The 72089-nt window shown below is 38.0% G+C and overlaps 2 protein-coding genes and 1 long non-coding RNA gene across 5 annotated transcripts; 1 reads left to right on the plus strand and 2 right to left on the minus strand.

Moving 5' to 3' along the window:
• Positions 1 to 997: 997 nt before the first annotated feature.
• LOC104631301 (hypothetical protein) lies at positions 998 to 10411 on the plus strand. The gene is made up of 8 exons (XM_075751835.1): positions 998 to 1773; positions 3201 to 3287; positions 3479 to 3712; positions 5476 to 5498; positions 6393 to 6538; positions 7139 to 7239; positions 7334 to 7435; positions 8517 to 10411. Exons 1-8 carry the CDS (start codon positions 1228 to 1230, stop codon positions 10260 to 10262), a joined length of 2985 nt encoding a protein of 994 aa, XP_075607950.1. The 5' UTR covers positions 998 to 1227; the 3' UTR covers positions 10263 to 10411.
• A 3610-nt stretch (positions 10412 to 14021) lies between these two features.
• LOC104641024 (putative ATP-dependent RNA helicase DDX60) lies at positions 14022 to 57714 on the minus strand. 2 transcript variants are annotated; one of them, XM_075751836.1, is made up of 38 exons: positions 57411 to 57714; positions 56072 to 56473; positions 55867 to 55936; positions 55253 to 55430; positions 54769 to 55110; positions 54162 to 54269; positions 52491 to 52652; positions 51477 to 51635; positions 50833 to 50974; positions 49566 to 49727; positions 48077 to 48179; positions 47240 to 47355; positions 45990 to 46153; positions 44700 to 44952; positions 43821 to 43984; positions 41597 to 41749; positions 40385 to 40534; positions 39914 to 40033; positions 38413 to 38508; positions 37588 to 37703; positions 36555 to 36700; positions 36253 to 36362; positions 36041 to 36145; positions 35840 to 35968; positions 34900 to 35027; positions 33126 to 33284; positions 31724 to 31868; positions 29569 to 29721; positions 27093 to 27197; positions 25638 to 25838; positions 24469 to 24573; positions 22986 to 23124; positions 22219 to 22340; positions 20079 to 20226; positions 17554 to 17696; positions 16422 to 16573; positions 14256 to 14318; positions 14022 to 14158 (listed from the first exon to the last, which is right to left on the minus strand). In XM_075751836.1, the coding sequence occupies exons 2-38, from the start codon at positions 56454 to 56456 to the stop codon at positions 14056 to 14058; spliced, it is 5499 nt and encodes a 1832-aa protein (XP_075607951.1). In that variant the 5' UTR covers positions 56457 to 56473; positions 57411 to 57714; the 3' UTR covers positions 14022 to 14055. The 2 variants fall into 2 exon arrangements, with proteins under 2 accessions (XP_075607951.1, XP_075607953.1); XM_075751838.1 differs by having other exon boundaries at positions 56072 to 56449; positions 57411 to 57713.
• A 641-nt stretch (positions 57715 to 58355) lies between these two features.
• LOC142601737 (uncharacterized) lies at positions 58356 to 64789 on the minus strand. 2 transcript variants are annotated; one of them, XR_012835315.1, is made up of 5 exons: positions 64677 to 64789; positions 64123 to 64270; positions 63828 to 63914; positions 62320 to 62472; positions 58356 to 60709 (listed from the first exon to the last, which is right to left on the minus strand). It is a non-coding gene; the product is annotated as an uncharacterized LOC142601737 (long non-coding RNA). The 2 variants fall into 2 exon arrangements; XR_012835314.1 differs by lacking the exon at positions 64677 to 64789 and having other exon boundaries at positions 64123 to 64545.
• Between the last annotated feature and the right edge of the window lie 7300 nt (positions 64790 to 72089).

The raw sequence follows: 72089 nt of genomic DNA on the forward strand, positions 1-72089 counted from the left end.
ACCCCGAGTCTACTCGGTGCAGCCTATCGATGGGACTTTTCAGCCTGTGTATTTGCACCTCCTGTCAGTCTCTTATGTAAACAGGTGTAAGTAAGGGAAAATGTGGTAATATTCACTAAAATAACCACCCTTTGTTTTTCCCCTGCAGCTACAAGGTTTCCAACTGGACACAAACATTTTAGATTTTTTTAAGTAGGTTCTTTCTACAAGTATAGCTCAGTATGACTGAATAAAGCACTTCTATGAAAACATACAAATACATGGTTGCTTTTATGCTATTTGCACGTCCCCTCAGTTTGTGAAAATAATGTTATTTTCAGTGTATCTTGCTTTTGCAAATACTGATTTTATGTTACCTATTGATTTACAATAAAGCTAAAATTTCAATTGAGTCCCTCTTGAGTTTGATGCATTTCAAAATATTTCAGGTGAATGATGTAATTATTAAGGCAGAACTTTGGAAGGCACAGCTCTGGGAGTAGAAACAAACTAAGACAAAAAATGAGAATGAGATGAGCACTATCCCAATTTGTCAGCATTAACAAAATCCTAAGCTTAAGTTATGATTTTGCAACTGTAGTTAGAGGTAGCTAACAACAGCCGTACCTCAGCACTGTGGAATTACTTGGCTTTAACTCTATACTTGCAGACAGGAGTAAGGACACCTCCCCCAACTGCAAACGCCTCGCTTCCCGCGGCCTCCTCGCAACGCGCAGGGCGGGAATTCCTGTCACAAAATGGCGGCGGCGCTAGGGCCCGGCAGGCGTCCCGGGCCGCAGCCGTGTGGGGGGGCGGGTCCCAGTGCCCTCTGCCCCACCCCACGCCGTCGGCGCGGCGCTGCCGGGCCACCCGCCACACACGGACAGTTCCGCGCCCCGCCCCATGGCACCGCCTCATGCCCCCCTGTCTGCTCTGACTGGAAAGCAGCGGTGTCAATCTCGGGCCTTCTCCAATCGCCGCCGCGTCTCTCCTTGCCCCCCTCCCCGCTGCCGGGTCCCACTTCCTAGGAAGTTGGCGGCGGCTGGAAGCGGTAGTCGGAGTTTGTAGCTCGTGCGGTACTTCGGTTTCTCCGCCGTGGCCTGCAGCCCCTCGGCGGTGGGGCTCGCGGCCGCCGAGCTGGAGGCAGCGGGGCAGCGGGACCAGCCGGGGGCCCCCAGCCGGCCCGCCTGCGAGCCGGGTCCGGGGCAGCAGGAGCGGCGGCCTCGGCCGCCCGCCTGCTTGTCGCAGATGGAGGCCAGCCTGACGTGCGCCGTGTGCCTGTCCCTCTTCGAGGAGCCGGTGACGCTGCCCCTCTGCTCGCACAACTTCTGCCGGGACTGCGTGCTGGAGTGCCTGGCCTCGGCCGAGGCCGCCCGCCTGCAGCAGCAGCGGGGCCAGGGGCAGGCCCGCCTCTCCCGGGGGGGACCGGGGCCGGGCGCTGGCGGCGGCGCGGCCGGCGCCCGGGTGTCGTGCCCGCTGTGCAGGAAGCTGTGCCCGCTGCCCCGCGGCGGCGCCGCCGCGCTGCCCGTCAACACCACGCTGGCGGAGGTGGTCAAGCTCTACCGCTCTGGCACGGCAGGGGCTGCCAAGGCGGGGGAGGCGGAGCAGGGGCAGGGTCCTGGCCTGCTCTCCCCGCTGGCGCTCGGGGGAACCTGTCAGAAGCATCCGAGCCGGCTGGTGCAGCTCTACTGTCGGATGTGCCGCCAGGCGGGGTGCGGGCAGTGCGTGTCTGAGGAGCACCAAGGCATCTTCCACTCCGTCAACCTCATAGACACTGTGTACCAGGAGGAAAAAGTAAGCGCGGCGCTTCCTCTCCGCGCCAGGGCTCCGGCTGGGAGGTCAGGCAGTCCCACGGAGCATCCGCCCGGGCCCCGCTTTCTTTTACTCAGAAACTCGGGGGAAAACGCAGTGCGGTGGGCAGGGGAGAGGCAGCGAGGGAGTGTGCTGCTTCCAAACAGGAGTCGGGATTTGTTTGTGGACCACTAGGGTCTGCCTTCCCCTGCTGCCGTCAGACTTCACCTACCACGTATTAGAGTATCAACAGATCTGAACCCAACTTGCCAAAGCACCTGAAGAGTTGGGGGGTTTTGGTTTGATTTTGGTTGTGGGGGTCTTTTTAATATAGAGACTTGCAGTCTTTGCTGAAAAAACACACCGATGCTAAGAGTTTCTTGTATGTCTGGATCCTGTTTTTCCAAGTTCAGGAAGATGCTAGTCCTACTAACAAAAAACAAAACCCCACACCCACAGATATTTTGTTTATAGGCTCTCTGAGCTGGCATAGGTAATTTGGGTCATAGATAATTACATATTTAGAACTAGATGGTTTAGGTAAGTAATAATTTAATAAATGTGAAACCGAAATGCGTTCCTTTTTGCATTAAGAAAGCAAGTGTCTGGTTGGTTGGCTGGTTGTAGTGGTAGTAGTTGGGCCTTTTGCTAAAACAGCTACCGTTTAGGTAGAATAAGCTTTTCGCCCCCTAATGCAAATTAGGTGCAGAGTGGCATGTCATACAGCAGTTCTGCTGTGCAGTAATTTAAACAACTGCAGGGCAGTGATGAAAAGTATAGGTATGAAAGTTTTTGTATAGCACTGACTATTCTTTAAGCCAAAAGTTGCTTTTGCACTGACTTCCCTCCTGCCTCTCCCATCACCAGTTGCGTGTCACTCAGGAATTCAGAGGAAAACAGTCTTTGCAGTACAGAGACTTTCTTAGACTTTCTACATAAAACTTAGTGATACTGTTGTGAGGTAAAGGAGGGGAAAAAGTGATAATCTTAGTTTAAAACCGAATAGAAATAATATATGGACAGCTTTCTATTTTTATCAGTGTGAGGCATAAAAAAGTGAGTATCACACAGTTGCTTGTCAAACTGGAATAACAGCATTAAAACTTAGATTGTGATAGACTTATATGTGAGGGGAGAGGTTAAAAGAAGGCTGAGGGAAACAATATTTTAACTATAAAGTAATTCTGTAGCCATTCTAGAAATATCCGTTGTAGATGAGGCTGAAAACATTGCATTGAGAGAGAATAGCAAAAGAAAGTTTATGTAACAATCCAGGAAAGCATTAAATGTTATGAAGTGATGTTTTGAACCACAACCTCTGTTTAATATGTTATATAGAACATCCCATGATGCGATTCTAGATAATCACTGAAATGCATGTATTTTACAGAGTGGATAAAGTCATAATAAGTGTTTCAATTGTCTTGCAGTTAACCTTCTTCAGCAGTCTGAAAAAAATGAGAATAATAAATGAGAAGCTGATGAATGAAATCTCAAATCAACCGAATGATATGGATGTGAGTTACAGATGCTGGATATTATATGTATATACATACATACATATATGTGTGTGTGGTTTTGTTTCTGTTATCATGGAGAGCATGGAACATACTGGTGCTTCTTGTGGCATAGGCATGCTCTGAGTATAGTTAGGGAAGTAGACATTGCTCCTGTATTTTCATCTGGTTTTATGTTCTCTTGCTTCTAGATGGTGCTGAACAATGATGCAGAGATAATTGCACTGGAATTTGGAGAAATTTTCAAAACTCTGGAAATGAAGAAACGGCAATTGCTAGAAGATGTTGAAAATCAAAGAAGTAAAAAAGAGAAAGAATATCAGATTTGGAAAAAAATGAAGGAAACTCACAAGAAGACCATTGAGAATTTTTTGAAGGATTGTGAAAAGCTTGTCCATGAGTGTGATCCTCAGCGTTTCCTGGAGGTCATGGCTTTTCTGTTATTATTTGATATTAGTTGTGTAATGAACCTCAACTGTCATATAGAGCCTGCTATAGTTTAGATTATGATAATGACTGGATCAGGAAAAACAAATTCAACAAGCGAAAAATACAGACTAAAATTATTTAACACTTCATTTTAGAAAAGTGTGAAAAACTTTCTTTGCAGCTTATCAGTGATATTTAGTGGATTCAGTAGACACTTACTTTCTTCTGAAAATTGGTGAAATGAATATTGACTGTATAGCTGTTGCTGTAACAATTGCTATATTATGCTACCAGCTGTGAAAGTAAGTTGCCTTGGTGCTGGGTAGGGAGATATTTACTAGTACTGCCTTCAAAATTCTCACACTTTTTTCATATTTATTTTCAAATGCTTTGTGTATTAAGCACTACCATTGCATTTTTAATCTTGTAAGACATTAAAAATGCTTTTTGGGGAAGAGATTGGAGCCAGAACTGATAACTTGTCTGGGCTGAACAGTGGGGTACCATGTTGGGATACCTGAGCTAAGGTGATTATACTGATTCTAAAACTTGCTGTAAACTTTGCACTGAGGTGTGCAATGGAGATCCATCAGCCGATTTAAAGCTTAGGTACTTCTGACTTACATGGTACTATGTCGTGTATACGCTTCTGTATACAAGGCTCTGAAAGTCTCTCTCATAGCATTTAAGGGAACTGCAGAGAAAAACAGTTTCTGATTTAGAGATAAGCGCTAAAGGAACCCAAGACACAAGCTTAATCTTCGTTGTTACCTAAGCTAGTATAGACCTTTTTATCTCGTTTATGTCAAACACTGTGACTGCAGTTGTATGGAATTTAGGCAGATGGTAGATATGGGGCGAAGTGCTTAAATAGCAACTGAATTTTGTGTTTTCTTTAACTTCTTTAATGTAAAGCTTATGCTTTCCTAAGAAACCACAGCACATTGCTGTTTTCTGCAAGGGGTCTCTATGCTGCCTTCAGATAAATGAGAAGCTAAGAACATAAGTTTCTGGTAATGACTCATTAAGGAAAATCTCACTTTTATCCAATGTAAAAGAAACTCCCACTTTTGGAAGAAATATTCTGACTCAGGTCATTAGTATGCTTTATACTTTGCACCTTCATGCCTGCCCCCCATAACAGCACACAACTCTTCTCAGTGAGGTGAGGTTTTGTTGTTAAGGCTCAGTATAATGAGATCACCAGGTTTTTATAGGGAAGCAGCTAGTCTATAATCCAGTCACTTTTTTCTTTTCACTACCCATTCTTTGGGAAGTGTCACTTAACGACAGTGCAGTGCGCTTCATACTGCCATTATCTGGCTGATGTAAAACTAAAATACACCTTTTTTTTAATTTCACTGTAATAGTATCTTGAGAGTAGTTAGCAGAGGCCTCCTTCACCAAGAAGTATGAAATAGTCTTTCATTTGAATGTTTACAAATATCTGAACATCTGAAATGAATTAGATAACCATATGGGTCATGATTCATGATTTGAATGCCTTCAGTTGGCTCTGAAGGAGTTCTTTTTGTCTTTAGTGCAAAATATTACAATCATTGTCCCAGACATACTTTTATTTTTTACATTTGACTGCTTTTTTTTCTTTCACTTTTTGAATGTTAACAGATTTATTTCCTATAGTTCTGTGAAATTAAAACAGGGAGTTAAGTCACTGAAGTATTTTAATAAAGCAGTAATCTTTTGAGAGTTGGAGGAAAACTCATTCATATCTTACAAATTCTTGTTTTATTTATAGGTGGCCTGTGGCTTGAATACAAGGTATATTTTTTTTTATGCTTTGTTAGTTCTCTAGTATAAGTTTAAGATTAAAAACATTGGATATGGTCAGATACAGCAACTTAAAATGAAAATGGTATTTAGTAATTAAGACACTATAATGCTTTCAGATGTTTGGATGCTCCATATTCCAAATTCTAGTACATCACTAAAATTCTTGATACATTTCCTATCTGGGATATGAGACAATTAGTCTTTTCAATTGGCTCCCTGTCAAAAACTGAGTATAGGAATTCATTAATACATGGTGATTGGAAATATTTAGATATCTTATTTAAACTTCGGAACACTGAAGCGTGCCTGGAGCGCTTACATGCTCTTAGACTTAAAAATGTCTGTACGGAGATTCTGCAGTGTCTTCATTTTTGTGTTTGCAGTGCACGTACCCTGTGTATTTCTTTCTAAAGGTTCTTAATTACATTCCTTATCACTTTTTAAGCAGAGGTTAAGAAAGAATATTGGAAATGGAGTTCTTTAAAGTATGTTGTGGCTCAGACTAACATTAGCAATGCCCTCTGAAGAAAGAGTATAATTTAAATTCAGGTATTATGTTTGGTTTTATGTTCTCTTGCTTCTAGATGGTGCTGAACAGAAAAGTGGAGGGGTTAATCTTTTTGCTGAACTACAGTCACCACTTCTTGCAGTTCTCATTACATATGAAACCTAATTCAAGTGAATCATCCAGTAGGAAGTTTTAAGAAAAAAAAAAATCTAGGAAACTTCACATTTTACTGAAGACTTACCTTTTCTGATTTCTTCTCCCTCTTAGGGATTTCTTGTTACATTTTTTGTTTATTAGGCAGGTGTGATTTAGTTGTGGGCATGTGAACCTTAAGAAAACTGTTAAAGTTTGGTTTGGGTTTTTTCCTTTTCCAGAATGAAAACTCAGCTTGACCTGATGAATATAGCATCCAGCTATGAAAAACCACCAGAGTATACTCAAAAGAAGATGGATATCAAACCTGTGGTTAATGAAATCTTGGCTTTGAAGTTAATGCCTGTTAACGTAGGCATTGTTAAAGGTAGGGAAGAGGGACTTAATGTAGGACAAGATTCAGAAAGTCATTCTAGGAACCTGCAACTTGTGGAACTAATTGCTAAGTAGTTACTAAATTACTAAACTGTCTGCATGGCAAAAGTATGCAAATGTTCAGAAAGCAACTAAGCAATTTAATGGCTAAATTCATCAGGGGCCTGTAAATGCTTTTTATGAATGTGCTTTCTCTAGAAAGTCCCTGGGCTGTATTTTTGGAAGCTGAGGGGAAGTGCTGTTATAATTTTCCTATATAATTTTCCTGTACAACTAGTATCACCACTGTTGGAAGTGTGTTGCTGAACTAGATGGGCATTTGTTGTCATGTAATATGAACATTAACTATGCTCTGATTAAATGCTTATACTCCATAGGAGAAAATGTTAGGGTTTGTATCAGAGCAGGCATCTCCAGGCATTTAGAAAACTTCTTATGCAAGCCTCTTGCTTTGTGTCACAGAAGTTTCAACAAGTACTAGGGTCTCACTTAGGGCAATATACTTTTGTTCTTAATTGGAATCTATGTTTAGATGCAGTATTTTCCATACTTAATATGCACTCCATCAGTATTCTTGTATTCTTTCTAATAGATCTACCTTCAGGAGGAAACAAGAACTCAGCAAAAAATACTCTATTTAAAAATAACACAAAGCAATGGGAGGACCAGAAGAATATACCCAACACATTTCTTGTAAGTTACTGACTATGGGGCTACAACACTGTACTATTTTGTTTATTTTGTCTTACCAAAATGAACTATAATGTCTGCTGCAAAAATTTTTCAGCCTGTAGCAGGACAGGAGGAAGCACTAGCAGACGGTAGCAGGATCTGTACTCGCTTAATGTCAATATCGGAAATGTCAGCGTTTCAAAACATGAGTCATGAGGTATGATTGAACATTTGTCGTAAGTATGGCAAAGTTACTGTTTGTTATGACACAACTTTCTAAAGAAGCTTTTATAACATTTTTCAGTTTTCTTAATACAGGTACCCTTCTAATTCTAGAATGTAAATCTGACAAGGTTATTAAAGCTGTCAGGATTTTACTCTTTATTTTTTCTTCAGAAAGCTGGAACTGAATGTTACTTCTGACTTTGGATACTTATTTTTATATTTTAGTGTGGCTTTTTGAGTCACATCTGTAGCTTTCTAATCCAAATAAGCTTCTCTGTTGCCTGTTTGAAGAGGAAGTCATCTGCCTGTCTTCTGTTTTCTGAAGAATTCACTCTTTTAAGACTACCTAAATTTCTGATAATTTGACATGAAACTGAATCCAATCTCTCTTTTGTTTCATGTCCAATGATCTAGTTATACAACTAGGTTTTTTTCACTTAATAGCAGTTCAGTGTGGGTGGCTGAGTGAGTATTGTTCTGTACAGAATGATTCTAGTTACACTTAGTGAAGTGTGGCTGGCTGTGAATCACATAATATATGTTCTGAGAATACCAATGGCAGATGATTAAATGAAAAAATTGCTTCGATCTTTTAAATATAGAATTATTTTTCTTTTGCTGTGTTATTTTGGAGAACAGCTGTTTCCTATTCCCATTGAGAATACAATTTATATAGTTATTGTATCTAGTAAAAAAACCCCCACCTAAATCACCACCTAAATTGGTTTCAGATGGTTATTTTTTATGACAATTTGAGAATTTGTCACTTTATGTCTAAGCTAGTATTTGTAGCTATTTCTGGTTTTGGCAGTGACTTTAAATAGAAGTTTCTATAGTCTCCTATTTCAAAATCTACTTTGTTATCAGGGTTCTATGTGTATCTTGTTTGATTGTTTTTAAAGAACTGTTTCCATGACTTGTTCTGCTGCCTTCTAGCAGCAGCAGCAAAATACATCAGAAATGCTATAGAATATACGAAAACTTTTCTTCAGTCTTAGGATTATATGTGAGTTTTATAACCTCTGAATCCACAAATGCTGTTTTACTTAATGGGGTTTTTGCTGTAATTGTAGGAGTTACGTTACAAATACTATATGGAACATCAGAAGCTCTCCACTGAGTTCAAGACACAAGCTTTACCTGCAAATAAAAAGTATAAATTTGTAGTTGCTGAGGCATTGAAGGATAGGTCCTCAGAAACTCCTTTTGCATCTTCACTTACCAAAGCAAATGACACAGATAAAGTAAAAATGGGAACCCTGCGAAGAGCAGATGGCTTTGAGAGAAGCTTTTCTGGAACCAGTAATCACAGCATCCCATCCACAAATATGAACTTTTCTGAAACAAATGGTAACTTAAAATTATTTCATGAGAGAAGTTCCCAGGAAGTAACCACTCCAGCTTTATCAGAAAGCTCTAAAGACTCAGTAATTAAAGAAAAATTGCCAATGCAGCCATCGGCGGTTATTGTTTCCAACGACATGGACACAAATTCTAGCACTTCAACTGGCTTAAAACCAGCAGCATCAGTAGCTGTTTCTTTTTCAAATTCAGAATTTCTAGATGTTTCTGCAGAGAAACTTTCTGCTTCACCTTTTGCTTTCAGTGCATGTAACAGCTCATTACCCAGACTTATTAAAGATGCAGGTACATCTTCCTTTAAAAAGAAAGACAGGAAATACGTTTTACCTCAGTTTTATCTGGGAAAATGTGATCATGTGGATAAAACTGATAACCAGGATGAAAACAAACTTAGAAAACATGATCCTGTAACAAAACCCACAGTTTCTGATGCTTCAACCAGTCCTAATTCAGACTTGGCAGAAAGTAAGAAGCCAAATTTTTCATTTCCCTTTGGCAGTTCAGAAGGAGATTGTTTTGCAGGATCGGGAGTCAGCAATTCATTTAAGGTTTTACCATTACCTTCACCTTTTAGCCAATCTGAGAAGCCATCAGACAAAAATACATCATCTCACATGACAGAAAAAACACTTTCTGCAAAGGAAACTACAGAATATGACACACAGAAACCACCTGTCTCACAGGAACAAAAAGCTAGTGCCTCAGAATCCATCACAGCTGTAGCTTGCAGCACTTCAGAAACCAACACTGCAGCTGGGGTGAATGATGTCTCTCAGTCCCCCCTGCTCCCTAGTAATTGTGTATTTTCCTTCAAAAATAACTGTTTTCAATTGCCTTCACCAGTATTTTCATTTGGAAGTATTGTCAGAAATACCTCTGATTTGCTGAGTTCTCCCATGTTTTTGTCCGGAAATGGTACTGAAAAAATGGAAAAAGAGACAATGAAATCTCTAGATTTAGAGGTGTTTCATCAGGAGAAGTCTGCATCTTCAGAGTGTGCAGAGCCTGCTTCTAGACATAGTCATCCAAAGTGTGAAGGTTCTTTCTTTGCCATGAACTCACCTAAGAAAACAGAAAGTGCAGAAGTGCTTGCTGATAGTAATTCTTCCTGTAGTCAGCCTTTATTCAGTTCAGTTGTCCTTCCTGTTAAATATGAGAATGCCTCTTCCACTCAACCTATTATTACAGCAGCAAACCAACAAACAGAGGTAAAAGACGAAGAAAGTGAAACTGTTGCTGAAAATAACTCTTCCTGTCCTGGGAGGGAAGATGAACCCAAATCTGTATCGTTTCAGAACACAGCTTGTTCTGTTCCTGGCACGTGCAATGATCCATCATTAGGAGGTTCTGTGCTTACAGTAAATGAGGCAGGAGGAATGCCGAGTGACAGTGATTCTGACACTGAAGAGCTGAGTCAAATATCCATCTCTACTGATACCAGCAGCGTATCAGAATAGTTTTCGGTTGTCGAAGACAATATATCTACTAGAAGAAAATTAGAGACATGAAGAGAGAGAGTGAAATGGCAGATAACTATACTTAAATAAGCTGGAGTTAAATAAATGCTACTTAACACATTAAAAAGTGGGAATACCTGTGCTTTTAACAGCTGTTAAATTCTCCCTGATTCTTGCCAATTGAAGTATCCCAGTGTTAGAACCATAACTGCTTATCAGCAAGTACAATGTACCAAAGTGATTTTTATAGTACAAACCGAAACTGAAGAAAGAACTGAACATGTTGTGTCTTGTTATAAAGACATAAGTATGACCACATAGGCTGTATCTTTAAGAGCGCAGATCTTCTGAGAAGTGCCACTGGGGTGTATGTGGGTGGCAGGGGCTGCGGTGTCCCAGAAGGTGGGTTCAGTGAAGCGTGGGCAGCAGAAGCAGTGTATTGCTGTTTTGGCACAGCAGCACTTGCACCAGGGTTAGCTCAGTAAGGAGAGTTCAGCCAACAGCTTTCACCTCATAGGCAGGGAGGGAGCAGAGCTATGGGGAAGACAAAGGGTGTTGAAGGGCATTACTGAAAATTGTTTTGTGTATCTGACTTTGGCTGTTTTCTCTTTCTATGATGTATTTAATGTACATTGAAGGCATAACTTCTAGTGTAATTTCAATAATTTCTCTTAAGCATTTGAAATTGAAACACCACATCAATTTTCTTACACGTTGCAGAAGGGAGCCAGCTATGCTTCTGAAATGCTGCCTTTCTGAAAAGTAACCATCACAATTTTCAGTTCCTTTTGGCAGCAGCTTAGGAATCAGTGGACAGATATTAACTTGTTGGTTTGATTCTCCTAATGCTTTCATCTAGCTTTTAAAACGCAAAACCTCCTTTTAAAATTTGTGTAGCGACAGGAAAAAAAAAGGAAAACGGCACTTCTCACTGTAAGTATTCATGATCCAGAACTCCTTGGATTTTGAGTTTGTGAAATATGACACAAAGTGAGGATTAAAAAAGACCATCTTTTCTAATTTATTAAGCCTTTTGTTGCATCCAAGAGAGAATTGTGCTTTAGCTATTGGAATATGTAAACAGTAGTACTATTTCAGATTAAAGCTCTATTTCATTTAGTGTTCACTCTCCAGCAAGAGCTGGTGCCAGATTTCAAATAAATTAATCCTGCATTAGGTAGGTAGATCAACTATCAAGTATTAGATCAGAATGTTTAATATCCCTTCAGAATTTTTCACTGGCAACTAGATAGTTGCTTTTTTTTATTTCCTAATATCCAAATTATTTTTGTAACTTCATAGGAGAAATACCACTTAAATTTAAATCTCTCCAAGGCTTTCCAATATATTTACTGTGACAGAATACTATTCTTGGTTTAGGAAACATTGACCTAATTTTGATTTGTGTTAAATTCTTGGCCTCAGTTTTTCTGTGGCAGTGCATTTCTCTATTAAATCCGCTGGAAAATAGTTTCTAGAATTTATAAAACTTGCTAATCTTCCCTTTGCATCTGCATTATAGTAGGGAAGGTGGTGAAAAATCTCTTTATTGTTAGTTTTATAGTTCTTTATGTTAATCTAAGTATTACTGTATTTCAGTTTTCTCCTAAGAATTGTTCTGCTTTTATCTCTAGACATTCTTGTCATGTTCTATTGCGTGTGTAGGAGACAAGTGTTAAAAAGGTACTAAGTGAAATTACTGGGAGACAAAGGCTGAGTATGACAATAATGGCAGAGAGCATCATGGCTGGAGGTTGATCTCACTATAATGAAAACGAGGGAAATGGAGCAATTTTAGAGAGACTAGATAAGGCATCTATAAAATTTGTTGCCAGAAGGTTGTAGAAAAATGTTTGTTTTCTGCTACAGTGACCAAAAAAAAAAAATCCTAGTGGGTTAGGGTTATTAAGAAACTCTATTGAATTTCTTAAAATTGCTTATTTTTGACATATCTTCTGTTCTTTTACAGTGTTTCATGAGAGTTTCGGTAAAGTTAAACTTAAAAGGAGATACTTCATCTTTTAGTGAAAAGACACCGTTATAAAATCATAAAGCAAATAAACAATGATACACTGTTTTTAAAAGCAGAAATTGTTGGGCTGTGGGTTCAATAGAGTCCTAGGACTGCTTTTCAAGCATGGTGAGTTGTCAAGGGCATTATAGCTCAGCATTCAGGTTTTACAGGGGGAGATAAGCAGTCAGCAGGATATTTTATTTACAATATGTCACAGTAATATTACAGTCCACCCAGATATGAAATCAGAATTATAGAATTTTTTTTTAATATTTTCACAGGTTGATTCTGTGGTCATTTTGACTTAATCGCTTTGTCATCTTTCACTATTGACTCCTTACTAAAAGCCATACCAGGAGTAATCAACAAAGTGAAATGTTGATTACTGTTACTGATGCTTTAAGAGACATTACAGACTTCAGCATATAAAATTAGTACCCTAATCACTTCTACCCTAGTTGAGTAACAGTTGTGCAAGATTTATCTACGTATGGCATGACTTGCCAGACAGTAAAGAATAATTTGAGTAAATTTTATTGTCCAAGCAGAGTTAAAGCAGTCTTTTCTGCCACTGTGCTCCATTTCTGTCATAATTTTGATTCACACATTAAAAAACTGGAAGGAAAAAAAAGAGTTTAAGTCAGTCAGTGGGAGCACAGGAGCACTTCCTGACTCCAAACAGGTTTTCCCCCCAGTATCTCCTACCAACATGTTGTGTGTGTAGTGCTGCTTAAAGAGATTTCACGTTAAAGACTTCATCAGTGATCACTAGATGAACACCAGAGCTAATTGGAAGAAATGGGATTCTAAATTGTCCTTGATGCACCTTTTGCGTATTATCAATAGAGAATAACTTCTGTCACTATCTTGGTCATCATTATAAAACTGTATATTGCAATGAGGACACTTTCCTAGGTTATCTAAATATTACTATGTGTGTATATATATTTTTTTTCAGACTATGAGTAGACTAATATTTAGTGTTAAACTGAAGAATTTTCAGGAGTAGTGTGAAAATACTGCTGGAAGCTTTGCTCTTTCTAGAAAAAAACCAAGAAAATAGTTAGGGATAGTTATTTTACTAAACTCAGTAATTTGTATTGTAAGGGACTTTTTGACAAGTATGCTAGAGGTGTCCTGGATCTTTCTGACTCTTAAGGATACAAGAGGTGAAAATGAAGCAATTCTACATATGGTTGAAACATTTTATTAATCAAAATTCACCATACTGATATAAAATCCTGTTTATACTTAAAATTTTTTAGACTAAAATTGCAGACCAGTTTAAAAGCTTTTATAATGCTTCATGAAGGTACTACTTCGTAACTTCGTAAAATATTTGGAAAATAATTAGAACAATTTATTATTATAGTTGCCAAAGTAATTGTGGAACATCCTTCACAAATGGGCTGAAAGTTTCAGTGCTGTCCTACTGAGGCTGATCTCACCAGCTGTCAGAACTGACATTTATTCAGTGTATTTGAGAACTGTCTTAACATACATATCACTGCCTGGAAAAAAAATGTGCAATTGAAAGATAAGTGCAATTACCTAGGTTTGTCATCTATTAGAAACAATTATTTAGTTGACATTGGAGCTACTAAAATGTCAGTGTGTAAAGATTAATTTTTTTAAGTAAACTTTGTATTACTAATATTGGATATTACTAAAGCTTTATTATGAAACACATTTAATAACTTAGATCTTGTCACTTCCTAACTTAAAAGGTAGCTGATCCATGTAGTAAAGTATTATGCACTGCTGCTTTTTTTTCCCCCTTCAGATAGCACACTTCAGTTTCTCTTCATAGATTTCACCCAGTTGCTGAAATGCCAGCAGAACATTATCATTTGGATCATCACATAGTTCACTCAGTGATGTTCTGTTTAGAGAAAAAAAAAAAAAAAGCATTGTTTCATTTTAAGTTGCTTTCAAGATGAAATAGATATTGTATATTAAAAAGCACAAGTTTACCATACCCAATAGACTTAATGAGGAGTGAAAAATCCTTGAGTGCGTAGTAAGCATCTCCTTCATTTAACCTAAAGAAAGAAAAAAATTCTAATGGATATGCACTATAACATACTGTTTCACCTTTAATAAAGCCTGCCATGTAGGCTGGGTAAGCATGCAGAGAGTATATCCCATGGCCTCAAACACTGACATACTGGTTCATATAGTTATTATTAGAATAACTGTAGGCTTAAAATAATAATGCTATAGAGGCACATGTTTCTATAATTATACTAAACATATAAAAGACTCATGAGTAATATTTGGAAAGAGTAATTTATTAATTCTATCTTGGGAACGTGGTTTCAACTGAATAACCTGTCACAGCTAACTGGAAGGCTACACTTGAGACAAATCTGCTGGGTAAATTGAGCAGGAGATAGATGATGAAGACCCTATATTTTGCAAAAAGGAAATAAACTCAGTTCCTATTAATTAAGAATACCATTGTGTTGAAAAGAATAGAATTATAGCCTTGTTTGGGCTGGAAGGGACATTTAAAGATCATCTAAGTCCAACCCCTCTGCCATGGGCAGAGACATCTTTCACTAGACCAGCTTGATAGAATCAAAGAATGTGATTCTATAATCAGTGTATTTCCTCATCTCTTGGTAATGTGGCATTAGTACCAAACTCTGCTATTGTAACTATAACAATGCGTGAAATGCCTGGTCTAATTGTTCTTATTAGAATGTTCTTTGAAGAGCTTACAAAAAAGTAGGTAACACTATGCTCCCAACAGCACCTTGAGGGAGCAGAGTGAGGTACTATTTTCTTACTCATAAATAAAAGCTACTGGCTACGAGCATGAAGGCAAAATAAAGAGACTTGATAGAGTAGCTGGGAGAGGGAGCTTGCGGTTGAGCTCTTTTTTTTTTGAGCTGAGGTTGGGAATAAAACAGATATATGAGTGGCTTCATTAAGAACTGCAAGCTAGAAAATTTATAAAGAGATGGATTTAACAAGTTACAGGAGGTTACAGAAGGCCAGTGAGATTCAAAGGTGAAAGTGATAATGATGAAAATGACAAGACATCACATTTAGCAGGTGCATGTCTAGAAGACTGAAGAGCATTGAAGATGGTAAGAGCAAAAGAAAGAAAATCTCAAATTTAGCTTCTGAGAAGAAGAAATAGAAGACTGATGCAGTTTCTAAGTTGCTTAATTAGGAAGGTGAAAGTGTCTCAAAGATTATTTGTTTGGAGCTGTATCAAGTGTAAGAACTTGACAGGCTCTTCAGAAGTATTTTGGGGGTTTTTTGGGGTTTTTTCCACAGTGAAAAAGTTCAGGAAAGTCCCTGAAATGAGGAAGCCCCATGCAGTAGTCTAGAAGATGGTAACATAGTAGCAAAGAGATTTCAAAAGTTTGGTCAAATAATAAAGACAGGAACAGATTAAAGGAGGAGTTCATGATCAGTGTTAAAAGAAGCAGGCAAGAGAGTGCAAAAGGTAAGATTAAAACTGCAGTTTTGAAAAAGCTAGAGCACAAGTGATCCAGGAGGAAAGAAGAGAGGAAAATTGCATGTACCACAGACTTAATCATGAAAATATGATGAGATATGGCAGTGGTTGACCAGCTTGGGCATGGAGGTTTTGGTGAGTTGTTTTTTTGAGGGTTTTTTTTTCCTTTAAAGAGAGAGGATAGTATGACTGAATTATCAGGACAAGTTGCTAAATGCTTATAAAAGTTTAGGAAAAGGGGAAGTATTGGAGCAATACTGATACAAATACTGAATTACTGGCAAATTTTGCTTTGCTACTGTGAAAGTCAGGTTTCTATGGTGACAGTCCTCCTTCACCAGAGAAGAGGTTATGTGTTGGATGCAGCAAGCAATGAGAAGTAGTTTGAGATCATGCCACTGTTTGGTCAAAATAATCTGTGTCACTGAAGTCAAGATTTCCTATTTACAGTAGTATTTTGAATACCCAGCTAATACTTTACAGCCATTGCCATTGGACTTAATGTAGTATATGTTTTATTCTCATTAAAATATTCAATGAATCTAATCATATTTAACAGCTATTCCATCCCTAAGTTCTGGTGGGAGAAGGCTTTAAAAACAAAAAGATGTTCTTGTGTACCATACTGTAAACAATGCTGCAGTTTAACTGTATTTAAAATGGTAGTACATACCAGTTATCAGTTGTCAATGCAATCAAAGAACCATGCTTATAGAAGTCCAGTGCATATGCATTGAGTGGCTGCCTCCTTCCTTGATTATCATACTTGTTCAAATAAAGCAGGGGACAGTTTGTGACGTTAATTCCAAGGGAACGCAAGACAGCCTAAAAAAAAAAAAAAAAAAAGCTGAATAACTGTTGTGGTTTTGTTTATATGCCTATTTTGTCAAACCTGCACCTTTATACCCACAGCTGGAACGTTCCACACTTCTAATCCTGGACCACTCCAAAAATCTGTACAAGTACATGCAGGCTGGAGACATAGGAGAGATTTGTTAGTAAAGTGACTTACACTGCCAGTGCAGCTCTGGGATGCTCTGAGTAATTTAAAGTTTGACTAGGCCACTGGGATTTCTCTTGGAGTTTTAGATGAGTAATTTTCCATATGCATAGATCATGTATTCAGACTCTCTCACTGAGGCTTTGAATGTATTAATCAACCTTAAGCATAGAACATTTCAAGGGTGAAAGTGAATTTCAAATCCCTGGTTGCAGGATTTTAATTTTTTTCTATTACAGGATTGAGTTGTGTGATAATTCCCGAACGCTACAAAGCCCGTGTAGACAACTACAGGAAAATGCAAGCTGACAGTAAACATGTTGATGTATATTGCAATTAAGCTAATTCATATGCTAACACGATCACTGAAATCCTAGTTGAGAAGCAAATGATCAGTACAATCATGCATCCTTTTGCTAGGATCCTTGAGACTACTATGTGCTTGATTGTAAAAAAAAACCCAAACAGGCATACACACAAAAAAAAAAACCCCAAACAAACTCCTGATGTGGAGAAAACAAACTGGGGATATGGTTTAAATATGAAATTTTGGAGTAATTTACTTGTCTCAGAGGCAAAAGGAACAGAGGCCTTGCAAGAAAGCAAACTATTCACAGATTTTTTCTTCCTATATCCATCTATTCTAGGTTTCTTGCATAGTGATAATGTGGTGCTACTTAGTGCTGATTATAGGGTTTTTTTGAGACCTAGTGCCATCATATTACAGAGAGGCAAGATGATTGTAATAAAAAATATTTTTATGGAACTGTAATAAAATTCTGCCCCCTATGAAAAAATAACTTACTTTATTGATGATCTCCCCATGAAACAGATTGTTGTCAATCACTCCAGATAAACATGCAAAAGGCGAGATGGCAGATATGCTTTTGGTGGTGTCCATGAAATAAGATGCTAGTTCAGAGCCATGCCAATTCTTAGATGTAAAATCTAGGCAAGAAGTTTCAGATACAATGTAAGCTATGCAGACACCAGCTCCCTTTCAGCAATCAATTTTAAAAGCAAGAAATTTTCAGTTCAGTAGACAATGATAGGAAGTGGAGTTAAGTTTCTAAACTTAAATCCTCCTTGATAGATGTTTGTTTCTTTTGTTCATAAGAATCGCTAGGCAATTGATTATAGTGTAGAAGAAAGATCTTTCTAGCGGTGAGAATAATTACATCTCAATCCCACACACACAACTTAAGCCTTTCTCCTTACCTGTAGCCAGAATTGCTAACAGCATGAATTTATGCCAAAACAAAAGGCAATGTTACTATTATATGACTTATTTTACCTCAATCTTTATTCTGTCCTACATTGAAGAAAACTAGGGTTTTTTCAACTTGTATTCACAGGTCTTAATAGCTAGACGTGTATTATTTTTATTGCTAGCCTCTGGACTCCCAGCCAGCATTTTTCTTGAAGTGTGGAGTTCTAAAGAATGAATATTTTAACTGAGGCCCTAGTAGGGCTTAAGTATGTGAAGGCTGTCACATGAAAGCACTATGCTTTATGCAGCCCAGGATGAATTTTTGTTTTTACAACATCATGGCATTTCAGTTGGCTTATAGTCTGCTTGTAACTTCAATGGCTGGCTGTAGAGGACCTGTCTAGTTACTACTAAATATATTCGTACTTTTGATTTTGCTTTTCTAAATAGAATCTTATTCTTTCTTTCCAAATTATAAGCGATACTTTCAATCCTTACACTGCAACCTTTTCTACTTTGTGTTATGGTAAGTATGGTGTAGTTGCAGTTTATGGCATTCATAATAAAATCTCAGCAGTCTGACACACTATTTTTTTGCTGTCTCACCCCAAGTTATGGTAGGTAGATAAGTACAAACGTCCCTACCACCTCTTGAACTGGACATGGTTTGAGCTTGCATTTCTTTTTCTGTAAATCTAATGGAAAATGTTTCTTTCAAAGTGAAACGGCTTCAGCAAAATGGGGAGAATGCAACCATATTACACCTTTTGTTGAAACAAGAAACTTTATCATTCAAGTAGACTAGGAAATTCAATTTCCACAGCTCACATCCTGGGTAGAAGTAGCATCAGTAACACTAATATATATAAAGGAATATATATCCTGAAAATGCAAGGCAGCCCATGTATTCCTCCTCTAATTTGGAATTCCATCATTCTGGGATTTACAGCTCTTCATTTCCTATGTTTTTCAGGTAACATATCAAGGTGTGGGGTCCATCCATTGTTAAAATAAGCAATCTTGAATATGCAAAAATAAAATTTCACTACAATGTTGCTAATGTTATACCACTATGCAGCACTTCCCGGTGCTCTGTACTGGAAATGGAAAACTGCTATTTACCATCTCAAGCCATACGTAGTATTCCATCTTGTTTTGCATTCACATTATCTGTGAGGCACTCCCCCAGTGCCTCACCTGTGTATTAAGTTGACATCCACTTTATACAAAACTCTCTGATTCAAGTATCCCCATACTCCCCATACCTGAAACTCAAAGTAGATGATAAGATATGGTAGCTTATAAGGTGATTTGGGCTTGCTTTTTTTTTTTTTTTTCCCCCCCATACACAGCAGAGATGAAAGCAAATGACAATACCAGTGTAAGAAAAAAGGATCAATAAATACAGTTATCTGCTATAATTAAAGTGGTTCCTTACTGCAAAAATAGTATTTTTGAAGGTGTGTCATTTTTAGAGGAGCTGGGCAATGGGATAGTGGTATATTACACTGTTTTTATATCTCTCTTCCAGGAAGTAACGTAAGAGTATGTAGTAGTTAAATATTTTCCACCCAATGGCAATCCATATTGCTTGGTAATTTTATAGTCATGCCTTTTTATATTGCTTTGGTTATTAGACATCACTTATTGGCAAAAGTAACTTAGCTGATTTAACAAATGGTACAATGTTGTTCTTTAACTGCTACTTCAATTTTAAGGCTGTTCGGGTGTTGAAAAATCTAACCTTTGTAAGACTCTGAAAGCAATTCAAGTAGCACAGGCACATGAGGATCTGCAAATGCATTGATGATTAGATAAAAAGGCTTTTATTCAATAATTACACTTAATATATTTTTTCCTTTTATAAAAAAGTCCATTTGATTTTTATTTCCTTTACAAAACAATAGAAGAATGGCAACTACATCCTTTTCCTGTACAAAACTTTACCATATACAATATAATCGATAATGCTTGTAAAATAAAATTGAAATAGAAATTGCATCTCTTTATCAGCATGTCTGAAGTCACCATGTTTTTCTTTACAAAATAAGAATTAACCTAACTTTCCTAATAAAATTAATTTCACAAATATATGAATATATAAATTTTTCACTCCCTACCTGTCTTTGACAGTGGAAGTCTATATTCTTGTTCCATATCTGCCAGCTTGGCAGTTGACAGAAGAAAATGAGCAAAATTTTCCGTTACTTTGGTGTTGTATTCATTTACAGCATCTGCAAAGTCTGCTGGCAGATCTTCTAGAAAGACCTGAAATAACATGCAGTTTATTTCTTAATTCAGGTAATTTGTCCAAAAGCTTCAGTTCTACATTGGTGCATATATAAAGGATTAGTACACACATAGCATATTAGTAGAAAGAAGGAAAGAGTACAGCTCCAAACTTGACCAAACTTGTTAGATTGCCTAACCATCTAGAATTAACGGATCTTGAAAATGAATGTGAATTTCATACAGAAAAAGACAGGGAAGATAAACAGTAAGTATGAAATTCCTACATTTTTACTCACAGAGTACTTGGCAAACAGCGCTATTAAAGATGTTTCAGCTAGCTAAAAAGGGGCTTTTGTAGGGCTGCCTTTCCCAGATGTTGTTTTGCTTATCTTGGTGTTCAACAAGTTACCTACCAACATGACAGACTTGATGCTTTGCTGCCATTAGCCACAGCAGTCCCCTAATCCCTCCTACATGACTAGCCACTTTTCAGAAATAACTAACATTTTTCCTCTTGGAATGCTTGCTGGAAACTGGCCACATAAGCATCTTCATCTGGATGAAATTCCCTTTGTTGTTCCAGCCATAACCATGTCCTCCAAAGTGTTAAGGCTTTGCATAGAAGCGCCAACAAGAGTAAATTACAAATGTTTCACTTTTTGCCTGTACCCATGGTGGGTGAACTTTGTGTGTAACTAATGTTAATGCTCATCCTACTAATATTGTCCCATTTTTGGAAAAAACCCTAAGCCTACAGTGTCATCTACCACAAAGCATGCTGCTGTCCTTCTGGGTCCCTGGTATGTGTCACAAAAAGCTACAGCTCCTTAGATGGAGACAAAATTCTAGCAGAGTAAGAAGAAAGTAAATTGCCATTTGGGGAAGAGATTTGTATAAAGAAATGCTGTGTCATTTATACTTCTAAATTTTGCAATATCATGACAGTAACTGTATAATCATCTGTCATCACTAAAACATACTTGAATAATCTGGTACTTTTCATTTAACCTGACCGTCAGCTGCTGCTTCTGTTGTTAAATCAAGGCTTCTGTATTTTAAACCAGTAAGTACTTTATTCTAGCTACTTGTATTGCGTGTAGGTGGCAAGGTGGTGGCAGGGGTGGTTGGGAGAGGGTGGGCAGTTTAGGGCTGGTGGCTGTGAGAAGAAGCCAGGGGCTGTGCCGTGGCAGCTCCAATGGCCCCACCACAGGACAGAGCTGAGCCCATCAGACACGGGTGCAGCACCTCTGTGAAAACTTATTTAAGAAAAGGCAAAAATGTCACACAGGCAGAGTGAGAAGCAGCAGTGCTAACCCCAAGATCACAGAAGGAGGAGGAAGAGGTGCTCCAGGTGATGAAGCAGAGATTCCCCTGTAGAAGAGATCACAGTGGAGCAGAGATTTCCCTGTAGCCCTCTCAGTGGAGACTGCCATGCTGGAGCAGATATCCACGCTGGAGCCTGTGAAGGACCCTGCATCAGAGCAGCTGGATGTTTCCTGAAAGAACTACAGCCCGTGGAGAGCCCACAATAGAGCAGGTTTATCCTGAAGGACTGCAGCCCACAGAGAGGACTCGCACTGATGCAGGTGTGATGTGTGAAGAGGAAGGAGCAGCAGAGCAAGCTGTTAAGAATCAACCACAACAATTCATTTCTCATCAGCCCTGCACCGCTTGGGGCGGGCAGGTAAAGAAGTCAGGAATGAAGGAGTAAACTTGGGCCTGGGGAAGGCAAGGGCGGAAGGTGGTGCTGAAATTTTTATTTTCTCGCTACCAAAAACTATTTTAATGGGCAAATTAATTTATTTTTCCAAAGTTGAGGCTGAGGATAACTGGTAAGCAATCTCCTGTTTCTGTCTTGACCCGAAAGTATCTCCATCCTATTGAGATAGAGGAGTAAAAGATCAGCTGGGCAGCTTCCTCCTGGCCCACCAGACTGTCATAATGACACTAGCCTAACTGACAAAAGGAAACATGTTAATTGAAGTGGTACACAACATAAGTTACAGTAAAGATCAATGCTTTCTCTACCTTTGACTGGCAAAATGTGCGTTTATATTTCATTGAGCAGGCTGGAAGATATTTTCTCCCAAATAGGTTTGCTAGAATGAGCACTAGCTTTTCCAGGACATCTTCTGAAAAAACAGTTGAGCCTATGTCAAAACAGAAAGTACTTGGGTTAAATATGACAGTGTAAAAAAAAAAAAAAAAATTTGCTTAAAATAAACTGCTATTCAGGAGTTTCCTTCCGAGCTGCCATTGTCATCACAGAGGTTATGCAAAACTATGTTGGATAAAGATCAACTCATTACATACAAAAACTTCTGGTTTACGTACAGTACTAATACTGTATTCTTATATGTTCACATTCTGCAGCATATCTCAGTGCACAGAATGGATTTTACTCATGTAATGAGACAGTAGTACTTCATTTTTTTAAATTTGTTGATATTCAGAGTGGTCATCCATCTTATTTGCTACATGGCATTCAAATCTTGCTCTGGAGTCAGAATTGTTAATTGTTCTATGCATGGCATTCTTTTTTACCTCATCAGAATGTTTGATAAACAGTAAATTTAGGTTCATGATACTAGCATTGCTATATGTGTGCCTTGGCTTTCTCAGACAGAAATATAAACATGTGCAGACTGTGTAGAGGCCGGAGGCCCAGGATATAAGGGTGAAGTCTAGGCAAGCAAAAGGTGACAGCAGCAAGAAGGCACTCGGAAAATTTCAGAACCATTGGGGTTACAGAGCCTGTAATAGACTGCAATTAAGGTGCATGGAGTACTATTTACCTTTAATTGGCTGGCACAATTTGTGGAATAAACCTTTCACAAGAAAGCTCACTAAAACAAAATTTGAAGGTTCATAATAGTACAAGTGTGTCACAAGTCCAGCAAATCCTATGGGGTTACCTTCTTGATCCAAGTAGCCCTATTTAAATTAAAGGCAAAAAAAGCTTGGTTGTGAAAGATGAACTTGGATATGACAAAAAGATAATATGGTAGCATTCAGAAGAATAGTCATTCAACCTAATGCATAGGTACCTATTGAGACTGCTCAATTTCCACTGAAAGGCAAAAATTTGTTCTTACTGAAAAAGAAGTCACCAACTATGTCACTATTTCCATGGGATATCATTTCCCTGCTCAAAGCATAGATCTTGACTTCATAGTTTTAGCACTGATTTAGATCATGTTGGAAATGAAAAGCATATACAGTCAAACTAAGGTTTCATGTAACTTATTAACCCAAATGTTTGATGGGATAAAAGCAGAGCAAGCAGTGATCTGTCAAATATGTTGCTGCAAGATGTTTGGTTGCTAGAAGCTTATATAGTTGTAAAAACCAGGACAAAGTCATGGAATAAAACTCCATCAAAGGCTATAAATTCCAGGACACCTCTCCAGTCAGAGATCACTCTGCATCATGCTCTGTAAGAAAGTAAGGTGTATCCAGAAAATCATCATTATATGGTTGCCTCTTTTTTTTTTTTTTTTTTTAAATATACAGTTCCCTGGGAAAATTACTGGAAACTGGATACTAGGTATGTGGGCCAGGTTTTGTCCAGTTCTTATGCTAACTAACTTTTTGGAAACATTACTAATCTCTCTTGTACACTGACTAGATACCTCTCTTCAATGGGAGTATCAGACTCTGGTCTCACATACAAGGGACACCTACTGGGAGCAGGATGAGGAAACCTAGGCAGAGATGATTTGTCAATGTAATCATATTATTGGTGCCTCTTACTGCCTGTAGTTCTGGGCTGTCAGCTAAAATGGACTAATGCATAAAAATTTTCCAAAACAGTATCCAAAATGACACTATTACTATGGAGTGATACACCGCTAATTTTCAGTCTTCTCCAAGACCTACTTCCTAAATTTTTGTTAGAGGTATAATTTCACCCAGCATTTTTGAAATCATGTCATCCTTAGTATGCTTTAAAACCCTATAATTTCACATGCATGCATCTTCATATGCAATAGAAATGCACAGCTCTTACTTTCCTAATCAATTTGTAATCATATAGACCATACAGCATAAGATTTTCCCTTTTTAATTTATTCCATAACATAAGTAGCTCAGACTTAACCTCAAACTTAAAGCACTCTAATTTTATGTGTTTCCTTCAATTTCTTTCTAACAGAAAGAAATAGCTTGTTGCTATGGAATATAAATTATATGGTTCTTTAAATAAAAGCATACCAACGCAAACAAATGAGAATCTGTAGATTTAAGAACTACCCACTACAAGAACAAGTTAAAGCCTACCTCTTTGATAAGAAATTGCAAGGAAAACATGAAATAAATTTTTAATATTTCAGCATATCTTTCTTTTCTGAATGACATCAGTGAGTGCTTCAGCACCGACAATGCCTGGTCAAACAAACAGGAAAAAAAAAAAGAAGAAATTAGAAATCCAAGGGAATGTTGATATTGTAACAAGCAAAGAAATTCAATATCCAGCTTTTATGCTTTGTTTCTTCCATTGGTTTTAAGGGTAAAAATGCTGGGTGGGGGTTATGTTGTATTTTTGTTTAAATTGAAAACCTAACTGCAGGAAATGCTTGTAAATAACTCTATCCTCTTTCTGTCAGATGTGTGTGTATTTTCTAAATTTATGCTGAGGTTTGTAAAGTTAAGTACATGAAATTCGTATAGAGATCTAAAAGACAAGGATTTAAATATCATAAAACTAAACCCATGAAGTTTTGAAATTATTCCTTACACTTTAATACCATTTTAATATTTTAATATTTAACATAGAAGTTTACCAATTTATTTTGTTATCTTAAGATGACTTATGTCTGGATTCATTCAGTGAGTCCTTGAATATACATGTCTATATGCTGAAGTGGATGTAAAAAACAGATCATCTGAGGGTAAGAGTTCCTTAATAATTACAAGGGAAGATCTCTGACCAATTTGTAATCATGGTCATGGGTTGTTTACTTTAATCACTGCATTAAATAGCAAGAATAAGAATTCTTGGTTTCTAGAGAGTTAGTATGTGGATTTAAATATACTAACATATGTAATACATAGAATTTTCTCATTGTTTCAATTGAGATATAGCATTTCATAGCTCCCCTCTTCCTTATGGAAATATATGTTCACATATTTTCCTCAAATAAAGCTGAAATTTTAAATATTGGAGACTTTCCAATTCTCCAAGTTAATGCAAATATTGCAAAGAACAAGAGTCAGTAAAAATACCTTCCTGATAGTAGTATTCTTTCTGATGATAATATTTATCGCAAAGAATAAATGCATGAAAATGGACAATACAATACTGTGGAGAAGATGGCACAGGTACTAGAAGCAGAGTATGCAATTTCATTTGGAGGCAGATTGCTTACTTCCAAAGTGCATAACTTTCTGCTCATGTTAAGGAGACATTATAATTTAATTAAATCACTATTAAGAAAAAAATATTAAACCTTTGCTCTGGCATCTGCTTTGTCATCAGCCTTCGCAGTCAACAGCATGAGTCTCAATATTAAGGAAACAGTCAGAGGAAACTGGCCTTTCAACTGAGGTACATTGGATTTCATAAGTCTTTCAACTTTGGGCAGTGGGATATCATAGAAGAACACATTTCCAATCATATCTTGTCCCCGTCTCCCAGCACGTCCTGACATCTAAGAATAAAACATTTAATAATTATATTATTAAAATAATAAAATTATTAATTTTTAAATAAAATATATGTAACTTGTATATACTGGTACCATCTATACAGTATTAATAAAGCATTTTTGCAGAATTATTAAAATAATGTGTGCAAAGTATGTTGTACCTCAAATATAGCTGGTTTACAAAGGTGCTGGGTTTATTTACTTTTTTAAATATGAACTTCCAAATTTGATAGAAGACCTAAGCACTGGCCAGGATACTTACACTCTCTCACATGTCTTTTTAACATTTATATTTCTTCAAGGTAAGTTTTAACTTAATTTATATCTATACAACAGCTTTGTTTTCAAGGTACATTTAGCTTTTAATTATTTCTGGGTAGAGATTTGGGGCAAAGGTAGTTTTGGTATGAATAAAAAGCAGAGAATACGAATAAGGAGTAAAGAGAAGCTGCCTAAGGGTGTATTCCCTTGCTTGGATTACCTGTTCTTGGTCAGGTCCACTGTAGGGACTTGACCCTTGTACCAGATGATATGACAAAGCTGGAGTCATATCATTTATGTGCACATAGATCCAGCTACTGCTCAGATCCACCCACACTCTGACTCCAAGAGCTGCCTGCCAGGTGATGCCATCAGCTGTCTCTGGCCTATATGGCCTCCTGAACCAGAGGCAAACTGGCAGTACTTTAAGTTTGGAAAGTAGCAAACAGGCTAATAAAGAGTCTTTTGCCACCCAGTAAGTTATGCCATGACTAGAGATATTCTGCTTTATTGCATTTGCAACCTCATCTACATGCTGCTGTGTTGCAGTGTGTGGAGTGCCACTTCCAAGATGGAACTCAAATGTCCCTATTAACCCAGTCAGCAACTTGTCTTTTCCTCATTACATCCCCACTGTATGGTCTTATAGCATATTTTTCACACGTTTGTAAAACCCTGGCTAGAACAAAACAGCTTTTGTCTTTCCAGCTCCCAGAACTGAAAGTTGAATCTATGCCTTTAATTCACTGAGCAATTGTAATACTTTCATTGCTGAAATAGGGATTTTGCCTGCATACGTTATTTGTGGGCTGGTAGTTCTGAAACATTGGTAAAATCACCTTAACTAAAACTATTATTGTCACCAAAATGAACAGCTAAAACTCAGAACATACCCAGAAGTATATGTAAAACAAAAGACATTTTTCTGAATTTGCATGTAATGACAGCTATAAGTGTACTGTTCTTGTAATAAAAGTAGCTGTTCTATTTCCATACCTGTCTGTAATTTAGGGCATCTAAAAAGACAGAATCTTCAGCAAAGACAACAGATTTACATGGCATGTTGATTCCTAGAGCAAGTGTTGAAGTAGCTGTGACTACCTATAAAATATCAAACGTGAGTATATCTATTAGAAATGGCAATATCCAATTTAAAAAACCACACCTGTAATATCCAACTCAAATCAACAGGAATTTTCCTATCATTGTTCATATAGCTAAACTTCAATTTGATTAATTTAAAACAGAGCTATGACCATACATGAATTTCACTCATTAGTGTAGTTCGTATAGTTATGACATAATATGCATACTAAACTTTTGTATTCTGAAAGATTATACGATATCTTTTATAGAACACAAATTGAAATATTCCATGAATACAGTACAAAATATCGTAATCCTATAGAGGATTACACATTCAATTGGCTACTGTGGTAAAAAAAATAAAAAATGTTTCTATAAATATATTAGCAACCAAAGTAGGGCTAAGGAGAATCTCCATCCTTTACTGGATGTGGGGGGGAAACATAGCAACAAAGGATGAGGAAAAGGCAGAGGTACTTAATGCTGCCTTTGCCTCAGCCTTTATTAGTAAGACCAGTAGTTCTTGGGGTACCCAGCCCCCTGAGCTGGAAGACAGGGACAGGGAGCAGAATGAAGACCCCATAATCCAAGGGGAAATGGTTAGCGACATGCTACACCACTTACTTACACACACACAGGTCTATGGGGCCAGATGAGATCCACCCAAGGGGACTGAGGGAGCTGGCAGAAATGCTCACCAAGACACTTTCCATTGGTTATCAGCAGTCCTGGCCAATCGGTGAGGTCCCAATTGACTGGAGGTTAGCCAGTGTGACACCCATCCACAAGAAGGGGCAGAAGGAGGATCTGGGGAACTATAGGTCTGTCAATCTGACCTCGGTGCTGTGGCAGGCTATGGAGCAGATCATCTTAAGTGCCATCATGTGGCACATACAGGACAAGGCGATCAGGCCAGTCAGCATGGGTTTATGAAAGGCAGGTTCTGCTTGACTAACCTGATCTCTTTCTATGACCAGGTGATCTGCCTAGTGGACAAGGGAAAGGCTGTGGATGTTGTCTACCTGGACTTTAATAAAGATTTTGACACCATTTCCCACAGCATTTTTCTGGAGAAAACTGGTTGCTCATGGCTTGGATGGGCATACTCTTCACTGGGTAAAAAACAGGCTGGATGGCCAGGCCCAAAGAGTTGTAGTGAATGGAGTTAAATTCAGTTGATGGCCGGTCACAGGTGGTGTTCTCCAGGGCTCAGTACTGGGGCCAGTTCTATTTAACATCTTTATCAATGATCTGGACAAGGGGATTGAGTGCACCCTCTGTAAATTTGCAGACAACACGAAGTTGGGTGGGAGCGTTGATCTGCTTGAGGGTAGGAAGGCTCTACAGAGGGATCTGGACAAGCTGGATCGATCGGCCAAGGCCAACTGTATGAGGTTCAACAAGACTCAGTGCTGGGTCCTGCACTTGGGTCACAACAATCCCATGCAATGCCACAGGGTTGGTGAACAGTGGCTGGAAAGCTGCTGGGCGGAAAAGGACCTGGGGGTGCTGGTCAACAGCCGGCTGAGTATGAGCCAGCATTGTGCCCAGGTGGCCAAGAAGGCCAACAGCTTGTATCAGAAATAGCATGGCCAGCAGGACTAGGGAAGTGATTGTCCCCCTGTACTTGGCACTGGTGAGGCCACACCTTGAATACTGTATTCAGTTTTGGGCCCCTCACTACAAGAAGGACATTGAGGTGCTGGAGCATGTCCAGTGAAGAGTGACAAAGCTGATGAAGGGTCTAGAGAAGAAGTCTTATGAGGAGCAGCTGAGGGAACTAGGGCTGTTTAGTCAGGAGAAAAGGAGGCTGAATAGAGACATTATTGCTGTCTACAACTACTTGAAAGGAGGTTGTAGCGATGTGGATGTTGGTCTCTTCTCCCAAGTTACAAGGCGTAAGACGAGCAAACATGGCCTAAAGTTGTGCCAGGGGAGGTTTAGATTGGATATTAGGAAAAATTTCTTCACCAAAAGGGTCGTTAAGCACTGGAAGAGGCTGCCTAGGGAAGTGGTTGAGTCACCATCCCTGGACGTATTTTAAAAATGCATAGGTGTGGTGCTTAGGGACATGGTTTAGTGGTGGACTTGGCAGTGCTAGGTTAACAGCTGGACTCAATGATCTTAAAGGTCTTTTCCAACCTGTATGATTCTATGATATGTTAATCTGAAGGATCGAAACATTTAGTTAGAAATAAAGTTCTACAGCTATCAGTTCACTTAGTTTATTTGTTTGGAAATCTTCATGTCAACATTTTTTAAATGAGCATAAGAAAGTCAATGCAATATATTTTACTACTGGTGAAAGGTACACTATATTTTTTTAATTAAATACATAGAGAAACTAACATTTTTTAAAAAAAAGAACTGATCCTCATTTACCAACCTTGATATATCCCAGCCTGAAAAGCATCTCCACTACTTGTCTTTCCTTGGCCGTCATAGATCCATGATGATACCCAATGCCCCTCAGTGCCATCATTTGCTGCAGATCACCTCTTCTCTCAAACCTAAGCCGATGAAAAATCTTCCTCAAAGTCTACAAATAAAAAGAAAGGTTAAGTATTAACCACAACCAAGTGTTGTTAATGAAAAAAGTCTTATCTGATAAAATTGCAAGCACTACAGAGAAATATCGCTGTTTATGATCTTCAGTAAACCTGAAGCCCAAAGTGTATAATTGGATGTGTACCATCAGTATCTTCATAATGACGACAAATCCAGGCTCTTCAGTACACTTCTATTTTCCCTCCTTTGCAACAAATGCCATTACAACAGTTCCAATTGTCGTACCATGCAGCTAGATGCAACCAGAAATGGCAAGCTTGTATGTTCATGACTCCTACTCAAAGTACGGCCTCATGACCATGTGCTGCACACCACTGTTACAGAACAAATTCCTAAGTAGCTGTCCTGGATTCCACTAGGATAGAGTTAATTTTCACCAGAAGCTGGAATGGCACACAGCCAGGACAGGTGACCCAAACTAGCCAAAGGCAGTATTCCATACCATGTGACATCATGCTTAGTATAAAAGGGGGACTAGGCGGCATAGCTCCAGGGCGCGTGGCTCTGGGACAGTCCGGCTTCAACATGGGTATGAGCGTGCAGTCTGAGTTGTATGGTCGTTGGGTGAGAAACTGTATTGTGTCACCAGTTTTGTACATTCTGTTAAGTACTGTTGTTGTTATTTCCCTCTCCTTTTGCTGTCCCAGTAAACTATGCTTATCCCAACTCACGAGGCTTTTGCCTTTGTCTTCCCATTCTCCTCCCCATACCCCTGGGGAGGGGCGGAGGGGGGTGAGCGAGCGGCCGTTTGGTGCTCAGCTGCTGGCTGGGCCTAAACCACAACAGTAGCTACATGAGGCTGATACTCTTTTGTTCTTGTTTGTCATCTCTGCTCGGTACCACCATCTCATCTCACTAGACAGTTAGAAGCTTCTCTTTCCCCAAACTCAGAAATAGCCCTGAATTAAGCTTTTCCAGTATTTTCTGAACTTAACTCTACAGTTAAGTGCCATATCCAAGCTAATTCTTCACTGCCTTTACCCATAGGCAACTGTGGGAGGCAATGTTCCTTCCATGCTGGCTGACAGCAGTCCAAAAATGCCATTGGGATCCCAAGTTCCCAGGATAAGGAATCATGAAAATTTTCAAGTTCAGTCCCAATACACAGATCTCTTTCAAGACATACCACAATAAGCAGAAAGTATTATCAAGACACTTGATCAAAATTTTGAGCACTTTTTCTCTGAATTAAGAGCTATATATCACAATTACTTTTTTAAATTAAAAAAACCCACCAAAAAACACCAGCCATGAAGACAACTATATGAACCAGAGTTATGTTTCAGGAAGTTTAGACCAGAGGGGATCTCATTAATCAAGGGCTGCTACTGCTGGAAACCATGTCATATAAATCTCTCTCATAAGTTACTCCTTAATTATTTGTATAGAAATATATACATTAATATTTCTGATGGACATTGCAGGTTTTCAGTGCTTTTCTCAAATTTTCTTTCCTCAGCAGGCATAAACACATTGAAGATCATGGAAAATTTTGCTTTGTGGGAACTAGAACTTTTGGACCCTAAAATAATTTATTATTTAGTATTTTTACAAGGTATGACGGGCTTAAAAATGTTTTGATAAGCACACAAAGGTACCATATAGCCTATGCTGATGACTCAGAAAAACAGGAGTCAGATCTGAATCGATAAGTAATAGAACTGCATTGTTGATAGTTCATGGAAATTAATTAATTGTAGTATACATCCCAGGACTCCTGTTACAAGGACAAGTCAACATTTTTTTATTTGGCAGAAAGTTGTCCATACATCTTAAAAATAAAGTTATCTAAGATTGATACCTGGAATTAAATTTAAATGGAAATATTCAGAATGTTTTGTGAAGTCAATGTGTACTGTTATGAAGTACAACTGCATCACACATTATATGCATTTTACCTACTTATGCACAAATTCATGCACTGTAGACATACAAAACCAAAACCATGTTATAATTATCAGTGAATTACTTACACCTTCATCCACTGCTTTAGGATCAGCATAAGTACACAGAGGAGGGATAGCAGTTAGCCTTTTAAGTCTTTTTTGTAACTGTTGTTTTGTAGTCAAAAGTACCACCATGTTTTCCATTTTACTGGAGCTCAACTTTTTGGTATCCCTGTATATAATATACGATTAAACATATTATTTCTGTAATTAACATACATTTCTCAATTTCAAAATATTATTTGGGTACTGAAAGATATAGACTCATTCCCTTTTAAACCATAGGCTCAAACACGTAGGTAGATCTATTATTGTAAATTTACTGACAATTCTAACAGCTTCCTTTTATCATGGCTTGTATGCAAAACAGCAATTAATTCTGGGTGAAGTAGAGAGGAAGAATTATGGTGATATACAAAAATGAAGGAAGATTAAGACAGCAACTATAAGTACCTCATTTAGCAAATTAGTAAGTGAACAAGATTGCACAGTAGAAGAATTAAACATGAAAGAGAAGTGTGATTGATTTTCTGCCAATAATGACATGAACTGCAAGGATTTAGGACAGGATTTGAAGAAGAGTGGAGAGGGAAAACTATTTAGAGGCAGATTTTCAAGCTACTTCAATGCCTAAATATGTGTCTAAATTGGTACTGGATTTTCAAGTTCTCACTACTATTAAAGTCAGCTAAGTTCATTCTTTCATGATATTATGTCCAAAGAACGCACTGTAAATTGTCATGATTAGGACAGAAAAAACATGATGCTTTATGTTGCTGACAATCCTGATAACTATAGCCATATTTCATTTCCAAATGCCTTATAAAAATCCATACTCTATGATCACAAAAATCAGGAAAATTCAAGGTTAAAGGGGAATCAAATATAGTACAATCCAAGCAAAAGGCTGACAAATATTCAAAAAACATCTCACCAGTCAGGTGAACCTGTGCTTCAGAGATCCACCACTGTAACAAGTCATGGTGAGACTAAACTATGAAAATACTATCCCACAGTGGCTGACCCATCACCAGGGTCAGATGCTACACTGTTTTTAAGAGATGGATGACAAAAGTTACTGTCTGGAGAAAGAACCGTTCTGATATCTTGGTATCTCAGTAGTGAATTATTTCAAAGTAACCAGTCTCACATACTCATCTCTCTCTGATTCCTATGTTGTGCCAGCACCTTACACAGTGTCAGCAACGCTGGTATGTTCCTGCTGCCTGACTATGCACTAGGTACTTCTGATTGATACCTGCCATACAGTTGCTCCTACTGTGTGAGCACAAAAAGGAGCAGGTACTACTATACTGCAAACCGGATGAATGTGCTGCTGTAAGGTACATTCCCCAGAAACAATTTGTCACAAAAATATGCTCTGTCATAATATGGAAGCTTTTAAATAATATATAGTTATAATACTTACTGAGGGTTGAATTTTATTAGCATTTTATTCACTTTTCTTAGTTCGTCCATTAAACGTTCTTTTTCCCTCTTGGTATTAGGGTTTTGTTCACTCCTTTGCTTTTTCAGCAAATTGAGGAATACCTTCCTGGCTGCACATTCCACTGAATTCACGTTAAATCTTAAAGTAAATAATATATAATATACATCAGTTAGGTGAACTATAATAGAGTTTTTATTTATATGTAGTGCTGTTACAATAATATTCAGTGAGCCTTATCATCTGACAATAGTCAAAATCTAATCATTAGAAGCATATGCCTATTCCATCTCAAAATCATAGTCCACATTCACTTTCAAATTGCTATTATTCCAAAACTGACTGGTAAAATGTAAAATGGTTCTGTCCAGAAACTATCTATAGAAACTATGTTCAACTCTACCTTTCCCTAAGCTGGATACTTGGGCATACAGATAAAGCAAACTGTAGCTTAAGTAATTTTAATTTTTCTCAACTACCCAGTTGAGAATCACTGCTTGTCTTGGTCATCTACACAGCTGTTCTTCCTCATAGCTTTTTCAGTATTGGACTGTTTGGAGTTTAACTGTCATGAAGACTTCTCCAGCTTCACTCTCAAAAAGTGATTTTTTTATTCTTGTTGCAGCAAACAGATCCTGTTAACTAACAGCATACAAGGTGTTGGCAACACATGGGAAGGCTGCATCTTAGTCCATTAAAATATTCATAAGTCATTCAAATTTGAATGTCACCAAGAACAGGAGCAAAAATTGAAGGACTTTATCCTTTTATCTAGAAAGACCAAATCTAGATTTTAAAGCTAGGAGCCTCTTAACTTAAAGAGGCTAAAAGCCTCTTAACTTAAGCTTTTCACATCTTCAGGGATGACAGACCTCAATAACAGTCATTTGCCATATACTCTTCCCCCCCGCCGTCCCTTTGAAGCTCAGACTGAATGATCTCATTTCTCTCTGTCATTGAGTTTATTCAGCCATAAGGAGTACTAAAGTGGTGCCAGCCTGTTCTTTACCTTGGTGGCTTTAAAAGAAAAGAAAAGCAAACTCTAAGTACTGTTTTATCCCTACCACCAATGGCTACAATAGCAATTTGCCTTCTCCAGCTCTGATACCTGCTCTCTCAGGAGTCTCCATTAATTCCATGCTAACATAACACCATACAGGATGACTGCTTTGCAACCTCTTTAATCAATAATGGCTTAGGGAGAAAAAGCTTACCAGCACCAATGAAGCATAAATATCCATCTATTACTCCAAGTCACTGTCTGCTACTTGTGAGGGCTATTCATCTCCATCTCCATCACGATTTCTCAGGACTGGGACATTTAAATAGAGATTTTTTTTTTTTTTTTGTCCCAACTCTTGTCCCTTATCTAACTACAAAGACACTGGGGAGGTCTACCAACTGCTGTTACACTGCACCTGTGCCTTAAAAGATGTATTGATGTTAAGGCACAGCAACTGAGAATCTGACTCATTTTAATGTGATTCAGTTTCTTCTAATTTTCTCAGACATCATGCATGGATTTTACCCTTTCCACACAGTAATTAAATGCTCCCAGTTTTATTTTGGTTAAACTTTTAGTGCCATAAAGATGCATGGGCTGATAGAGCTTGTAGGCCTTTACTTTGTATGTTTTACATTAGAGGCAACAAATACCATATAAATGGCATTTGCCAAGCCATATCAATGATAATCTCTAAACTCCATTTTTCTGAATATAGGCAGTACACATAATACATGGAATGTAAATACTTACATAAAAAATATGGCAGGCAACTTATCCATCTCATGTAATTTATCAACAAAGCTTGCAAAACGCTTCCACTTTTCATGTTCTGAGCAATCCACTGGTTTTGGCTTAAGGTGCTCCAGTAGTTCATTCACCTGACCAAAGCAGTATTATTGTGGAGATTTTAATGGCTGGCCAGAGGCTAACAAATATGAAGACTCCATTTTCCTGTGTCTACTTCTATCAGCTCAATTTTTTTAAATCATTCAGAACTGCAATAGCAACATATAGTTTACAGACTAAAAGGTCTGCAAGTTATCAACTGACTTTCTAAGAGTTCAAAATGCAAATTGTTGTAGCATTCATTGCTACCATCACTGTGAAAATAATAAAGTATCACTCACATACCGATTATGATATATTTTCAGATTTAAGCATCATATTTCAAGAAACTTATTTTTTCACCAGATATTCTTTTTTTTTTCCTTTTTGTCAATTCACCACCTCCTCATATTCCTTTTTATGATATAGGAATAGGTGGCCTCCAGTCAAGGACTTGATTTTCTGCTCATTGCTTTAATTTCTTTTACATGGAAACAGATATACTGTCTGTGGTTACACAGAAGGTTTCAAATGAGCAGCAAAAAAGAGGTAGACTAAAAAAGCAGAGCAATGGTACAATATTCTCACCTACCTCTCACTAGGAGATACCTAAAAGAATCAGAAATTGAAATCCCACAGCAGTATCAGAAGTCTGATTCCCAGAGAAGCTGGTGAAAACAACACCTTGAAAATGTTTATGGAAATGCCACAAATATTAGTGCTTATCTTTCAAGTACAGCAGCAGTTACACCTAGTAAATAATAATTATGGGAGAATAAACTCCCATAAGTATATTATTACATATAATTATTATTATTTTAAAGCTGTACCAAATCTTAAGAAAGCACCCTGCAACAACTGTTACCTTCTGTCTTTGACCAAGCACAATCCATTTGCTTAGTTCTTTCTTCAGTTCCTGTTCATATTGCCTCACATCTGCCTTTTTTATTACTACTATATTCTTGAAAGAGACGAACTCCTCAGGATCTAGCTCCTGGAAAACAACATCAATGTTAAACATTAACTGTTTTTTTGATATATTTTGCCCACAGCTGTGTATACACACCTGTGCTCTTGGCCACTCTTGCCAGACTTTCACCATTGTGTCGTAAAGCTGGATGCTCTCTCGTGGAGACAGAGAAAGATCTGAAGGAATGCCATAGTTCTCAATCTGCAAGGAGTTTAAACAAAAGAAAAATAAAGGAATCATTTTGATGGAATCCATTTTGCCTAAATGTAACAGTTGCTAAACAACGTTGGCACTGGTATTATGCTTACATGATTGACTGTTAGTGCAGCACACGGATGACAATGCTCAATCATAAAATCATTGCCCTTTAGAGAACACACATACTTTTCCAAATCATTGTATCTTTCTTCATACAAGACTGTGAAGAGACAAAAATGCTGTCAGGATGCACTTGGTTGTTTTAAAAGCAAGTACTTATTCCTGCAAGATTTGTTTTTCTTTAAAAGAAAAACCAAAACAAAATACACCTAAATTCACACACCGTGATTAAAGTTTTTGCAGAAATAACACTAAAATTTATTTCTTAGTTACAAAATACTCTGATACACACCTAGTCTAACACGGTATGATTTGTTTTGTTCTGGTACTTTAGATTTCACTTTACATTTTCTTGTAAAGTTCTTTTCAGAGGTTGTAGAGCTTCCTTCTATTCTATTCTCAGCATGTTGCCAATACCTTTTCACAGATTGTAACCACCTACAGTGCAAGAATAAAATAAAAATAAGAGTTGTAAAAAATATTTTAAGGAAATTGCTACAGCTATAATAGATTAATTCCTACAATCTGCTCAATTTCTCCCACAGAGTTTCCAGTCCCCCTCTCACAATCTTCAGTGCAATTTTCTCCAGCTTATCCCAGGGTGCAAATAAAAAACTGAAATAGCACCATTACATATATATTTTTTTATATATATATATATATATATAAAAAAATATATAGTGCAGGTGTCTTCTCTGATTCGTGATGGACAAGTGTGCTTATCAGGCTTTGGCAGTTCAAACAGATGTAAATTAGAATCATAGAATCTTTAAGGTTGGAAAAGACCTCTAAGACCATCAAGTCCAACCATCAACCCAACACCACCATGTCTACTAAACCACGTCCCAAAGTGCCACGTCTACATGGTTTTTGAATGCCTCCAGGGATGGTGACTCCACCACCTCTCCGGGCAGCCTGTTCCAATCCCTGACCACTCTTTTGGTGAAGAAATTTTTCCTAATCTCCAATCTAAATCTCCCCTGATGCAACTTGAGACCATTTCCTCTTGTCCTTTTGCTAGTTACTTGGAAGAAGAGACCAGCACCCACTTCACTACAACCTCCTTTGAGGTAGCTGTAGAGAGCGATAAGGTCTCTCCTCTTCCTCCTCAATTCCTCTGCACAGCTCAATTATAGGGTCTGAAGGAATAGTAGTACGTGTTCTCATTACAAGTTAAGAGTTGCAATATTGTTTTGTGGTGGACTAAGGACGGCATAATACATATAACGCTATAACTCCAAATCAGTTGCCTCTCAATAGTAATTGATCTCTCTATCTAAACCAGCTCATATCTGCTTTTGTGAGCACAAAAATTCTACACGTACTCTGTTAGGTGTTCTGGGTTACTGACAGTAGCAGAGAGCGCCAAAAACGGACATCGAATTGTTACCAGAAGATGCTCCCAAACCTCTGCTCCAATTTCACCACCAAGACAATGGACCTATGTTTTTGGGAAAAAAGATTAAAAGAAAAGAAGTTTTCCTTATCAAAGTGAACTCATAACAGGAGTTGTTTTGTGTTTTGCAAAATAGCAAAAGTTTGGCAAGATTGGTACTGAGTAATTCTTATGTTGTAGCGAATGAGCATGAGATCCAAATCAAATGTCTAGTAAACCCCTCTCCAGACTTCACTGGATAGAAAATTAGTTTAAATTTCAATACTACATTCACTGTTTGTATCCTAGATACTCACTGGCATCATTAGCAACTAATTCTATATACAACAAAGAATACAGTAGGAATTTTAAATTTAGCAAGATTAATCATTGACTTCTTCCCTGAAAAAATTGACAAATACCATATGGTGTGAAATGTTTATGATCCCAGTCTGAAATGCTCTATTTGTGCCACTGAGACTCAGTGGTGGTTTTTAGTTTTTCAGTTGATTGATTGGCTTGAGAGAATAAAGGAAGTTCCTGGTAGCTTTGACTGAACTGTATGTCCTCTTGAGGACTAACAGATTTTTAAGTTCTTTCTCTGGAGTACATAAAAACCATCAGTGAACAGGAAAAAGCAAGTCTGAAATAATATTTCTGAAAGTTGTTTTTTTTACCAGCAATAACGCATGTAATGAAAAATTGGAGTCACCAGCATCTTTCCTCAAGATTTTTTGTATATTTGTTCAATTGGTTACTATTAAAAGATGCTTACCTCGTCAAATATAACATATTGTATCCGTTTGGTCCATTTCTGGCAACGAGGAGACAGCATCAAGATTTCTAAACATTGAGGCACAGTCACTAGTATCTAAGAAGAAAGGTTAGTAAAGCATTATTTTCAAGTAAACTGATGAATCAACTATAAGTAGATTCTAGAGTTAAAAAGCATTCAAAAATGTATATGTATTTGATTTCAAGGTAAGCAAGAATGAATGAATGATTTGTGACTGCTATCTATCTTCAAGAAGGGCAAGAGAGAAGACCCAGGAAACTACAGGCTAGTCAGCCTCACCTTGATTCCCTGGGAAGGTGATGGAGCAACTAATCCTGGAAATAATTTCCAAGCACATGGAGAACAAGAAAATCATCTGGAGTATTCAGCATGAATTCACTGAGGGGAAGTCACACTTGACCAACCTTGAACAACTTCTATGATGAAATGACTGGTTTCGTAGATGAGAGGAGAACTGTGGATGTTGTCTTCAGTAAGGCTTTTGACAATGTCTCCCATAAGATACTCACAGACAAGCTATTGAAGTATGGGCCAGATGAGCAAATAGTGGTGAGGTGGACTGAAAACTGGTTGGAAGGCTGAGCCCAGAAGTTTGTGATTAGTGGTACAAAGTCTAGCTGGAGGTCAGTAACCTGGGGTCAATGGTGGGTCTGATCCTGTTTAACATCTTCATTAATGATCTGGATGATGGGGAAAAGTGTACCCTCAGCAGGTTTGCCAATGACACCAAACTGGGAGCAGTGGCTGATATGCCAGAGGGTCATGCTGCCATCCAGAGGAACCTAGACAGGCTGGAGAAATGGGCTGACAGGAACCTCATGAAGTTCAACAGGGAGATGTGCAAAGTCCTGCACCTGGGGAGGAACAATCCCATGCACCAGTGTATGCTGGGGGCCATCCAGCTGGGAAGCGGCTCTGCAGAAAAGGACCTCAGGGTCCTGGTGGACACCAAGTTGAACAAGCAGCAATGTGCCCTTGTGGCAAACGTGGCTAATGGTATCCTGAGCTGCATTAGGAGCAGTGTTACCAGCAAATCAAGGCAGGGGATCCTTCCCCTCTACTCAGCACTGATGAGGCCACACCTGGAGTCCTGTGTCCAGTTCTGGGCTCCCCACTACAAGAGAGACCAACCTAGTGGCCTTCTGTGATGGAGTGACTACATCAGTGGACAAGGGATGAGCTACTGATGTATTCTACCTGGACTACTGTAAGGCATCTGCTGGATGCTGGCAACCAAAGGATTTTAATGTTTTTTCTTTTAACAAGAGCAAGTAATCAACTGCACATCCCCTGAGGATGAATAGGTAAGGTTGTATGCCATAGACTCAGAGTTTCTGGTAAGCAGTACAGGTATGCTTAGATTTTTCCTGAACTTTGTATTTCGTAACGGCACAGTTGTTATAATCAGAATTAACATTTTCAGAAACCAAATGGAATACAGAAGTAATTATTAGGTGTTAAAACACCCATAAAATTATACCTGAGAATTCATGACATCATTGCGATAATCTCGCGTGAAGACTCCACACACTACCAATCCATCTGGAAGTTTCTTGGTGAATCGACTGTATATAGTTCCCACCACTTGGTTTACAAGGGCCTTAAATAAAGCAGGTCATTAACAAAACTAGACAGTGTCTTTCTAAAGGCATACAATATTCCAAGACATATGAAAGCATTCAATTTTAGCATTGATATTAATGTACTATGTAATGTACTATTAAGTCGAGACTGTCAACAACGTTAACTTGTAATATTTTGAAGATTTTTTGTAAACATGCTGTTTCTAATAAATGCAAATGTAAAACCAAACGTAGAGATTCCTTTTCTAATAAAAAGATATATATATATCAACTAAATTTGTGTAACAAGTTACCCTAAATAGTTTCAGAATCATACTGAGAAATAGCATAGTCATACATACACAATATGTAGTAGGATGCTTCCTTACCTTTGTAGGAGCAACATATACAACTACTCCATCATTGCTCATTTTCAGAACTTTTTCCATGCAATAGTATGATGCATATGTTTTTCCTGATGAAGTGGGAGCGACAATCACTGCAGACTCATTATTATCTACAGCATCGAGAAGTTCTCGCTAAGAGAAAATCAGTTACTTAGGTCAAAATGTCTTCTTATGAAGTTCTTATTGAATAAACCAGCTGTTTCTGTGAAAACATCTCTTATTTTTGCACGTAGACTTTATATAAAAGATTTTAGACTGCAGAAAGTTAGAGCTAACCTAGTCATTTTATGACTGTATTCTTCTCTCTTAAGCTGTTAGTGGGAAAAAAAATGGAACTACAAATTATAACTTGTCCATTTCAATTATTTGGTCTCAGATACTGATACCAGAACATTCTGAGTCCAAATCTGGACATTTTCAAATTAAAAATTAAAACCACTTAACTCAGCAGTGTGTAATTTAGTTCCAAAAACTTCATTGTTTTATACAAGGGAGTATTTTCTTCCTGCATTATAACAGTTACACCAATACTGTCAAAAATCTCTCTTCTGCTCCTTGCATATAGTGTTTATTAATCTGTTTTCTTCCCTATTATTGTCTTCCTCCATGCTCTATCACCTTACCTAGGTCTGTGAAAGGATGAAGCGGTACAGAAGAGGAAACAGAAATAGTACTAACACTATCTTTCTCTATCAGCACGTATGCCAAGTCCCAAGAAGTTTTTCAAGCAAGTGACTGTTTTGCAGATATGGACATGCAAAGCAGCAAATTCAGCTGGTCTCCTCAGTCCAATAAAAAAAAAAATAAATTCTGAGTTAGACTTACTCTGCTTTAGACAGAGGAGTTATTTCTCAACTCAAACTATGGGTAATTCTTTAGGGACAAATGAGCAGAGGATGAACAGACAGAGATTATCCAAATGGGGCATTACCACCAGCAAATATGATAATAAGCAGTGAAATCCCATGGATTCGGCATTTCTTATGCTGAATTCCTTGGGCCAAGCTGTCTGTAGAATAGCTCTCAGTGTAGAAAGAATATGGCATACAGTTCAAAGTGATCTATTGAATTTGTTAAACTTGTTAAAAAATTAAATTTGTTAAACGCTGTTCTTGGCAACTAGTATAATATGCATTTTTAAATGAAGAAAGATCATTTCCATTCAGTTTATGCAAAAAGTTTGTGTCTCATTACCTGCCATGTGTCTGGTATGAAATGTTGCACTCGGGGATCTGGATCATTTCTCTCTTCTCTGAGCAAGTAATAATCCATGTATTGTAGCTGAAAGCGAGCTGGACCCACTTCAATAGCATAATTGCTTATATTCTGATCATTATTTTCTCCTGTCTATACGGTCAAACAAAAATCCAAGTTGGTTTGAAAGCTAGCAAGAGATTAAGAAAATGCCACATCTTTTGCTCTGTGAAAATCCACAAGCTTTGAAAAACATCCAAGTGCAGGTGATTTCTAAACAATTTCTTGCAGAAATCTACACCACATAGCCCTATGTCAGGGTTATGCTTGTATCTCTTCAAAGGAGACTATGTTCTAAAAGTAATGTCTTCCACAGCCGGTGGTGGTGTTGGTATCGTTTTTGTTGTCAGAAGAGCTAACAAAACTGGCTAGCAGGCAAAGCTCAGCCTCTTCAAGCTATTGCCTGCCAAAGCCTCCTCATCCTATATTTATATCTCTTCTTCAGCCTGCCCTGACCCCTTATGTAATGAATCACAGTTGCAAAAGGAAATTCAATATAAAGACTGTGATCCCAAAGAATTGTATTTTTAAACAATGTTTGTATACCCTAAGACATACCAAATCTAATGTTCATGGACCCATCTGGTTACAACATCTGATCCTGAAAGCTGTACAGAATAGCGTTACATGTGACAACATACACCAGAAACACATAATAATTTTGATTGTCTAGGATGTCTGGATGTCAATTAATCCAACTCACTGCCAGAGGCAGGTGCAATTAAATTAGGTCACTTAGGGCTGTGTTCAGCCAAGTCTTTACTGTCTCCGAGGATGGAGATTTCGCAACTTCATCAATTTCTTGAAAGAAATATTTTCAGTTATTCCTGAAAATTTCAGTTATTCCTAAAATTCCCTCAACTTTGCAAAAGTAAAAATCAGAAACAAGCAGCTGCAAAAACAAAAGTAGATGCAAAATGCACTGATGACTGATCTAGAGCCCTTTTGAGGGAGACATTAAACTTGTCAACATATCCCTTCTACCACCACAAACCTTTCTAACAGACCTTTTGAGATCCTTGGATCCTACAGTTCTGCTTCCTGAAACTTAATATACTCTATTTGGGGCACCAAACACCTTTACAATAACTATATAACCAAGAGCAAACAATCATCGTACACCAGTTGAATTCAAATAGAAAAAGAGACAAATAATTCCCACTCTTCCAGGGAAGGAAATTTCTTACAAAACAATCACTTCTCCTCCCTCACCTCTTAGTCCTGATCCTCAAGGAAGGATGATAATCACTTTCCAAAAATAAGCTTCCAAAAATTCTTAACTCTACCGTGCTGAAAAATGAGACACTGAAGTGATTGATACTGGTTTTATACTTCACTGTAATCTTCCTTCCTTTTGCTATTGACTCCATTTTCTGCAGGCTGTGAGTTATATCCTCCCTCTTCTGCCTGACAGCCACTTTAGTATCCCCTCTCCCTAATAATATCCCATCTGCACGCAAAGGTATCAAACTGCTCTTAACACTAAATCAGACAGTGGGCAGGTTCCTAACATGCAGAAAAGCACAAGGTCAATCCTTAGAGAATTTACTTCAGAGCCAAATTCAGTGTAGCTACTGGTGGTCTCAGCTGTGCTAGCAAGGACAAGCAATTCAGTATCCGAAACTGTTTCCTTCAGAGGTGATCAGTCACACCATAACAACAAATAGAATAATTTTCATCCACCTTTGCAGTCTCAAAGATTTCCTTATCTAAAGTAGCACATTTGGGCCTGTTAGAGAGCAGGTGCTCATCACTTAGCTTTTAACAGTTATTTTTAACATGCAGAGTTCAGCTGATGCGATGAATCAAACAGCAGGTACCTCTGAGATGTCTAAGGCCTCAGGCAGACATAACTAGAGCAAATTAATCTTGATGCATGTTTCACAGGGTATCTTTGCAGCCATATAAAATTCTACTTACTAAAGGGGGAGTGGCCTATTGTGCCAGCTAGCCCTCACATCAAGTAAAGAAATGTATCCATGGAACTAAAGAAGATTAATATCTGAAGCAAGAATAGATAGTTCCAAATCTTACGGCACACTACAAAATACAATACGCTCAATATAGATCTTCTACATACTATTCAATGCTTAAGAAAACACTGTTGATATTCAGCTACAGATCCAGTTGCAGTCATTACAGTCATTACAGTCTATAAAGTTACCTGGCCAGATAGAGAGCATGCCAAATTCTCAAATCCAAGAAGTCTTAGATATCTGGTTAGCTTTTGTCGATGTGGTTTCTCCAAGAGATCTTGATATTTTTCAAGTAGGATATGAATTCTCCTCATGACATGAACAGCTTTGCTTAAATCTTTAGATTTGTTACCTGTAAAAAAAAAAAAAAAAAGCCTACAGTTATTTGAGAGCTAACAGTTATTTGAGAGCTATCATTGGGAGTCTTCTGCTATTAGGTATTTTTAGAACAGACCTTATCTGTCCAACCACACCTATGACAACTTAAAAATTAATTTTATTTAAAGACAACTAAATGAAGACAACCCACATTCCTGTGACCTCCTCAAGGAGTGCCACTGAAGACCAAGCACCCAAATAATTCTATCTGCTTCTGCATGCTCAGCTATAAAAGGGGGTCATATTTCTGACGTCTACACAGTAACTGAGCTCCCTCATTTCACTTTCCTGGCCCACAAAGTTGTTACTCAATCTTATTAGCAACATATTTTGCTCCAATGTTTACAACTATGCTCAACACCTTCAGAGCAGTGTGTCTTTGGACGCTCCTGACTGAGGCTATGGATTAAGCAAGTTAATTCTGGTGAAGCAGGAGGCCACGAACCATGATAGCACAGATTTCATCATTCAGTTACAATCTAATTTGATTGGATACTTTCCAGCTGACTCAAAGAGTCTTGAAATTGCAAAAGGGGACCAGAGCCTGATAATATTTAAAAACACCTTTCATGGTCCTGAAGCAGGGCTGTATTTACATGTCTTTACCCCAGCTGAGAATGTCTAAAGTCACTCACTCTTGGTTAAAGGGAGTGGAAGTTAAATACTGATCATGAGTTTGGCTACCATACCTTGCTCTCTACAGTGTTCCTTCCACACTTCTAAACAGGCAGAGAGTCCTGTCATTTCTACACTGAACTTCACAGATTTACTTTTAAGGGTCTTGAGAAACTTCTCCAATTTATTTATTCCAACAGTCAGATTTGCTTTTATTTCCTTTTCAGTTGGTATACATAAGGCTTTCCATTGCTCCTGTTCTTTCTGTTCTTCTTTAATTTTTAGTCGCCTGTTGTTTTCCTCTGCAATTGTTTCCGCTTTACTTTTCTGTCCAACAAAATGAAGATATTTAAACAAACCATCACTGTGTGCAAGCATCACCTAAAAAAAGGTTAATCCATAAACTCAATCACAGCAGGTACATTATAGTTTTCAATTCATCTCTGTGATGCATTGTGTTTTGGGAATTGTTTGAAATAGTACTTCATTATGAAGGAGATGATAGATATAATTTCTGAATCGAAATATGTTGCTTGAAAGAGCTTCCCTAACCTTCATTTTAAGTCAGTATAAAGCATCACAAGTAGTATAAAAAAAGCACAAATGTGGAAAAATAAAATAGCAGATGTCTGAAAGTTAAATTTCAGGCTTTTATTTTATACATGGGTAATAGTAATTCTGATCATATTGAGATGCTTTTCAATAAGTTAAATAAGATTCAGAGTTCAACCTTACTTGAAGTTAAAGTTATTTTATATACAGACTTTTACAGGTAATTCAACAGGCCATAATCATTAATCCATAATACAGTCTATTATGAAATACTACTCAAATTACTATTGCTCAGTATTGTCAGCGAGTATGCAAGTACAGGCTACATACACTGTGATGTCTGAAAATGTTCACATAGTTAGGATTAATTGCAATACCTACAGGATCTTTCACACAGAACGTTTCGAAATAGTACAGGGAAATAAATAACTGAATAATGTGTTTTCCAGTATTTCTCAATAGTTTCTTATAGTAAAATTAAATTCATGAACTCCAGTTTCCTTCACTCCACATCATAATACTGGGCATGAGCCAAAAACCTATCAGCCTTTACAGAGCTCATATTTATTAATGTTTTTTTATTTACTTGTGCCTGTTAAAATATAATCACTCATCAGTATTCCTAACTAGGAACAAAAATACTTTTTCCAATCAGCTAAATAAATTTGAAGTGCAAAGGCAATTTAAATTTCTTCACCTGAGAACTCCTAGTACATTCAGAATATAAAAGTTCAGCTGTGGGACTTATAGTAGAAATCCTTTCCTGGATAAGAGAAAAAAAGATTTGGAAAGACCAACTTAAATATACTCACATGCTTTTTTTGTGTCTTTTTGACAGCAGCATTAGCATTCCGTGCCACATCCTCTTGATGTACAATAAGTTTTGAAGTGCTGTCTTCCAAAGTGCTTCCATAAAAGTGACGAAAAGTCTGTAACTTTTGTATTTGTCTTCTTTCTTTTGGATCTTTGGATTTTGCTGCAAATAAATATAATTGATTAAAAAAAATACTCTGACAGAATTCCAGCCTGATCTATTTTCAAGAAAAGATACCTGGGTAATGGAAAAAATTCCTAAAAATACCTCATTGACCTAAAGGCCAAAATCACATTTTGAAAGAGGCTGGCTACTGAAACTCACTGAAATCCAACAGTACTTTGAATTATCTGAGAGACAGTCAATAGACTCAAATTCAGAATACTTTAGACACACATTAAAAATATTGTAAAACTTAACAAGCCAGGATGCCTGGAAAGAAATTATAACTGTTCGAGCAAAATGCCTAGACTTCTCACACAGTCCATGAAAATAGGAAAGTGCCTCCCAAAGGCAATTCAGATGATCAGAAAGAGACCTCTTCCCCATGAAAACAAGACTCTGCTATCAGAACATAAATAAATAAAGCTGCTGGAAGAACACTTATGCTAGCCAATGGAAGGTACTGAACTGAGCACATGGATACTTCCACACTCAAGCCTAGGTATTTCCCTCTGCCCTAAAATCAAAATTACTCAGTTTCTGAGTGTGAAGATCCATCCCAGAAGATCTTTCTGGTTTTCACAAGAAAGACTGAGATGACACATGCCAGCATTCAGAGTATTCATGCAAGGCACAGGAGAGAGAAGGCCCTCTCTCCAGTGAACATAAACCTTCAACTCCAACATTATGGAAGGTGCTCTAGCTACTATTCCACAGGTTATGCTCTCCAAACTTCTTCCCACTGAAATCAGTGCACGGAAGAATGAAAAATATCATCCTGTCAGAAAGATGAGCAGATGGAACCCTGATTTCATATGTCAAGTGGTGCAAATACCCACTCAGGAAACAACATTTCTAAGTGACTGAATTCTGTTATACTCCTTAGAGCTATTTAAGTTAATACACAATGCATAAACATAAAGCACAGGCACATCAGTTTAAGTATAATTTAGCTATTGCAGTAGCTCTAGTTTGGCAAGTATTTATACAGTTGCAAATATTTTCTGAAATGAGAACTCCTTCTCCAAAACCACAATAACCTTTATAATACTGTTCTAGCCAACAGGTGGGCCTTATTTTTCTTACCATCAGCATAGCACTGTACTCGCTCATATTCCTCAGTCAAAGGTCTGCCAGAGTGCCAGTGACAAAGCTCATCAAACTCCTTGTATTTAGTAAATGAAGTAACTGCAGGATCATTGCTGAAACATACAAATGTTAAAAGGAGCAGAAATTAAAAGCAGTTTCCAGCATCTCTAATGAAACATTCAAAAACCTGGCTATTTATCAAAACACAATTTTACTGTGGCAGAAAAGCAGCATAGGTTTTAATTCTATTACAAATACGGTTTGTCAAGATAGTCTCAGTTTTTCACAAAGAATTACTAGCAAACAAAGTAAACCCCCATTTTTTCAGTTATTTTCACACAGATTAATTGCAGAATGCAATGTAACTACATAACTCACACACTGGCTAAAAAATACTCATTGTGCAGCAGAGAACCCACTTCCACAAGTAGCAGAGCAAATGTAAAGGATAATCTCTTCCTACTTTATTTTCAATATTTTTATTTAATGTTTTTCTTTTCCTGAAATCAATTGGAGCTTTGCAATTTAGCATAAGGCCTTTCAGAAAAAATTGTACACTTAGAAAAACAGTTCCAAAATGTAGAAGAATCAAAGTCTATAATGTAAACAAATAACTGTATGAAAAAATATGGATATATTGACTCTTATCCGTTCTTGTTCTGAACTTTCTGTTAATATTTACACCAGTACACATAAATTGTGCAATTTCACCCAGTCATAGCAAAAGCACTTTTACATTTGTACAAATTGAGCATAATATGGATGTAAAGTGCAGGGGAATAGAAGATAAGCCCATATAATGTTATTATAATGAAATAAAACTCATATATGTACCTTTCTAAAACAGGCAGGTCTTTCAAAATATCGCCAGCATATTCTTCAACAAGATCAGATTTCACTGAGATTAGTCCAATGTTAGGAATTTCTTCTTTATAGTCTTTAAAGTGTAAAAAATAATTAATATTGTTTATTTAGGAATATATCTAATTGCATATCATACTTGAAAATTCTGTCAAGTTACATTATAAATGAAATTCAGTAAAGTAAAATTTGCTAAAAGTAAGCAGCAGTTCACTAGTTCCCCTTTTCCTGTTTCTTCTTGAGCATAGGAAGAATAATGAAGCAGACATCATTATTGCTTCCAAGTAGATATTCTCATAATCCATTTTAGACACCTACGTTAACTTTTTGAATGCTACAACCCATCCCATTTCATAGGCATGTACTTTCCTGCACTGATTCTATAAAGACCACAGTCTCGTAAACATGCACTTTCAACTGCACTTACATTAGATGACTAAAGATGACTTGTAACATTGCACATCCTTCCCACGTTTGAAGTCTAGCCACAACTTCAGTCTTCAAGGTTTCCAAACGAGATACAGAAATAGGCAACAAATGCTGTGCCAGAAGATGCCTTAATATCCCACAGATAACAAAGAAACTGTCTTTTTTGCCCAGTAGAGCCCACTTTGCTGACTTGACATCTTTGAAACCAGCTGAAGAATACTCAGTAGAATTATATTCCAGCCTTTACCAAATTTCTCTTCTAAAGATTTATACAATTTGATAGGTTTAAAACAAACATTTCAAGGTTGTAATAAAACTGCTTCTCAAGAAAAGTCAGGTATCAGGCAAAAATCTCTACCTACTCTTTTCAGATGTTCAGAACAGGCTTAGTAAGCGAGGGAAGAAAACATTTTCTAACCCAACTATGCACTTCTCCAATTATGGGCTACTAAACCGGATGATAGAGTAATTTAAGGCACTTACCAGCAAAACACATTTCTACCATCTTCAAGGACTGCAATGCAAGCTACAGTGATGGCTGGACTTTCTACCAGTAGGGCAACAATTCTATATTTCACTTAATTCGCTGCTCCCATGCCCAATACCTTCATAACCCCACATCAACATGTACAAAGATGCTCTTGAGAGACAGTCTTCCTGCAGCGTAATTGTTCTTTTAATTATGAGTAATTATTATGCTTTTTACTATTATTTATATTACACTAATCATAACAGTTTTTACAATACATACAATAGATTCGGGCTAGCTATCATGGAACTAAACCCAATTCCTACTAAGTCAATAACAATACTTGTGCTGTCTACAGTCAGAATTTCACCCATGAGGCCTGGTCAGACTTATTTTGGCATCAGCTGCAAGTTTTGGTAGTGGGTTGAAAGGAAGGAGAAAAGGATCCATGAAGCATGGATTAGATTTGTGATCAGGACAAAATCAGATCATTACTACTAGAACTTTTAGAGATAGCAATGAAGATCATGCTTCTAACTATCTAATTTGTTGAGTTGTTAGTACCTCTAAATAATGTCGATTCTCGTTCAAGAAATAGTTGGGAGGTCTTTCGTAGTGGGAAAGCATCTCCAAAACTGTATTTCACAGCCAATTTTGTTACAGTGTTCCATAAACATTGGTATTCATTCTCTATTTCTTTCCCCAATTCCTTTTCGAACTCTAATCCTGCACAGGGAAAAAAGAAAGAAAGAAGAAAGAAAAAGAAAGGTGCTCTAAAATTAAAAGCTTCCTCAAACAGAACCTACGTATTCAACTATGTAGCATCAGGCACAAAGACTTCAGTCTTATCCAAGGCCTTTAGAATAGAATGTTGTACACTCACAGTTTTTAATACCCCAGGGTATAAATAACTAAATGTACTGAGAAGATCTATTTTGGAAAAACCACCAGATTTAGACTGTGGAAGTCTGCAAGCTCCACAGCTAAAGAAGTGTTTCTCTCACCTTTGCCTCCTGCTGGGTAGAATTGCTAATTTTCTTTTTAGTGCCCAATAATAGGTATTATTATAAAAATAAATGTTTCAGATTCCTAATTTATATTTCCTTTAAAAATTCCTCTACACTTGCTTTACAGAGGTACATACAGGACACCTTGTGACTGGATTCATAAAGAAAAGGTTCTGGTTTACTATCAGACTCATGGCAGAGGATTTCAGGTAAACAGAATTATTCTGAAAGAACATTACCTACAAATCTTTTTCCACACTTTCTTGCTCTGTGAGCTTTTGTAACTTTTTAGTAAGTCTTAACACATCTGATGGTGTTCTTAAAGCTCCAGCTCCCAAATTCATGTATTTATAAGACAATATATGATTTTGTCTAAATCAATCTCATCTGGAATTAAAATTATCCAATGTCACAGTGACAGCAGGGGTAGAATCTAGTTTCCATTCTGACTGTGTTGCACTAAGACAAAATGAAATTAAGAGAAAATTGGTTAAAAACCAGAGTTGAGAATCCCCAGTAACAGTGACCCGGAGCTCTTACTGCCTATGCTATATCACTCTTCCTTTGCATAAGTACAGGTGGCACATCACAGATATGACATGGTAAAGTATTCTGAATGAGTACTGGTGAAAGACACTTTCATATCTGATTTTCTAGACTTGGCTATAGAAAAAAGTTTCCCTATTATTCCATAAAAGGTATCCATTATTATATGGGTAATTAGATAATTGTGCTCATTTCTGCTCGTACAAGCAGTTTCATTCTCATTTTGTAGCTTAAGATTGGAAATGTAAGAAAGAAAACTATTAAACAAAGATAAATACCTTTAGTGTATTCGACCTCATAGTAATGTGCAAGATTTATAAGCAGTGAATCATCATTTAAGTCTGGCAGGTAAGTTAAATCCAATTTCCAATCATTTGTATCACTTAGCTGTGTCAGAGCAAAATGCGTACACAACTGTTGCTGTTAAATAAAGCAAACAATTAATTCTTATGGAGCACCTTTTCATGCGGAGGGATCAAAGCATCTCCAAAGCAAGGTTAACTACCACACATTTTATTGACATGAAAAACAACACACTGTTACTTAACTTCTCTGTGATCAGGAAACTGCTTTCACCTTTCTCCTTCACTGTAATAACCAACTTTAAACAATAAAAAGTCCTGCCATCAGACTTCCCATACTGGATGAAACCAAAATGTCCATTTAGCCCAGTACCCTAACAAACACTGGCTAACTGGAGATGTCTAAGAAGAGGTCAAGTATAGAAATATTGCCCCAAACATTCTCCTAGCTCCACTGATTAGTGGCTCACAAGATTCCTGAACCAGGTAAGTTTTGTTTCCAGCAGGTATATTACATTCTTTGATCTCATCAGATGACTAAAGTAGCATATAAAGGAAAATGAAAACTGAAATGACAATTGCACCTGATGCCAGGGGAAGTAAGACAGTGCTACACATACCATTTTTATTAATGGTAAAACTTGCTGAGTCCAGAAGAAGTTCATGATCCTAATCTGAGCTCTCTGTGCAAGAGGCATATGAAGAAGAAAAGCCACTGTAAGACATTGCATTCTACAGAGGTCTGCTGCTTCTTCTGGAGACAGGGGTTTACTTCTTCCCTGTTGAGAGATGACAGATAAAAAGTTAACCACACCCTTCAGTAAAATAATTGTGTTCACCTCTACTTAATTCAGTGGTTTGCACTTTGTTATTTAAACAATTTGTATATTGTAATTACTTGTGGATACACTCACTTCAAAACGAACATTCTTGTAGTACTGGTGGATGTAGATCAGTTATAATGTAAAAAAAAAAATCTTCTGAAAATATGATTATGAAAATCAAGACAAAACTTAAAACCAATTGTCAGTGTGTCTGGCTAGAAGTGTTACTATTTTAGGAGGTAAAGTTAATATCTAGATATAAGCCCATGCTCTTTTCTCAACTGCACAGCAAAAAGTCTGCACAGAAATCCAGCTATGCTAACTACTCATGGCTATCCTGTAGTCCACTGAATAGGTGTGTCAAAATATTACTGATATATTGCATCTGTGTTAACTTGATGAAAATAAGGCTTGTAGTATGGTCACAAAAATGATGTCACAACTGCATCTAGAAAGAAACCTTTTTTCTGAAATGCCTTGCTAACTTGAGCAAAAGCTAGTATGTGACTGAACGTTAGGAAAAGAAAAATAATGAGCGCAACTGTCTTCTAAGGTAAAAATTCTTATGGAATTAATTGTTCCTAAGGTAAAACTTCCCTCAGGAACAGCCTCAGCAGCAGGGGGCATGGAACTGCCCACAGACAGACCATGCTCCTTTGGAAAAGCTGTGGCCACAGTAATTACCTGAACCAGACCACTTACAGAGTGCAGCTGAGCCTCTCTTCAACTTGGGATCTAGGACGGTCATCTCTCCTGTTAGCAAAATGTTGACGGTCACTGTGCTGAAAAAAATACTAAAAAAATTCTTACTCTTGCTGATTGCTCTGTCTTTGCTCCCATGGAAGTATTTGCATTGTCCAGCATGTTGCTATATATTTTTAATCCCACGGCACAAGCAAGGACACAGACCACACGCCGGATGTCAGATCCTTCAGGCCACAGTTGTTTCAACAGACAGACAGTCTGGTGAACCTGTAGTCATAACATTATGAATAGCACAAATGACCGCTAAAATAAAAATTACCAAAAAAAAGCACAAGTCTTATCCTTTACAGAGTTCCATCAGAGAAGGAAAAAAAAAGATATGAAAACCATAGAAGGAAAAAGGGACACAATCATTAGTAAAAATAGCTTTTTTGTCACGTCCCTGAGGGCACCAACAGCCCAGACTGTCCCTGTCCAACCCCAGGGCCCCATTTCAGCTCATCAGCACCATCAGTCCCTGCCTCAGCGATGCTGCAGCAGTGCCAGTCTCCAGCTCCCCATAGCGCAGCAGGCTGACAACCCAGTCTGGCCTCAGCCCGTTCCCGCGGAGGTGCCCAATGCCCAGGGTTCAGCTGCCCCTCCAGCTGCCTTGCTCCTGGCTGGGGCAGTGGGACAGGCCCTGGCTATCAGGCCCTGCCCTACCACCTCCAGGGCAGCTCCCATGGCCCCGGCCCCCAGGGAGAAGGCACCTGCCCTTGCTGCGCCCTGATGTTTTTCTGCTCCTAGGGTATCTGATTATTGAACTTGCCTCAGGAAAGATAATCATAATCAACCAAAATATTAGCAGTAGCCAGGCAGCTGTTTTTCTACTGACTTTAAAATGCTAAGCAACTCCATTTTTTTCCAGACTGAAAAAAATCAGCTTGCTGGACCAGTATCATTCCCACTGCAGTCCAGGGAAGCCTTGCTGCTGTTCTCTGCAGGAGCAGAAGTACAGTCACAACACTGCAGTGTAACTTAACACTCAGAAAAATGGCAGGGGTATATTAGGAACTGAAGGTATAACATACACATAGAAATACCAAAATTTTAAGGTTAAAATATTGTAAAATGAGATTAATGAATCCATCGCTTTAATCATGCAGCCACAGACCTTGCAACTGTAATCAAGCTCTTAGGAAAAAAAAATCCCAGATTGCAAACACTTTTACAGTTAACAGAGTGTGCAAGCCTTGGCAGCTGCAACAGAGAGATTTAGATTTTGAGATGTCTCTACAGACAAGGTTGCTGCTGGCAACAGCACCAACTCTTGCCCGCCACTGCTGAATGTACCATCCCACACCCTGCCCTCAGGAGCCGGCTGCTGCCGCGGGGCTGAGGCAATGGCCACAGTGCTCCCGCAGGGTAGAAGCCACAGCCCCCCAGGTGGCTAAGGGTGGGTTCATGCCACAGATGGTGTTTTCTGCTGAATGGGCTGGTTCCCATCTACTACAAGATAAAGGCAGTTGCCAAGATGGAAACTTCCCTTAAGTGACATCCCACCGATCAGCTTCTGGCTGAACCATCCTATTTTAGTGAACTTTAAAGAAAGAAACAGCTTCAAGCTGCTGTAAAGAAGACTGGGCACAGAGGAGACCTTCTCAGACTCAAGGGGTCATTTCAGGATAAGGAAGAGAGACTCACTTCTGGCTAGGAAAGAATTTCAGGTAAAGGAATGGAGGAAGACAGTCAACCTGAGGAGAAAAAAAAGAAAGAGGATCAAAGAAGTCCAATTACCTCTTTTTGTATGCTTTTCAGGCTCAGCTTGAGATGTTCATATAGACACATGAATAGTTCTTTGTACCTGACTAGGTTTTCACAGGCATATCGCAGATCTTGTTCATACTAAGAAGTGCAGAAGTCAAAGTCGTCAAAAGTAAATAGATAGATACAATGCATCAGGGACTACTAGCCACTGACAGAAACCATTTAGATATATAACAATCCTCAGCCTCCAAGAAACATCTCTTCTATATAAAACTCCTTTAAAAACCCACATCCCTGGCCTAAATGCTAGTTTTGTTCGGCATATTACAAGTCAGCTAAGACATATGATACTGAAGATACAGGAAAGGCTGTATCTGAGCCTACCACATCTTAAGTGAACAAGGATGAAAAATGAAACTAGAGAACAGGGCAGGAATTTGCCACCAATCACAATGTTTGCCTGTTAAGGATTTCAAGACTAGTAGATCAAAGATACATAAAATGAGCCACGTATCAGTCATATGAGCCATATATCTTACACATACAATATAATATTTATATTGAGATATTTTAATTAAATCTGCTAAGTAGAACTAACATCATTATTGCAAACCAACAACAAAGCTGTGTAACATACCTTTTGAAAAAATAATCTGTGTTTATACACACTCTGAACATGATATCCATAAACTCTAAGAATATCATACTCCTGTCCTGAAGCAAGCACAATGTTGATTTTCTTTGACAATGAATGAGCAATTAAAATAGATAGATAGTCTGTTTGGAGAGAGGTCAGTCCTATGTCAGATACAACGATGAAGTAAGGATAGTTTTTCCTCAGAAAAATCTCCCATTTGGATGATAAACAATTGGAAAATTCTGTATGAATGGTGGTGCCTGTGTTATGCCTCAGGTGTTCTATTAATGCAGTACGTAAGAAAAGACAATGAGGATATGGAAGGTACATCTGTTCTGCATCCTATGGGAAATAAAAGCAATGAAATTATTCAGTTACATTTGTTGACACAATTAACAGTTTCCTAATTCTGATTAGAATCAAGCAGTTGATTTTGAAGGAGTGCAGTGGTTTAAACAGTACACAAGTGTTACTCGTTCAGTACCTTGAAGAAAACAATGACATATTTTGCTCCTTTTTCAGTGAAATCCTGCAGGAAGCATTCAATTTGGTAGAAGTAGTTTAGATATTGTGTTTTCTCATCTAAAAACGTAAGTAGTAAGGAATCCCCATCTATCACAAAGAATTCAGACTCAACAAAGTCTTTTAACAGACTAACATACCTGAAAGAAAAAGGAATAGCATGTACGTTACATTACTCCAAGAAAAGTTGGGGACATGGAACAGAAGAAATTTGCTTACTAATAGATTTTAAAATAAATGTTTTTGTTAATTAAATCAACTAAACATTAAATGTATAAATTTATTCAATAGCAAACCATCTTTCTTGGATCTAAGGTTAGTCCTAAATAGCTTGCAATCCTTTCAGTTATTCAATGTAATAGCAATTGTCTCCTTTACAACTGCGGATACTTTTGCAGCATCTGAGGCTTCTGTGACTTACATGGCACCTCTTGTCCGTGTCTTCTTATGCAGACAGGTGACGAGCACATAGCATCTTTCTCTAAGGGGTACTACACTGTGATGTCTACTTAGTTCAAAGAAACTATTTCTATTACCATTTATTACATTTCTTTCCATGAACCCCATTGTACTTACTGAGCTCTTGATAGAGATGCCCAAATGTGTAGCCTCAACTTCTCCAGAACTTCAACATGTTTTCTTATTTCTAAAATAACCACATACATGGTTATTGATAGAACCATATAACCATAACTCATCAATTAATTACAAAAGAGCCAAAAGGTAAGACACTGCAATAAAACTCACAGACACAATCATAAACTAATTAACAGCTCCTCACCAGGGCTTTGGGAATCACATTCATGCTGGAGAATTCTGAAATCCTTGCTTTCAGTTTGTGATGCCTGCTCTGTCACTTCTTCAGTGGTCGAGAAACCGTAAGTGTTACTGTAATCTGGGTCTTCGGCTTCTTTTTCGCTGTCTTCTTCCTCTTTAAGCAACTGTGTTACAGCTGCTTCAGCTCTGTCACTGATCTCATCCTCCTTATCACTGTCACTTGTACTCTCACTCTCTTTATCTTCCTTTGTTGGAATCAAGCCTACTTTCTCACTGTCACTACACTCACTATCCTTATCATCATTACTAGCATTCTCATTTGCATCATTATGAAGGACTTTCTTGAAATTGCCTTCTGCAGAATCCATCACAAATCTTGATTCTGGCATCGGAAAAAAAGAAAACCCTAAGTAATCAAGAGAAAATTTTCAGGAAATATGGTATGCTCTGAGGCTTCAATCATTAAATTATCTACTTCATAATCATACTGGAATAAAATTTTAAGAAAAATCAGAAAGTATTTTGTGACAATCCCATATCTTAATTTTTAAATCAATAAATATTTTTATGAACTATACAGATAAAACAGCTTTTGTCTTTCTTAAAGTTTACTAAAGAGGAGCATTACATATCTGTTTTGTGCTTTGCATGAAGGGACCCTTGGGGCAGGGGTTAGCCATACTTTGCTATATTAGCTATAGCTACATGGCACATTCCAAGGAATGATCCATGTTTCCTGGTTCAAGTGACTTGTACCCACACAGTTCATGCTAGTTCAGTCACAAATAGGCACACTACACCACCTTCATTGCATGATAAGGGTAATCATGGTTTGGTATCAATCCCACTTTTTAATTCAGTTAGTCTTATAACCTTTCTTAAAACCTTTCTTTAAAAACTAACAAAAGAAACTAAAGTGCAACCTCCATTTTTCAGATTTCACAAACTCAAAACTAAGCTGCAATTTTCTTTTTGATTTTCACCTTGCATTAGTTTAAACTCCTAGCAAATGAATTTGCAGAAAAAAGAAACAAAAATACATTTTTATTATCTACTTGTAAAACAGTCACAGTGTGCTACATTACAGTGGTGTGCTTAACGTAACTTTAAAGTTGAACTTTAAAACCTATTTTCCTGAAATTTATATACATACAGCTATTTATATACATTCAGCTACAGAAAATCACCTTTTGTGTACCTGCATATGTACTTTTTTGTCAAGGCAAAATAAACCTGAGACTTTTCTCCATTTTCTTATCTAAATTGAAAAAGCTGCATCTAAGGCTTGAGAACACCATTCTGGGATGAATCGTGTATTTTTGCATGCTAAAATTGTCACTTACCTAGAAAATGGTCATCACTACTTCAGCAATCTCCTAAGCAAGCGTCACTTTCAATATCTGAAAATTTAAAGTTAGCCATTCCCAAAGAAAGCAAAACTATCTGTACATACTCATGTATGGGACTGCTATATTTCCTTTCAAAAACAAGGTTTTAATTCTTTGCTACATCAGTGCTTTTCTGCAGTGCACACACTAACATCTGAGATGCCTGGGGCTACAGTGTAGGCAGAGGCAGCCAGGTAGCTTTGACACCCTGCCAGCACTCCTGCTGCCCCTCCACCCTTTACTGCCTGCAGGGTTCCAGATGTTGCCCTGCTGCAAGCTGTCCAGCCACCTCGTCCATCCCTAAGCCAACTGCAACCCTGACGCAAACCCCAACCCCAGCTCTAGCACCATGCCTAAACCCAACCACCGCCCCCTCCCCCAGACCTAAACCCAAACCTAATCCCAGTTTCAGTCCCAACTCCCACCCTAAAGGCAACTCTAACCATAATTTCTAACATAGCCTGGACCCAGACAGTACCTGCCGCCGCTGCCCGCTCCGGCTCTGCTGCCACCCCACCTTTAAGGTGCCACCGGCGGGCGGTCCCAGGTTTGGGCCCTGCCACTGCCCATCCCACAGCTTTCACTTTCCATTCCCAGCGTTGCCTGGGTGCCAAGTTCAGGCTTCATTTCCAAGGTGCCGGGAGAACTGTGTCCCTGAACACAGCACTGCAAAGGATCACCACTATTTCCTTCCTTCCATGAAATTATGTTTTTCAGTCATGGTGGCTTCTGCTAATGGTCCAAGAGCCATTAAGCCTGCATTGCTTAAGAATACTGTTAATGCAGATTGCATTATATAGTGCAGAAAAATATTAATTCCTATTTCTGTCCCTTTATTCACCACAATCTATTCTTCTAGCAGCCTGCTTTCTTAAAGTAGCAAATTCTTTAGATATACTTTGCATAACTTTTTAGCATTTGAAGCAAATTCTTTAGCAGGAACAGTACTGGACCCCTATCACTTAAAATTAGCAAAGCCTTGCTTCACAAGGAACGTGGGTACCGAAGTATTGTCGAAACAACATTTAGGAAAACAGAGTTCATGTATCAAATTGTCTTGGTGAGAAGTGAAAAGCCCAGCTCCTCTTTAGATCAAATACTTGTACAGGATACAGCACAGAAAACCACTGGGGTTACATATGTAAGTAGTCTCCTCAGGGATCCAGGTAGGTTTTCAACAGCCTCCCTGGACAGCTGACACATAACACTTGCCATTAAGCAGATCAGAGGTCTTTTCCACATCCTGCATTTCCTTTGAGACCTGTACGAAGATTCCAGGAACTCAGGAGAACAGTATCTTTTACAGTACAGTAACACACCCACAGTGCTCCAGCTTATCAGATTTGCTTTGTTTAGCTAGCCACGATAAGCCCCTGCTCCTCCTCTCAGCACACTTTTTCTTGGGTAGGTAACAAGATGGGAAATAATTGAAACTCTTTATTTCCTTTCCTCAAATTAAATGGGAGATGATCTTTAGCCCAATACTTCAACAGATTTTAGTATAACTTTTATTTAGGTCCTGAAGATGGACCTTTAGATTCAATTAATTCTCTGTCCCTTTGGATGATGCATTTTGGTTCAGAGGAGTGTATTTTAGGTCTGCTGTTCACTTGACTCAAAAGCAGATCAGACACTTTACTTTCCTGAGGAAGCTGGTGCCACCTCCACAAAAACATACTTAAGATAGAGCAAAAACATGACTCAGGTCGGAGTATGGGAGGAAAAAAACCCATGAGAATGAGAAACACTAGTGCAAATACCAAGGTCAGGTCCCTCCATGGAGGACCCTATGCTGAAGCAGGTAGATATGCCCTGAAAGAACTGCAGCCTGTGGAAAGCCCACATTGGAGCGGGTTTATCGTAAAGGACTGCAGCCCATAGAGAGGGCTCACACTGGAGAAGGGGTAAAGTGTTAAGAGAAACTGTTATGTCCTAAACCCCCAACCCTCATACCCTCTGTACTGCTCAGGGAATGGGGAGGGACAGAGAAGTCAAGAACAAAGGAGTGCAGATGACCTGGAAAGAGGAGAGTGGGAAGAAGGTGGTGTTTAAAATTTTTAAAATTATTTTTTGTTTCTCACTACCAAAATCTATTTTAATTGGCAATAAATTAAATTACTTTTCCCCAAGTCAAGTCTGTTTTGCCTGTGATGGTAACTGGTAAGTAGTATCCCCGTCTTTGTGTTGACCCATAAGCTATTTTCTCCCCCTTCCTGTTGAGGAATGGGAGTGACAGAAGAGCTAGGTAAGCATCTGGCAGTTGGCCAGCATCAACCCACCACACTCTTTTAGATGTCTCTAAATAATGCATGAGGCAAAGAGGGAAGGGGTAGAGATAGGTGCTTGAGATGAGGATCTGAGACAGCCATTCTTTCAAGCATGAATCAAAGTGCCTAAAATCATTGAGCAGTTGGCAGTAACCATCTAATACAGGGAAAAACAGCTGCAGGAATTTTAACTTGAGACATTTTATGAAGGGGAAATTCAAATTGTAACTGCTCGGCAATGGTAAGTGGAGACCAAGGAATGACCTGGTCCTGGCAGTAGGAATGCCTAACTCCAGAACCAGGTTAAACAATAGAAACAGGAATGCCTGAGACAGAACGACTCTAAGGGAGAACAAATTTCCTTGTTGATAAAATAATAAATGCTACAGTATTGATTTGTAATGATATGACTGGTGCTGGCACAAGCGTGTATAAGGAATCAGCTCATGCCACATCTTTGCAGACTCCCTTTAGAACCACTTACAGCAGCAGGACTCTGTCCAATGCATTGCCCATTAAATCACTTTATACTTAAGCACAAATGTGTATTTAATTCACCTCAAATGATACAATAAAAAGTCCCCAGCACTTACCTGAAACTGTCAGGAGCCACCTATCATAAGCTAAGCTAAGCTCTCTCCTTTAAAATAAATGCATAAATTAAAATTTTGCATAAGTTGCACCTCAACTGGTTTTGGAATCTAGTCCTTTAAATTCAGTACAGATGGTGGAAAGACTAGTACATATCTGAACGGGAGAAATTTTTGACCCAAAGACCGAACTAAATATAAGAATATTTTAATTTCTTTCATTAATCTTACTGTACCAACACAAAGTACAGGAAGTAGTGATAAGAAATCTGGTAATGCTTTGATTATTTTTCAAACAGCAGTAAGTGTAAAGGCCATTCCATAAGGAACCCTCTGTCTGGTCTCACACCAGCCATAGAACTTTCACCGCGTTTCTCAGAGGTCACTTCAAGAAACACTGGAAAAGGAAAGGAAAAGATTAAATGTGCACATGCTGCTATGTAGAAGAAAAAGTCTTTGCTTAGTTTTAAGATAGAGTTGTTACGAACAAGCTAAAGTTTTAAATTAGGAACTACTCAGAGTTACCCAATCATTTTTACTAGTATTTTTACTGTGCATTTTCTCATTGGACGTTCTAAATGGTGAAACTCCAACCATGTTCATCTCGCCAGTTTTTCCTGAAACTAATCATCATAGACGGCTCTCCAATATCCAAATATTTCAGCTCCATATCTTAAGATCAGTTAGATTTTGATACATTTCTATTCAGTTTATAGGAATAAGGAACAAGTTTCTCCCAGACTCTAGGGATCTGCATCTGCTTGTAATGTTTTACCAATTCACGTGAGATTTCTGAAGTGGGTTTGCAGCCCGTTCTGCATGGACAAATTACTCTGCTTTCTAGCACAATGGTAAGCAAGGTACTAGAATAGAATCCCAACAGTGGGTTTGCTCTGGAGGAGGGAGATATCAAGGTGGTTTAGGGGATGAACAAACATGGGAAAACAGGGGGATAAGGAGGCAAGGGGCTGATTGCATGTAAACAGGTTGCTGGGCAGAATGCTTGTCCAGTCATGCACCTGCACCTAATCAGCACAGGCTGTCCTGTTTGCTTATTAAACTCCATTTCTAACCACCTTCCTGGGTGAGGGACTACCTGTTGTGTGTGCACACATGTGCATAGAGGTGTAAGTGCCAGCAACTGGCACCAGACCATGGGCCACAGGGGTCCATGTGTCTGTGGAACCAGAAGCAGGAGTGAGTGAGGGTATGTAAGTCAGTTCGCAATCCCTACTATCAAGCCAGACCTGCCAGCAAGCAGGTGAAGTGGCCTGGGAGCCAGCTATGCATGTCTCTAAGGGTGAAACTCATGGAGGAGCTGGCTACCAGGGGTCCAGGCCAAACACTGGCAAGACCGTTACATCTTGGGCTCAGCTGAGACCTGTTTCCTTGTGCATGTGAGTGCCTGTGCAGGAGGCAACTGGGAAGAGCCAGGATCCACAGCGAGCCACTAGATAGCCCAAGTCCACAGTCCTAGCTACTTGTGGGATCTCCACTGTATGTATTTCCCACTAAAGGTCCTTCTTCCGGATCAGCCAGTGAATGTTGAGTGTTTCTCCAACTCTGTTGATCTCTGTGGCCAGCTGTGTTTACATGTATGTGTTGTATACATGTGTGTGTTTGCATACCTGATGGGGACACATGTTCAGCCCTGCTAGTGGTTAGACCATATATTTTCCTAAAAAAATGAATCTCATATAAACTATCAAATTTAAGGGCATGAAACAAACTTTTCCAGGTATAAAATCTGTTGATTATCACTAAATTGCACGTGCCTGTGAAAGGGGAGAGAAAAAAATTTACATTAAATAGAAAAGTCTTCTTTGTAAAATAAGAATGCCTTTCTCATGTGGCTGTTTTGAAATTAGATGCCCTACGTGTTTGTCAAGCACATTAATATCCTCAAAATCAGTAATAAAACACTATAGAATTTGATGTGCATTTTCTAAAATATATCCATCCAGAAGATGAAATGTCTCCTTATAAGCCTTTAAATTACATACTTACAGCATTGACACTTTCTGCATAAGCTTATAATTGCTGCATAAGCAATTATCATCATTTCCAGACAAGAATGCAAAAGGTGAAATAGCTGTTCTTCCATTATTACAACCCATTAAGATGCCAGTTCTGAGTCAGTGCATTCATTACCTGAGAAATCTAAACAGAAATGACATAAAATGTAAGTGTAGCCATATTTACACACACAACTTCTCCAGCCCATACAAAAAGCTTCTTCATATTAATGGTATTTAAGCACTACCTCTATAAATTTGAAGTTACAGAAAAAAACATGTAAAATCTTGAAGACTTTTTATTAAAGAAAAATTCAGCCATGTTCTTCATCTAATTTTTTCATGATTGAGATCCTTTTACACCATGGTAAATCTTTCTTCACTTTGTATATACAGGGTCTCTGTTCTCACCCACTTGGAATTTTGGCTAAAATTAATCTGATCTGAGATTTCACAAGCATGCTGTTTGCCTCAGGATGAATAACTGTTTCTTAAAGATTCAAACCTTTTAGCAATTAGAAAGAATAATTTTAGGGGAAAACAGCATTATTTTTTAGCTATTTTTCTGTTTCTTTAGAAACCTCTATTTTAAAAGGCTGTTCTGAAAATTTCCTTCCCTATTATATCAATCAGTCTTTACAGTATGAAAGCATATTAATTTTGTTAATATATACTAGTTTACATTATACACTGCAATGTAATGAGGTAGTGGAATTTTACTGGAGGCTTTGGTATTGCTCATGTTTTAAGTAACGCAAACTAAAGGACTCCACCTCATTGCAAGCACCAGAAGGACAGCCCAGCCCTGGAAATAAGGACTTTGAATTTTAGAGCTGTTTGTGAAGGATAAAAGATACCCCTGGACAACCAAGGTAATGCTAGCATCCTAGCCCCTCCAACACAGCTCTGAAACCCTCCCAGCATCTGGTGTCACAGATAAGTCCTACAGCAAGACTGACTCCAGAGACATCTGGATCGATGGACAAGCAGCAAGAACGCTGATGGAAGATAACACTGCAGAAATATAGTTGCTTTGCAAAGTTTTACTATGATTAGTAGTAGGCAGTGTACGTGTTAATTAGTGATTAGTCAAATTGTGTTGTACTCCAACACTTGAAGGGTATAAAAATGCTGTGTAAAACCACATTCAGTATGCCCCAGTTTGTCTGGGACACCTCATGTGCATGGATAAATATTTACCCTTGTAATTCTATACTTTGCTTCCCAGCCTCCTTCCTCAGCCAGCATGGGCCAGCTGCAGAATTTATGACACAATATACAAGGCAGAAAAAATTAAATTCGTTTTACCATTAGATATGTGCATTTTATTTTAAGCCCTAATGAAATTTCACCAAGAGTTGGGCTAAATTCTATCCACAGGTAAAATATAATTGTACCAATTCAGTACAGATTATTTGTAACTGCCTACTGAAATCTCTGATTATTCCTACACTACATATGCATCGAGTGCACAGACTAACCACACTGAACATGCCTTACTTTTTCTGTCAATCTCATGATTATCACAGCAGAAAACTGTCAAAGGGAAGCAAACACAGGAACAGTAACAAAACTCTTATTGGTGCACTGGGTGGGGGACATAACAAACAAACAAGTTTTGATTAGAGAATGAACAAGCATGGTAAGAGAACAGAGACACTGCAGGCCTGATATTACATGAGGTTATGTTTTCATACACACACAGAGATGGTCCTCCAAATCTTCCTGCAATCCATACTGCAGTTTGTTACAGTTACGCTGTATGTCTACTTATAAAAATAGAATATTTACCTACCAATTTCTGAAAGGGGAAGTCAGTATTCTTGATTCATATCAGCCACTCTAGAAGCAATCAATAGGAACTGGCCAAAGTTCTCCTCTGTTTTGCTACTGTACTCATTTAATGCAGCAGCCAAACCTTTGGTGAGATCATTATGAATTTCCTAAAGAAAAAAACATTTACATTCATGTTTCTGAGCAGCTAGAAGAAAACATGAAATGCTATAATCAAATCAGATACTGTAACTGAAGTTCATTATGATACAGCCACAACAATCAACCCGTGCAGTAACAGCAAAGGGTCCCACCAACAGCCTAGTCATCATCAGGCAAAGTGATAAGCCGAGGTCAACCCAGGAGCATGGGGAAGGCTCCAGGTGAGGCTGATCAGGGCAACTAACACCAGTTAGTACACTCAGGTGCCCAACAATACCTGAACTTAGGCTGAATCACTTTTCAAGCAAGTTTCAGTATCTGTATACTAACTTCCAAGAATCAAAGCTGACATAAAGCTAAGACCCATGTATTTTGCAGTTTTGAAGCACAGAATTTCAAAGCAAATCCACTCACTAGCTTCAGGATTTTCCAGACATTTCTCGTTTTGCAGTGTTTCTGGAGCTTACCCTTGAAGATGTGATTTGGTACCTTCCTGAGCTTGCAAATCCAGTAAAAGAGTATTTTTGAAAATGTGAATACATCCTCTGTGCTGCATGTTTCTTATTGATTACATAAGATTACTCCTCATTTCAGAAACTTATCATATGCTCAATATGGTCCCTCTGTCACTGGTGATCAAGTGCTGGGAGCTGCCTGTTTTCAGACATTGTGTTCAAGAAAGCAGAAAGACAACACAATTAATATGTTCCTAATACTACTTTCCTGTGTAAATAACTGTTGTCTTGACAGATAAATATTTTTTTAAAGGAAAAATCTTTTAGTAGATGATGAAAATTCTTAGGTTCTTAGGTTGTCATTCATATTTTGTGAAAGTTTGGCAAGGGCTTCCAGCTGTTGTAGAAATACTTATTCTTTCAGAGATGTGATATGCAAAGGACACAAATACCTTCAAGGGATCATGAACTTATACGGTTTACATCTGAGAATACATTCTGAATCAACAGTTATGAATACAGTTGCTGACATACTGACACTCTGTCATGGTTTAGCCCCAGCCGGCAGCTGAGCTCACTCACCCCTACCTCCCCCGGTGGGATGGGGAGAAGAACGGAAAAGACAAAAGCAAAACCCCGTGGGCTGGGATAAGGACACTTCACTGGGACAGCAAGGGAGAGGGAAACAACAACACTGATAACAGAATATACACAACAGGTGATAACACAAGGCAATTTACCAGCCCATCCAACAGCCATGCAGACCCACCCCTCCCCGACTGGCCCCCTTTTATGGTGAGCATGATGTCACATGGTATGCAATAGCCCCCGGCCAGCTTGGCTCACCTGTCCCGGCTCCTTGGGAAAATTAACTCTATCCTAGCCAAAACCAGGACACACTGTCAGTGATAACATAAAGTTGGATATTTCTTGTCAGATTTCCAACTCTCATGTAGTCCACCTCTATTTGCTTTCCTTTGTCATCCTCTTTAATGCACTGTTAAAACACAACGGTGGTGTTTGTTAGGATGATGGTATTAGAACCTACTGTTTAGCTGATAATGTGGACCTGCAAAGGAAATACAGCATTAACCTTAAGCTTATTTGATAAAGATGTCATGGGTGGGGGGGAGCAGGGGAGGGAAAGAAAGTGCTAATTTGTAAATTTTTAATCTCTCTTCACCATTCAGCATTTCTGATACAAGTGAAGTACATGGAAAATTTTGGGCTTGAACAGCACACCTGGAAAGTTTTTGGACAGTAAAAGCAGTAACCAGTATAACTACATACGCAGTGTTAAAAGCTAAATGGCATAACAAATTGGAAGAGGAACTGACCCTGCAAAGAACTCTGCATGGATAGATATTTGTGCGCAGATAGTATGTTGAGGCCACAAAAGGATGAATATAGAAATAATCGATTTGGTTATAAAAAAAGAAATACAATGAAGACTTACCCCTTTAATAAAAAAATACACAGAAAACAAAAGGTAGAGTTTTAATATCTCTAAGGCTTTTGGTTGTTTGAAGGACACATATGAATGCTTCAGCAGTGACAAAACCTTGGAGAGAAAAATACCTTCAGTAACCTCTCTCTAAAATGTCTAAACAGATCATCTGCTAGTAATTACCTTTTAGTTGTACAGTGATGATATTGAGGTGTCTGGGGAAAAGAAAAATAAAGTGAAAGACTGGGAAGGAGTGACTTTTTCCTCTCTTTCTATTTGGAGCGGGGAACATTATTCTGCAAACATAAATGAGATGTGAACCATGAATGAAGGTGTAAGCTATAAGGACAGTTATATACTTTTTTCTTATAGAGTAGAGACTACCTTATTTTCTTTCTTAGCATTACAGCCTTCTTCCCACCATCCTTCTGAACAAATAACAGAAGATATTTCTCCTGAGTAGAGCTCTCTGTGAGCACTTTAAGTAAATAGTAGAAAGTAAACAGGCATATTACACAGAATACAGAAAGAAAACTATAACCATTTTTTTATCATTTAATGTATCAGGAATGCTATCCTTTATCTGTTTACTAAAAACAGAATGTGTATTTTTCAGCTTGCCAAAAATAATATATAGATTTAACACATTTATTTATAATATGTTTAGTTAAAAGATACAGAATCCATTCTCAAAATAAGAAATAAAACTATATCATATACCTTTGCTTTTGCATCTTCCTAGTCATCAGCTTTGGCAAAAGACAGGGTAAGCCTCAATACCAATGTGATACTCAGGAGAAACTGGCCTTTCAGCTGAAGAACACTGGATTTTACAAGTTTTCTTATTTTGGGCAGTGGAATATTACAGAAAATCATGTTTTCCAGCATATCTAGTCCATGTTGTTCAGCCCATCCAGACTTCTCCAAAGAAGGGTTCACGAATATAATTGTATTTCATTTTCTATCCTAGCAAAATGTCATTTCAGTAATATTCAGAACTATGTCTTAAAGTGAAGTGTGTTGTCAGAAGGGACTTGGGTACATAACGGTACATTGAATCAATGATACCATAGTGTAACTTGTGGTAGTTAGTACTTCCAGGAGAGTAGATAGGATCTAAAAGATCAATGAAATGGAGAAAATTTTGGCACTGTTTGACAGCACCCCACAATTATAGTCTAGAGAAAAAGAGAAAAGAGACTGAGGTGGAAGAAGAAAATAAAGAAGTGTTTAAGTGAATCAAACTATTCCTTCATCAAACTTGCTGTATTAGATGTATTGATATTGAGCTATCTTGGATGAAGACGTTTTTAAATTGGTGCATTCCACATCTTTTCTGACCCTCCGCTACCTCAGCTCTGGTCATTTGGGATGCAAGCTGGTAAAAAGAAAAGATGACAGAGATGCGAGAACCTTGTATTACGCAACTTTCCTACGTGTGATTATTTTACTGTGAGATGTCTCGTATTATAATTAAATTAAACCTTTTAAAACAGTCAGTCAAGAGAAAAGCAGAGGCAAAGCAGTCAGTGCCCATATTCAGACTGTATTTTATGCTATACAGAGTAGGCATCAGGACTACACTCAGCTGTTAAAGGAAGGAAGCATAAAAAAAGTATGCTGAGTTTTTTCATTTTAAAGTGTTTCAAAAAATGAAGTTTTGGCACTTTCATTAGCTAAAAATTTGTAAAGAACGAGGATTGGAGTTATGAAGTGTAAATAGAGTTTACATGCTGTTGCTGAAGTAACAGGAGTTTACATGGTGTTATTGTAAAGTATAAATGGTTTTCTAAAGGGACACTTATTCTTCCAGTGTTCAAGGCAGGACACAGCTCTGTTCCTCCTCCTGTCTGTTGATGCACTTTTTATCAGGTGACCACACCCACTGTAAAGGCTTAAAATGATCTTGGGTTTTATGATTTACAGATTCATTTATCCACACCTGATTTTTTTCTCTCCATGCAATTCTACATTTCACTCTGCCTCTGTGACATACAGGAAAAATGTGCTATACAGCAAAACTAATGAAGCCAATGGCCAACCCATTTCTTTCCCAATTTGTGGCACACTTAAAGCCACCATCCCTCTCCAAATCACTGTAGTCTGCAATTATCCCTGATTCTTTTCGTCCTATATATTTAAGCCAAGTCTAAATTATGCTGCATTATGATCCATTAGTGATGAAACGATAGGTAAATTATTTCACAAACTGCTACAAATGACAATGAACACACTCAAGCATTTTACATCCACTGCATACTGTTACCAAAAAGATGAGATATTTCAGCAAGGTTTAACATTGCATTGTAAGTATTCTTTTTTTTTTTTTTTTTGCTTCCTATTTATGAGCTTTGATAACTATCTTCATTCAACTTCCCCTTAAGAATGTGGGAAATTCCCTTAAGAATGGGGAAAAAAAAATCCTCCATCAATTATGAAACAGAAAAATACTTTTCCCCACTCACCTGTCTCTACCAGGATGCTTCCCTGCTTCTTATACTAAATGCCAACTGAACCACCACTGAAAGACTACATAGGCAGCAGTAGCTGGAAAAGGTCAGAGCAGGCTGAAGGACATGTAGGGGGAGAAAGGAAACAGAGAGCGTAGGCAGTGGATTAGACCTCCTGAGGTTTAAGAGGCACAGTCCTCTATGAGATGTTTTACCTAGCCTTGCCTTAAACATGGACCTGAAGCATGCCTTGTGTCCAGACAGCTCTCATTTGGCTATTGAAATGCCTATTTATGCTGTACTAGTGAGAAGAAGTAGTCCCAGACAGTTAACACCATAAAACTCTGGCTCCTACCGTCTGAGAGGAGGAGAATGAAGAATTTCAGTCTGAGCTCTATTTACAACACAGGCTGCAGACATGAATGCTTTTACCCAAGGAACCACCACAAGCCTCCCTTTATATTTTCTGAACATGTGTACATGCTGGACTGGGATTTCTTGCAGGTAACTAGGCGATTATACATAAGAAAATATGTTGATTTATAATTTTGTCTAGTATGTACATATACATACATATGAACTTCATGTTTAGTATGAGTGTCATGCTGCTTATTTATTTCCATATCTGTCTATAGTTCAAGAGCATCCAAGTAACAGAGTTCTGTAAAAAGACAACACATTTACATGCACGTTTATTCCTAAAGCCAATGTCCTAGTAGCTGTAACAATGTAAAAGAACCTCTGCCCCAAAATGGTGCAAATTTATGTTTTTAATCATAAGTTTATTTTGAAAACCAAAATTTTTGAAGTACAAAATTTTCAAAATCAGGTATCTCTTTTCCTTAATTCCTTCAGGCACAGGTAAGACCCACAAGTGCTTCGTCCCTAAAACAAGGGACTTGTAGAGTCAGATCTTCCACAATCACAGTGGTGATTTTAAATTATGAACTTAGAGTGATCATTAAAAATCTACATGTCTCTTAATTACAGCTTGGTGTGACTTTTATGTTGTAGGTTTTGTGTTTCAGATATGGAGCATTTGCGCAAAGGATTCTTCAGGTACTTTTTGAGATTTAGCCTGTTCAGTGCATGGTCTTCCTTGTCGCATGAGGAAAGTAAAGCTGAAAATGCGATCAGTGAAAAGTCAAAACCTAAACAACGTAACAGTTAGTACTGCAAATATATCGAGAATAGTAGCAAAATGGGTTTTCTACTCTTCCTCAAATAACAGTTTGAGAATAGTAATTCAGCAAAGAAGTCACAGGATAATTGAGCATGAAAATTAATTTTACATGCAAATCCCTGTCAGATGGAAAAAGGATTATGAAATGGAGTGGGGATGAAAATATGTAATAATATTTAGCATTCTGAAATTATGTCAATTTGTCAAATTATGCATACATATGCACACATGTCAGTAAGGATTTATATTGGCATAGTTCTGTATTTTTCATTTACACATTTAATGTATTTAAAGTTATTTTTGTATGGGTCTGTGCACATCCCTAAGTTTATCTAAGGGGAATAGGCATTTTACAACATAGTCAGGTGAGCTGTAAGGTCAAAGGGTATTCAGGGGTGAGCTGGTTTTGAGATAACAGGAGAAAGAGCAGGTTAGTTGACTGAAATACCAGTGTAACACTGGGGGGAAAAAAAAAGACCATTAAGCAACATATTCTAATATTCATCTGTTCTTTGTACTGCCCTTTCTAATAGTACAATCAGCTTTATCAGGTGCCTTGGCAGAATAAACATTTGTACATACTTGGTTTGAGGGCAACAGAGCAATCACTTTCTAGCTTTGAGTGAGGGAGTTGGCAGTGTCCCTTTTCTAGCATTAGTTAAAGATTTTTTTTAAAACCAGGGTGTTTGTTCCATGTTAGTAAAGGCTACTGGAATATCTCCCCCATCAATAATAACCTCTTTATTGCAGCCAATAAACCCTTTCCAATTAGCAGTCAGGAAAAAGGGGATGCAAGATAGCTTATCACAGTTGTATTCATATGCATAAAATCCTTGAAAAGAAAAGACCTGTATAAACCTTCTTCTGAACACAATCTCTACCAACTGTCCTCCTCTGTGGCCTCCACGCATGCATCTTAAGTGATTTGTTTTACTGACTATGTTCAATCAATCAATTTCTGCAGAGTCTAAAATAAATAATAATTAAAATAAATGCTCTTCTTCCATATGACATTTGCAAGATCAACATTATTTTTTAATAGCCTTAAGGACCATGGCTGACAACCTTACTAATAAGATACAGTGGTACTTCACAATGTATCAGTAAGGATGGAGAACAGACAAGTTTCCCAGGGAGACAAAGAAAGTACAAATAGAGCTAAGGAATGTTATAAACTCCTCACTTTTACTTGAAATTCATTAATTTTTCTTCTGTCTTACTGTAGAGAGGAGAAGCATATAGCAATGGATAGGCATTGTCCGAAAAAAAGAAAAAACTACAGAACTGGATTACTATTATGGACACGTTGGTTTTTTTCTTGTAAAGATGAGAGAAAAATTGTAACTGCATGTGATGGACATTAGTTCGTACCTAATAGCAGTACCAGAACCTGCCAACATATCGTGGGAGTAAGAACAACAGAAAACACATGTAAAATATTTTTTTGTAAAGTCTTCATGTAATACAAAAAGAAAGTATCAGCAATTTTTTTTTCCTCACCTCTGTATTGGCAACTTGGCAGTTTCCATATGTGCAGTCAGTAATTCTCAAGTGTTTGCTGCATGCGTTACGGTGTTCAGGATGAGGTAACAGGAGAAAGAGCAGGTTAGTTGACTGAAAAAAAAATTATTTTCAACTTTGCTGACTGTCCTTTTCATGAGACTGTGCAAAATCAATGGTTATTAGTTTGACCCTTTAACTAAGAAAGCTACGGACTGAAAATTTAATTAGAATTTATATAATTATGTAATTTCTTTTTTATTTAATATACTTCTACCCAGACAATTCTCCTGACTCACTCTATGTAATAGGGCAAACTACAGACAATATTGTTTCTGTTGTTCAGAACTGACTCTCACCAAAGCTCATGGCAGAAGTCCTACTGATGTTAGGAGCAGATCAATGAAAATAAATCCCATCTAGTATGGCTTTTCCACCTTCTACTTTTTACTTAAGTTAGACTGTGAAGTCAAAACCTGCTGAGTACTGCAGACAGGTGAAAACATTGCATTCTCTTGTGATTGGCTCATCTTTAGGTCTAATATGTATGCAAATCATAATGTATTTGTGGCAATGTTGTCCTGCGTGTGAGTAGGGGGAAAATAAATAATGGCAAAATAGGAGTCTTTGGCTTTAGAGAAGCAGTCAGGGACTTAGGGAAAATGCGATTAATTCTTGGTTAGGACAAAGAAGAGTTTTCCATGTAAAGTGATAAAATTTATTCTTTGTAGTTCTAATCACAGGTCAAAAATCTCAGACTGATCCTGGATGCATGAGCAGATCTAGATATTT

The sequence above is a fragment of the Balearica regulorum genome, chromosome 4 (genome assembly GCF_011004875.1).
Source record: "Balearica regulorum gibbericeps isolate bBalReg1 chromosome 4, bBalReg1.pri, whole genome shotgun sequence".
NCBI lineage: Eukaryota > Metazoa > Chordata > Aves > Gruiformes > Gruidae > Balearica > Balearica regulorum.

Bases quoted from the DNA above. Each gene is read 5' to 3' on its own strand.
- LOC104641024 (XM_075751836.1), bottom strand. From the start codon at position 56,456: ATGCCAGAATCAAGATTTGTGATGGATTCTGCAGAAGGCAATTTCAAG. The intron at 55,431-55,866 runs GTAAGTACAATG...TTTTTCTTTCAG, and splicing joins GCATCTCTATCAAGAGCTCA to GTATGTTAGTCTGTTAAAAG. The intron at 36,146-36,252 runs GTAAGCATAATA...AACTCCTTGCAG, and splicing joins CTGCACTAACAGTCAATCAT to ATTGAGAACTATGGCATTCC.
- LOC104631301 (XM_075751835.1), top strand. From the start codon at position 1,228: ATGGAGGCCAGCCTGACGTGCGCCGTGTGCCTGTCCCTCTTCGAGGAG. The intron at 1,774-3,200 runs GTAAGCGCGGCG...ATTGTCTTGCAG, and splicing joins CTGTGTACCAGGAGGAAAAA to TTAACCTTCTTCAGCAGTCT. The intron at 7,436-8,516 runs GTATGATTGAAC...CTGTAATTGTAG, and splicing joins TTCAAAACATGAGTCATGAG to GAGTTACGTTACAAATACTA.